We start from the raw sequence: 72,089 nt of genomic DNA, 5'->3' as shown, positions 1-72,089 counted from the left end.
TCAACCCCTCAAAAGTAGGGCAATGACCCCTATTTATAGTATTGCCCCATGGGCTTCATACAACATGAGACCCTAAAAAATAAAGAAAAAACTCTGAAATGGATTAGGTTGGATTAGTTGGGTCGTACGGTCTGACACCCGTACGATTGACAGTTAAATATGGCAGGACGGCATCGTCGCGTGGCAATCGCGTAACGGATCTCCCGAACTAACGGCCACGATCAACTCGGCTATGGAGAAACCGGACCAAATGATGATCTTCCCTCTCTTCCTTCGGTCTCTGGTCTTATCGGTTTCAACATATATCCGATTTTTACCGTATACAGATAGTCCCCACACTTTCCGGACCGTAGTTTTATCAGAGTAACGGGAAGTGGATGAATCAAGAAACCGGCGTCTCAATTTATCCGTTGTTATATTTTTATTTTGGCGGGAACAGTTGCGTCACGTCCCTCTGTCATCGGCCACGTGTCTCATCCCGGATGGTCGATTCTGACAACCGCCGTAACGCACGTCGCTTCAAGTCGTTTCTCATTAATTATGGGACACGTGGCATCGCTCGGTTGGCTGGGGTTTGTAACCGCCCCGATTCCATGCCTATATAACGTCCCTTACCTCTTCATTTGAACATTTTCACCTTTTCTAACTCTCTTCTTCTCTGTTTTCCAGTTCTTCACTTCCTCTCCATTTCAGTTCTTCACTTATCATCTTTCAACTCACATTTCTTGTTGATTCGCTGCTTATACTACGTAAAAAGGAATGATTTTGCCAACTTCTCCACTTTAACCATTTTTGTTGAGCGTGCTGCTGCTTCTTCCTCTCGTTTTTGCCATTTCTCGAATTCTTTGTCTGTTCCCTTGCTCCATTTTTTAACTTCTCTCTCGAATTCACTCAAATTTCTCCTTTCCATATTTTTAAATGTCTGCCCACACCGAGACCACTTCTCACGATGTTCCCTTGGTTTCGTCTCAAGGAACCGAGCCAACTTCACCGCCTAAGGCAAAAATCCCCTTCGAGCCTACTGCTTCGGACATTGTACCGGCCAAACCTAATTTCAACAAAGATTTTGAGGTTGAAAACCTTCTCCGGTATCCGATAGAGGGTTTGATGTGAGACGATATCCCTCATCCATTACCGAGGGGAAACTCGATTTGGTCCGGGCTGATTGCGGATGGGACACCCGTTCAGTTCAAGTTTTTTCTCCCGGACCAGGAGAATCAGTCACCGACTATCGGGAAAGCTTCTTATACGTCTATACTTACCCTTTCACCCTCAAGTTTGACCCCCCGGTCGATCCGGTCATCTTAGACATGTGCCAGACTTACAACGTACCCTTGGCGCAGATTGGTCCGATTGTATGGAGGACCGTGGCCTACCTCCGACTGTTGGCCAATAATACAGAAAAGGAATTCACGCTGGCCCATTTAATACGGTTATACTGCCTGAGGTTGTTCCGGGGTGGTGTAATAAAACTGGCAAAGCGTAGCCGAAATCCATTTTTCTCAAAAATGGACGAAGATAGAGACCGAGGCTGGTTGGAGCGATATGTCCGGGTGCGGACCTCAGACATTATCCCGAACAACTACATGCCTTTTCCGGAAAGATGGAATAATAATCGTAAGTCTGAACCCTTTTAATAATCGCTTTTGTAAGTTTCGTCGAACTTCAGTTCTTCCACTTTCTCACTACTTGCCCTCTTTATATTAGCCGTGGGTTAGAATCCTCTGGTCATCCGGAATCTCAACGAATGGGTCACTGCTCTCCTCAGCCAACATGCCCACGACGATCGGACGTGGGGACACCTGTCACGTGGCCGATGGATCGCCCAGAACCACAATAATACTTAGTTTCTGTCCGTATTCATTGCATCTTCCACCCTTCTGTAACGTCTTCGATTTTCAGGTTTACCTAAGGGTTCGGTGAATCCAAGGCCGGAGTCAGCAGCTGAACCTGCAACGTCGGTACCCGAGTTCGATTCAGCGGGTGCATCTCGTATCCTTGCTGCTGCTGCCAAGAGAAAGAGGCCCTCGGACAAAAAGCAGAAACCAAAGAAAAGGGCGAGGAGCGTCGTTAGGACTTTAAGGGATGAAGCACAGCCTGAGCTCCTCGTTCGGAGTATCAGTGCGGCCCCTTCCGTGGCTCCCATTCCGGAGGAGGGTATCACCGTTTCATGCCTTCCTTCAGCCGGGGAAGTACCTTCGGTTCCGGCATTACACACAGGTGCGGAAGAAATTCTTTATCCGACTCCTCTAAGGTCGATTGAATTCGTTGATATTTCAGGTGAAGCTTCTTCCGAAACCCCCCTGCAAAGGACAAGAAGATCCGGGGAGACACCTGCTGCAGGATCTGATCAAAGAACTGAGCCGGCCCTCGAGATGGAAGCTCCAACGACCATTGGAAGAAGCTCTAAAGAGAGTGGAGGCCGCTGAGGCTCACACTACTATTGCTGCTGAGTACGAAAAGTGGAAGTCTCGGAGGATCACCCTTGAGCAAGCCGAGCATGGCTTTGCGGATCTTCCGGCCCTAATACTTGAAGCAAAAAGAGTCGAGGAAGAGGCTAAGGGTGCCCTCGGGGCTAACTCCGACGACTCCGAGCGGACAGTGTCCGAGCACTCTGGATCCAGCCATACCGGATAGATTAAGGCCTGTACTTAGCCTTTTATTTTTTTTGTCTTTGTAGGAGTCTCCATTGTAAAATCCTTTGTATAAATAGAACATGCGTTTTTCTTGATTCTTTACTTTGTTTGAATGTTTGCTATGATTTCTGCCCGAATTGTCGGTCCGTTTTAAAGAGTCATTATTTCTGACTGTGCCTGAATATCGACTTTTCTCTTCATCCGGTACATTTTGTCTGGGAATTTTATGGAGTTTTTGCCCGTGGGACTTATCTTATGCTTTGTGAATTCAGACGTCTCCGAATCACGTTGGGCATTTTTAGGGCCGGTATTTTTCGGACACCTGAATCTCAGCCTTAGCTAAATTTTGATGTAACAGTCCCCGTTTGAGGGATTAATAATTTTGGCTCGGTTCACTATGACCTTGCTGCCTTTGTCGAATTTCAACCGTAGTGCCCGGAATAGGGTATATAAACGAAGTAATGCCGAAATATGGCGACAATCATCGGGGTAGAGTGTTTTAACAAGAAGACATCCGAGATATCGTTATCCGAACTATCCATGATTTTTGTATTTCAAGTATTTGTGTAAGATATGAGAATTTTTCCTTCTGCCTTTGCCGTAGCAAATGCTAAATGGACACGATTCATTCTGATCGTTTGGTCCTTACATCGAAACCTAATGCGGAAGGTCCGGCCTTGGTTTTGCCGTAGCAAATATTGAGTGGACACGATTCATTCTGATCGTTTGGTCCTTACATCGAAACCTAATGCGGAAGGTCCGGCCTTGGTTTTGCCGTAGCAAATATTGAGTGGACACGATTCATTCTGATCGTTTGGTCCTTACATCGAAACCTAATATAAAAGGTTCGGTTTTGATTTGTTGAGCTTCTCAGTTTTTCGTTGACCGGGATAAACTTCGATGTGGGCGTAATAGTCCCCTAGCGCTTAGTCGGGCTGCAAGGTCGGGTGAGTGCTATTAAGTCCCCACTCGTAGGGTGTGACCCCGAGTTTCTGGGCGTTTGTCCCTTATCTTCGTCGAGTAACACGTTGTACTTGTTGCCTCATTAAAAACCTTGTCGGAAAATCCATTTTGGGACAAAACCGTACTAAGGAAAAGAGTGCAACATGTGTTTTCAGACCTAGATTCTAACTTTATCCGGTACTTGACTTCCTGCAAAAAAGGAAAAGTTAATAGAAAAACACGGGGAGTCCATACCTTAGCAGTAGTATCTTTTCAGATGAGCCACGTTCTAGTTATTGCGCAACCGTTGCCCGTCCATGGATTCCAACTGGTACGATCCTTTGCCCGTTATCTTAGTTATCTTGTACGGACCTTCCCAGTTCGGACCCAGTTTTCCTTCGTTGGGATTCTTGGTGTTCAAGGTAACTTTCCGAAGCACCAAGTCCCCCACTTGGAAATGCCAAAAATTGTCTCTCCGGTTGTAATACATTTCCATTTTCTGTTTCTGGGTTGCAATACGGACCAACGCGTTTTCACGAAGTTCATCCGTGAGATCGAGTTTTACGGCCATGGCCTCCTCGTTTGACTCCTCGGTGGTACAGCTGAACCGGAGAGTCGGTTCACCAACTTCTACGGGAATAAGGGCTTCGGCCCCGTAGACCAACGAGAAAGAAGTTTCTCCCGAGCTCGATTTCGATGTGGTTCTGTAAGCCCACAATACCTCCGGTAATATTTCCCTCCAGTGATGCTTTGATGCTTCAAGTCTGTTCCTCAGATTTTGGATTATTGTCTTGTTCGTGGATTTCGCCTGTCCGTTCGCACACGGGTGATATGGAGTTGATACAATTTTCTTGATCTTCAACCCTTCGAGGAAATTGTTGACTTTGCCGCCTACGAACTGGGGGCCGTTATCACAAGTTATCTCGGCTGGGATGCCGAAACGACAGGTGATATGGTCCCATATGAAGTCAATGACCTCCTTTTCTCTAATTTTTTCGAAGGCCTGTGCTTCAACCCATTTGGAGAAATAGTCAGCCATAAACAAAATAAATCGGGCTTTACCTGGTGCCCATGACAACTGACCAACAATGTCCATTCCCCATTTCATGAAAGGCCACGGTGACACCATCGAATGCAGCAACTCCCCGGGCTGATGAATCATCGGTGCATGTCTCTGACACCCGTCATATTTCCGGACAAAATTCTTTGAATCTTCCTCCATCCGATTCCAATAATAACCAACCCGGATAATCTTTTGGACTAGAGCTTCAGCACCAGAGTGGTTGCCGCAGGTTCCTTCGTGCACCTTTCTCATCACATACTCCGTTTCTCCGGGACCCAAACACTTTTCCAAGGGTCCGAAGAAAGACCGTCGATACAATTGGTCGTCTACCAAGCAGAAACGCGCAGCTTTGGTCCTTAATGACCGTGATTCTTTTGGGTCATTCGGGAGCTTTCCATCACGCAGGTAATCGACGTACTTGTTGCGCCAATCCCAAGTTAAACCCATTGTGTTTATTTCGGCATTTCCGTTTTCTATCGTCGTATTCAACAAGTGCATCGTAGTCCCGGGGTTGATTTCTTCCCCTTCGACCGAAGATCCTAAATTTGCCAATGCATCGACTTCGCTGTTCTGCTCCCTCGGTATATACTGCATGGTCCATTCTTTAAACCGGTGTAGTATCACTTGGATTTTTTCCAGATACCTCTGCATCCGTTCGTCCTTGACCTCGAAGACACCGTTCACCTGGTTCACGACCAAGAGAGAATCGCACTTTGCCTCGATTATTTCGGCCCCCATACTCCGGGCTAATTCCAAACCTGCAATCATAGCCTCATACTCGGCTTCATTGTTAGTCAATTTAACAGTTCTAATGGATTGTCGAATGGCATCCCCGGCTGGGGTTCTAAGGACGATTCCCAGCCCGGAACCTTTAAGGTTCGAGGCTCCGTCCGTGTGTAACGACCAAATACCCGAGGTTTTCCCTGAGGTTAGCAGAAGTTCTTTCTCAACCTCAAGGACCATAGCCGGGGTGAAATCCGCCACAAAATCGGCCAAGATCTGGGACTTGATGGCCGTTCGAGGTTTGTATTCGATATCATACCCGCTAATTTCTACGGCCCATTTAGTTAGTCTACCCAATAATTCCGGTTTGTGCATGATGTTTTTTAAGGGATAAGTAGTCACTACACATATCGAATGGCATTGAAAATAAGGTTTGAGCTTTCTAGAAGCACTAACCAATGCCAATGCCAACTTTTCCAAGTGGGGATAACGGGTCTCCGCATCCCCCAAAGTCCTACTTACATAATAGATAGGGAATTGTGTACCTGATTCTTCTCGGACCAAAACGCCACTTACCGCTACCTCGGAGACAGCATGGTAGAGAAAAACCTGCTCGTCCGCTTTCGGTGCGTGCAACAGCAGTGGGCTGGACAAGTATCTTTTTATTTCTTGTAAGGCTTTTTGACACTCCGGTTTCCAAACGAAGTCGTTCTTCTTCCTCAGTAAGGAGAAGAAGCGATGACTCTTGTCTGAGGACCTCGTTATGAAGCGACTTAGCGCCGCTATCCTTCCGGTGAGCCTCTGCACTCCTTTGACGTTATTCACTACCTCGATATCCTCGATGGCCTTGATCTTGTCCGGGTTGATTTCAATCCCCTGGTTGGACACCATGAAACCCAAAAATTTGCCAGATCGGACACCGAAGACACATTTTTCCGGGTTGAGCTTCATGTTATACTTGCGGAGTACATCGAAGGTTTCCTGCAAATGCTTTAAATGGTCCTCTGTTTCCAGGGACTTAACAACCATGTCGTCAATATAAACTTCTATTGTTTTCCCCATTTGTTCTTCGAACATTCCATTAACTAGGCGTTGGTAAGTTACACTGCATTTTTTAATCCAAAAGGCATAACATTGTAACAGTAAGTCGCATATCGGGTGATAAAGAATGTTTTCTCTTGATCCTCCGGGTGCATTCGGATTTGGTTATACCCAGAGTAGGCATCGAGAAAACTTAACATCTCATGCCCGGCCGTCCCATCGATCATTCTATCGATGTGAGGCAACGAAAATGAATCCTTCGGGCATGCTTTGTTTAGATCCTTGTAATCAACGCACATTCGAAATTTATTACCTTTTTTCGGCACCACCACTACATTAGCTAGCCAACCCGGGTACTTTACCTCCCGGATAGAGCCTATTTTTAAAAGCTTTGTTACCTCATCCTTTACGAAGGCGTGTTTTGCCTCTGCCATGGGCCTTCTCTTCTGCTTCACTGAGGGAAACCTCCCGTCCAGGCTGAGTTTGTGAGTTTTCACTTCTGGTGGCACACCTGTCATATCTATATGGGACCATGCGAAGCAATCGGTATTAGCTCGAAGAAATTCAATTAACTTATTCCTGAGCTCCGAGGTTAACCCCGTGCCCAGGTATACCTTTCTGTCCGGTAGATATTCGAACAAGATGATCTGCTCCAGCTCCTCTACTGTTGACTTAGTTGCATCCGAGTCATCCGGCATGACGAATGATCTGGGTACATCGAAATCATCCTCTTCATACCCCGGGTCCAACCCCGTGTGCTTTGATTGCTATTTGGTGTCCGTTCTTCCGGCTGAATCTTCTTCCTAGTGATCCGATTTTTTAGGCTGAGGTGTCGCCTCCACGACCGCGAACATCTCCCTTGCAGCGGGTTGTTCACCTCGGATGGTTTTTATCCCCTCCGGGGTTGGGAATTTCAGCAGCTGATGCAATTTTGAGGGCACGGCCCTCATGCTATGTATCCAAGGTCTACCCAGCAATGCATTATACTTCATGTCCCCTTCGATTACATAGAACACCGTTTGCTGGATAGTGCCATCGATGTTCACCGGCAATGAGATCTCCCCCTTTGTGGAGCCTTAACTGTTCGACCACTCTCCACCGGATGATGTTGGCCGAGCTACCTGGGTCAATCAAAATACGTTTAACCTGAGTTTTAAAGATAAGTATAGAAATTACCAATGCATCATTATGCGGTTGAATGATGCCTTCTGCATCCTCGTTGCTGAAAGAGATAGAACCCTCGGGTAAATAATCCCGGCTGCGCTTCTCGCGAACAATAGAAACCTTGGCCCGTTTCATCACCGGCCCTCGAGGGACGTCGGTACCCCCGACTATCATGTTGATTATATACTGGGGTTCTACTGGCTCGGCCCTTTTATGAGTCTCCCTTTCCTTGTAGTGACCTTTGGCTCGTTCACTTAGCAATTCTCGGAGATGGCCATTCTTCAGTAACCGGGATACCTCCTCTCTTAACTGGCGACAATCCTCGGTTCTATGTCCATGGGTTCCGTGATATTCACACATCATGCTCGGGTCCCATTGGCCCAGATCCGACCTTAGAGGTCTCGGCCATCTTACATCCAGGATACGGCCAATTGCCGAGACGAGGTCCGAGGTGTTGACGTTGAAGTTGTACTCCGATATCTTCGGCAAGTCTTTGTTGCCGGCAGAGCTTCCGGCATCGCTCCTGAATGAGAGACCTCGACTGTTCGTCGGGCGCTCGGCCCATTTATCACCTCGACCGGAGAAATGGCTCGGGCTAACCCTGGATTTCTCCGACCTGAAGCTTGGTTTCTCGGAATGGGAATATGGCCGATACCTTTCCCTCGACGATCTGGCCTCCGGTTCGTAATTTTTCCTTGCTCTCTCAAAACTTTTGTTCAAATTTATTGGCCCCGGGGGAAGCTCGAGTTGTTCATCCTCCACCCGAATCTTCGACTCGTATCGGTTACGGACATCTGCCCATGTCACAGCCTCGTATTCTAGCAAGTTTTCCTTTAATTTGAATGAAGCTCCGAGGGTTGAGCCCCTTTGTGAAAGCTTGTGCGACCCATTCCTCGGGAACCGGAGGGAGCTCCATTCGTTCCCTTTGGAATCGGTTGACAAATTCACGCAGCAACTCATCATCTTTTTGGGCTATACGGAAAATATCTGCCTTACGGGCCTGCACCTTTTTGGCACCAGCGTGAGCTTTTATGAAGGCATCGGCGAGCATTTCGAAAGAAGTAATTGAATGCTCGGGCAGATGGTCATACCACGTCAATGCTCCTTTTGACAGAGTTTCCCCGAACTTTTTTAGCAACAATGATTCAATTTCATCTTCCTCCATATCATTGCCTTTTATAGTGCAGGTGTATGAGGTTACGTGTTCGTGTGGGTCCGTTGTGCCGTCATATTTCTGGATATCCGGCATTTTGATCCTCTTTGGGATTAAATTCGGAGCTGCACTCGGAGGAAAAGGCCTTTGGATGTACCTCTTCGAATCCGGCCCTTTCAGTAAAGGCGGATCCCCCGGGATTTGGTCCACTCGAGAGTTGTATGTTTCCACCCTCTTTTCGGTTGAGTCTACCCGCTTTGCCAAAGTTTAGAGCATTTTCAGGACCTCAGTGGAGGAACCAGCTCCGGACCCATTTCTCTCAACCATCCGTGCCTCATCCCTTTTGGTCTCGTTAACACCTTTCGTCTTCTCCGGGGTCGTTTTATCTCTTCCGCTTTGCAACTGGGCAATTGTGATTCCTTGTTCGGCAATCGCTGACCGCTGTTCCTGCAACATTTCAAAAATTAAACGTAAGTCGATATTATCATTCGGGATATCGGGTTCTTTCAGGCCCTGTGTCCGGGACAAAGTAATTGAATTGTGAGTATTTAAAGGATCGGTGGCCGGCTGGGCGGCATTCTCCTGGTTCACGGTGTTTTGCCGGTTGAGGCCCTCCCTCGAGTTAACGGGGTTCGGGTCAACAGGGTTTGGTAATCCTCATGGCCTACTGTCTTCATTTTCGGCCACGATCTCGTTGTTGTTGACGTGACCAGATTGTCTACTGTTAGCCATTCAGTCAGTTTTTTCAGAGACGAACAGAAGATATTTTTGATTTTGATGGGTAAGATAGAAATCAAGATCAAAGACCACTATTATCCTAGCCCCACGGTGGGGGCCAAACTGTTTACTCCAAATTTGGATAATCAATTAAATTTATGAGTAGGTATAGGATATGTGGTTAAGCCTCAATCTATTTAGTGGAAAAATATATATATGGGTACGATATGAAGAAAGTAATAATGACCAGAGATTCGCTATAGATTTATGTATCTAACAATATATGAATATGGTTTGGTTGAACAAATTTGAGAGATGAATGCATAATCCGGACCAAAATCAGACGTTGAGAGGAAGAGATTTTTCTATTATTGCTATTACAAATGTTCTTGATATGAGGAAGCCAACCCCTCAAAAGTAGGGCAATGACCCCTATTTATAGTATTGCCCCATGGGCTTCATACAACATGAGGCCCTAAAAAATAAAGAAAAAACTTTGAAATGGATTAGGTTGGATTTGGTGGGCCGTACGGTCTGACACCCGTACGATTAGCAGTTAAATATGGCAGAAAGGCATCGACGCGGGGCAATCGCGTAACGGATCTCCCGGACTAACGGCCACGATCAAACGGACCAACGGCCACGATCAACTCGGCTATGGAGAAACCAAACCAAATGATGATCTTCCCTCTCTTCCTTCGGTCTCTGGTCTTATCGGTTTCAACATATATCCGATTTTTACCGTATACAACATCCACAGTTGAGAAGAAAGGTTTTATGTAGGAAAGTCAAGCTTGGTGTTCCTCATGAGTTTTGTTAAGAATTTTTTTGTTCCTTTATGATCTCTGTGAAAAATACATCCACCAAAATATAATACACAACACCCCGCGCCCCCACCCCCCACCCCATAAGTTTAAGGGGATAAATAATACAAAAAATAAGTTTAAAGGGATAAAAAATACAAAAAATATGTTCAGGGAAGTAATATGACTCTTGCATAATTTAGATATGTAGTTGGCAATTTTGTCATAATTTAGTGGTGTTTCTATGCCATATCCTTTTAAATGAACTTGCTGCCTCAATGTTGGATCCACCTCTGATAGTAATTTTTTGGTTTTTAATAGGCCAAAGTTATAGATGGACCCCTGAACTTGTTCTGATTTTTCATTTAGACCTCTTAACTGAAACGTTGACCATCTGGACTCTCCAACATAAGATAAACTGTGTCATTTGAACACCTCGTGCTAGCTAGGCACACGCGTGCAGTACACTTGCTGTGACGTGGAAAATTAGACCAAGAAAAATAAGCCATGTCAACAAAAAAAATTAAGAAAAAGTAATTTTAAAATCTATTTAAATAATTTTAAAAAAATCTGAAAAACCCAACCCATCCTCTCCGATAGCCCACTTCGCCGCCGCCACTGTTGCCTCCGCCACCCTCACCGCCGCTTCAAAATCTATTTAAATAATTAAAAAAATGGTGCCATTTTTTTCATCGCAGATTTGTTTAAATAGATTTTGAAGTGGAGCAGCGGTAGTGGCGGCGATGAAGTAGGCTATCAGAGAGGATGGGTTGGGTTTTTCAATTTTTTTTTAATTATTTAAATAGATTTTAAAATAGAGTTTTTGTTAAAATTAATTTTTAATGATTAAAAATTTTAAAAAAGAAAAAAATTAGTCTCTCACGCTCTGTTTAAAGCAGTGTACTGCATGCGTGTGCCCAGCTAGCACGAGGCGTTCAAAGGGCACAATTTATCTTTTGTTCGAGGGTCCAAATGGTCAATGTTTCAGTTAAGGAGTCCAAATGAAAAATCAAGACAAGTTCAAGGGTGCATCTATGACTTTGGCCTTTTTAATATTATGAAGAAGAGAATAATGATATGTATATAATTAGGGTGTTCATGGTCCGGTTTGACTCGGTTTTTGGTTAAAACCAAACCAAACCAATTAAGCCGGTTTTTTTTTTAATATTCAAACCAAACCAAACCATCATAGTATAAATTCTATCGGTTTCAGTTTTGTCAGTTTTATCGGTTTTGTTCGATTTTTGCGATTTTTTCGGATTTTAAGAATGTATTAATACAAAGAACCTTTGAATCAAATGATAACTAAATACAGCTTTGACCGTGATCCATTCAAATCTAAGAATCTTCTTAATTAATTCATTAACTTTATTTAGGTATAGGCCTATGGCTTGGGTATAGGAATTACAGAAACATAACATCTACGTTTCATGATTCTAGTTACCTCCTTACATATAGCCTTTTGATATTACGCAGCGCCTCAGGAATTTTTTTTATCTAGACTCATCGTGTGTATGAAGCATTGAGAAGAAAACACAGAAGTTAAAACGGAAAATGATAAACAGAAGGACAAAGTCATCTGCTAAATCTTTTTAAATTCCAATTGCCATTTTCTTCCCCTTAATTTGTTACGGATAAAATGCTAACTTATCAGTAGTAATTCAGATGGCATGTAAATGAAGGAACCGTAAAACTGAATAAGGCGAATTCTATTTTACCTTTAGCAAATTTCTTTTTATTTTATCTTAAACTTAAATAGGCTACACTTTTCTTGCTAATTATTTGAATTTATATTGGACTTGGAATGAGCCAAATTTTTTATATATATATAAATATAATATTTTAAATATGTATGTATCTATCGGTTTGGTTTTGGTTCATGTTTTTTTGGTTTAACACCAAACTAAACCAAATGTTATCGGTTTTTTAAAATTTAAAATCAAATCAAGCTGGTTTTCGGTTTATTAAGTCGGTTTGACTCGGTTTATCGGTTCGGATCGATTTTCCGGTCTCATTTGAACACCCTATATATAATTTTTAAAGAATACAGATATCTGACACATATATTAATAGTAAATAACTAATGATTTTGAAATAGTTGAGGCATACCGTTAACCAAAAAAAAAAAAAAAATCCCCAAAAGAGTCAAGCTGCCTACGAAGTACGAAACTGCTACGCCATTGCCACTTGGGTAGTGGGTTGGCATGGGAAGTTGTAAAATCATTTGGGTGACATGATTATGAGAATCTCGACTCTGAAATTTCATATCCAAATCTTGCTTTTTATAGGTCAAGCTATTCCAAAATTAGTAGTATAAAAGATGGATATCAAAAATTGGTGTAATAACATGATAAAAATAGTTGACGAAAGAATTGATTTCACACGACACTGTAAAGACTCCCCACCACCACAAGTCTTTAATTAGATTATTTTGTTGTTATTAATTAATGGATATGAAAAATTGGTGTAATAACATGATAAAACTTAAAAAGAAAAAAAGGTATGTTGCTAGTAGATTAGACTTACACAACTACGTTAACATACTGAGAGATTTATTAGACTGAATATAAGAAATTAGATCTACTTTGTATGCATTAGCTTTAAAATTTTCTGATAACATCTACAATTACTAGCTTTCAGTTAGCTATTTTCTGGTTGAGGATATGCTGGTGTACTAGCTTTTGGAAGAGCCTTTGATGTATTTCATAACAAATTGTTCTGCTTTACTTGTGGGGCATGAATATATTATATATATATGTATCCACTTCAATGTGAAGTTTTAGTGGATGATGCTTCCTCATCATGATATCTTTTTCGTTTCAATTTTTAATTAAAAGTTAAGAGAAAAAGAAGAAAATTGGGATTTCAATTTTGCACCAAGGTGGGGGTGTTTACCAAGTGAACTACCCACAATAGATTTCATGACTTTTAATATGGTATAGTCTGATAAATACTGTAATAAAATAATGAGGAAATTGCCTTGAAGAAAGTAGTGTCTCAAGTCATGTCACATTTTAGTTGTAAGAGAGCTTACGAAAGGAATTGCAAGAAAACGTTTCCTAGTTTTACAGGAACTACATTCTACATAATTACTAAGAAGTTTAAAGTAAGATCTCTACTTCTACTTTTTGGGTGCATGTTAAAGATTGTGAATTGTGACAACAAAGTTTGGATGGCAACAATGGAACAACACACGATTTAGTTACTCATGTGAGAAGGGATCTAGTAGTTTAGTTGATTAACTATCTGAATTTTCACCAATAATTCTCACGTTGTAATCCCCTTCCCCTTTCCCCCTTCCCCTACCCCTATGTAATAAACAATTTTTTTTTTAAAAGATTTGGAATATAAGATGTGAACTATATTATTCCACTAAGTCCTATTTATAGCCAATATACTATAATATTTTTCCAATGTGTGACATTATATATTAATATTCTAACGGTTTTCCTCAAGCTGGTGCACATAAGTCATGTATACCAATCTTGTTACGAGGACTAGTGAGTGACTTGGTGAAAATATCTGCAAGCTGATCACTTGATCACAAATTTTGTAATAATATCTCCGAAGTATCTTTATCTGCAAGCTGATCACTTGATCATAAATTTTGTAATAATATCTCCGAAGTATCTTTATCTGCAAGCTGATCACTTGATCACAAATTTTGTAATAATATCTCCTAAGTATCTTTTCTCTGATAAAATTACAGTCAATACTCAATCTCAATGTTCTTAGTCCTCTCATGAAATGCCGAATTGATGAAATATGAAGAGCCGCTTGGTTATCACACACAAATTTTAATTCTCTAAGTAACTATTTGATCCAAACTAGCTCACAAGTTGCTACAGCCGTTGCTCGATATTCTATTACTGCACTAGTGCATTTTGTTTCCTACTCTTTCATAACACCAAATTAATTACTTCCTACTAAAGCATAATATCTAAATGTAGAATATCTATCAGAAGGTGATCCTGCATAATCAACATCTCTTTATCTAGCGATCTGTACATTGATATCATATTGATTTGTGTGAACTATTTTGCTTAAAAGTTTAAACTATAGAGGAGACTTTTTTATTTATTTACTAGTTCTCGTGCCCATGCTAATTAGTATAAATATTTTAAAATAATATTAGAATATACATTCAATGAATTACACAAAACTTAAAGGAGGAACACAGAAGATCAAATTGATAAATGGTAAACCTATTTCAACCGAAGTAGAAGATGATACCATAAAAGAAATATCAATCCAAAGTAACAAAATAAAGTAATGTTTTCAAACTTCACTATGTAAGTCTTCTAACATCTCAAATACTCCATTCAACTTGACAATTTTCCTCTACTTCGATATTCCAGCGACATACAAGTTAAATTTGAGTATTTGCAACATTGACTATGGTTGCAAATACTTCATGTCTAAAAATTCTTATCTTATCTTTAAGAAATTGTAGTATCATTTTTTAACTGTTATTTATATCAAGAAGTTATTGCCGAATGAAAACAACATTTTGTAGAAATTGTACGAAAATTCGACAACATATGTCTTCTTTATGATGGCTAGCAGATCATTATCAAATTCCTAGTATACATTGCAAAGGTATAATAACTATTTTGAGATAAAATACTTAATAAATGTTGATATATATATATATATATATATATATATATATATATATATATATATAATTGATTTACGGAAATCATAGTTGCACTTACATGTACTGCTTATCTGACTAAAAATAATAAGTACCTGCATATGTGCACCTTGCAAAAAAGATATTAGTTGCAATATAATTAATATGACCGTAAAAAGAAAAATTAAACAACCATAGGATAATCAGTGGCAAAATCATAGTAAAACAAGACAGTAAGGGAAGCAGTGTCTACCCTCCCAGACCTCACTTTATGAGATTTTACTAGTTATGTTATTGCAATATCATTATTATTCCTTTTTTGTTTTTTTAATCTAAGAATGATAAGAAAATTTTACGGATTAAGATTTGCAAAACCAAAAAGGCATTATTTCATACACAAAAAACAATAGCCATTTTTTAAAGGGAAAAAAGCTACAGTGCTATAGTTAGACGAGGTTCACCATACTTGGAATTCCGTGCCTTGTGATTGTGTGTGATTTTTTTTTTTTTGGTTCAGAGTGCTATAGTTTTGAAACTGCTGTTTTTCCATTTCATTTTTTTTGGATAAAGTTAGACGAGGTTCACCATACCAACCATTCTCACTCTCACAAAAAAGCTCTGGCTTGAAGCATCCATGGATGCCAAGAGAATTACAAAGGATATTCAAAGCTGTTGGCAATTATTTCTTTTCATTCTCTCTCTCTTCTTTTTCCCTCTTATTTCAATTATCTTCTTCAAACTAAATCATCTTCTCTAATGGCCATTTTCAATCATCTTCTTCAATTTCATAAAATGGAAGAAAATAAAAAAAGAAAACCAAAACATAATTACCCAAAATGGGGATAAGGAAAAGAATATAAATTTTAAAAAAAATTGTATCATGTACACGTTTCGGCGTGTGCACAACACGTTCAATCATAAATTTGACTGTTCAGTTTAAGAGTTAAGTTTATTTTAGTTAAAAATAGCTGGGGGTAATAGGCTCCCATGAAGATTAAGTGTGTTATAAATAATCCGGCCAAATATTAGGGTGTATTGTAGTTATTTTTCCATTTTCTAAACCAAACCTTGTACAAGTACAGTTTGATGAATTCTCGCATACAGAAAGAACAAAATGAAGGCTTACCCATTAAAACTGCAACTTTACTCTTCTACTGCATTTTTCAGGAAAGTTCCTATATTACCCATTAACTATTAGTATTTCCTTTACTAATTTCGAATCTCAAAAGTGGGAAAAAGGTAAAATTTGAAGAGAGTAAGTTTTTGTAATGGTAATTCTTAGTAGATGTTATTGATCTAAATTCACTTATACAGGTTCATAAAGAGCAGAATTTAATTAGCCATGTGTTGAGTTTCTGTAACACATGAAATAAATCATTGCTATTTATTACGCTTTCATCCTTCACAACGTAAAAAGACAGGTAGACTTGTAGAAGTCATAATTTTCATATCCTATTCATTACATTTATTTGAGCTTTAACACATGAAACTTTGCAAGAAAACCAAATGGCAAGATAGCCTTACCAAATGATCATGTGAACAGATTTCACATTAACAACTGCAACGTTTTTTTTCTTGCTGATTTACTTTTTCTGTTTTATTATTTTCATTAACTTAATTATTCTTATGTTATCTTTATTCAAGGGACTTTTAATGATTATTTTGGTCTTTTAACTACTATTTTGTGTATTCATTCATAATTTCATAGGTAGTGGAAGAGACTCAACTTTTAATTAAATGGAGTAGTTTTACATTTTTGTAATTAATATTGAAGGAGCTATTGTTTTTTGAAGGGTGAAAATGTCATTAAACTTTTGAGGGACTTTTTAGTATTTCAACTTCTTACTTTGGAGCTTTTCACTTTTTGTATTATATATATATATATATATATATATATATATATATATATATATGATATATTTATTTTAGGCGTTTAAAATTAGCTGTTTTGTATAATTGTTCTTAGATGAGAACAGAGAGCTTCATTTTCCCTTCATTCTCTAACAAATTCTCCAAGTTGCAAGAAAGTTACAACAACCAATGACATCTTTGCTCAAAGGAAAAAAGAAAAAAAGAAAAAAAAAAGAAGGAAAATATAGACTTGACATCGTCTATACACTTCCCAAATTGGAAAAAAAAAATGCTTTTGTGCAAATTTGAAAACAATATGTTTGAAAAAGGAAATTGTTTATAATGACCCTTAGTTGACTTTTTGTGCTTCAAGTGTCGAAATCTCTCTCTTTTCATGCATTATATATAACACTGTAAGATAGCTCTCCAAAGTACACCTTCTATCTTGTTATTTCTTATCCTCTTCATCTCAAAATGCATCAAACTCCAACAATAGTCGCTCTAATTTTTCATCTTCTATTCTTCTATTTCCTCTCTAAGTCTTGCGCAAAACTCTCAGCAAATGATACTGATCATTTGGCCCTTCTTTCCTTTAAAAATGCAATAATCTCCGCCCCACTCAACATAACAACTTCTTGGAATTCATCTAGCCATTTCTGCAATTGGATTGGCATAACTTGTGGCAACAAGCACCGTCGAGTCGTTAGGATTCTCTTGAAATCTAGCAAATTGGTTGGTTCATTGTCACCTGCAGTTGGTAACCTTAGTTTCCTCAGGGTACTCCGGCTCAGCAATAACAGTTTCACTGGCCAAATTCCTGGAGAAATAGGCAAGCTTTCAAGATTACAGGCATTGAACTTAGCAAACAATTCCTTTCTTGGTGAAATACCAAGAAACATATCACGGTGCTCGAATCTTGATTTTCTTCATTTAGGCAATAACAAGCTAAGTGGTAGCATTCCAATGGAGTTGAGATCATTGAATAAACTTGAGAATTTGCTTCTTCAGGTGAACAAATTGACTGGAGAAATTCCAGCTTATCTGGGAAATCATTCTTCATTGTTGGCAATTTCACTAGGAGATAATCAGTTACATGGAAGGATACCTGATATTTTTGGTGGACTGAAACATTTGGTGTTTCTTGATTTTGCCATGAATAATCTCTCTGGAGGTATTCCTATGTCAATTTTCAACTTGTCGTCGTTGGACACTCTTCAGTTAAATTTTAATAAACTTGAAGGGGTCCTTCCATCAAATAAGGGGTTCAATCTTCCAAGCATTAAGTTCTTTCTCCTTGTGGGAAATGAACTGACAGGAAACTTGCCTGCTTCACTACTAAATTCCACATCACTTATGGAGTTTGGTATCGACGCCAATAATTTCACCGGAGAAGTGCCAGCCTTTGGAAGCCAAAAGAATTTGTACTGGCTTGGACTTTCTCAAAATCATTTTGGAAATGGAATGTTGGATGATATGAATTTTATGTATTCCCTGCAAAATTGTACTGGGTTAGAGCAGCTAATACTGGAAAACAACAATCTTGGAGGAGTACTGACAAAATATATTGGCAACATGTCCAATCTTTTGCGGTTTTCTATAGGAGGAAATCTCATCCGTGGAAACATTCCCACAGAGATTTCACAACTTGAAAACCTTCAAGTACTTAGTTTGAAGAGAAATAATTTTACTGGTATGATTCCCAAGTCGATTGGACAACTAAGGCAACTTAGTATGTTACACCTTCACCACAACAAATTTTCAGGGGAGATTCCACATTCGCTTGGAAATTTGACAAGGTTGATTGAACTCAATTTGGGATCAAACAACTTGCAAGGTACTGTGCCATCAAGTCTTGGAAGCTGCAAGTTCTTATCGCGCTTGTATCTGAATGGAAATCACCTTGGTGGTCCTATACCGAAGGAAATGTTTAAGCTCTCCCTTATAGAATTTGACCTCTCAAATAACCACTTGATAGGGTATTTTCCTGTAGAGATTGGCGCTGGAAACTTGAATGGATTGAGAAACTTGATATACATGAACCTTTCATACAACAATTTATCGGGTGAAATACCAAGAAGCTTTGGCACTTTGACTACTTTGACGGAGCTATACCTTGGTAACAATGCTCTACAGGGAGCTATTCCTTCATCCTTGTGTTCTTTGAGAAGTCTTGAATATGTGGATCTTTCTCATAACCACTTTGTAGGGAATATCCCAAATTTTCTGGATGATTTCTCCTTGAAGTTCCTAAATTTGTCTTATAATGATTTGGAGGGTGAGGTACCTTTGAAAGGAGTTTTCAGAAACATGAGTGCTGTTTCAATTGTTGGGAATACTGAGCTATGTGGTGGTATTCCAGAGTTCAAAATGCCAAAGTGCAGCGACAAATTAGTGTCTAGAAGACGAAGGTTATCTCATAGATTGATAACAGTAATGCTGATTATTGGAGGATTATTGGCAGCAACGACTGGGGGACTTGTTCTTTTCTGGTGTGCTAAGAGAAAAAAGAGGTCTACTTCATCAGAGAATTCATCGTTGGACATGATCCCAAGAGTGACTTACAATACTCTTCACAAAGCAACTAATGGCTTCTCTATGTCAAACATGATTGGTTCGGGTACATTTAGCTCAGTCTACAAAGGCATTCTAGAGGAAAATGGAAAGTATGTTGCTATAAAGGTACTCAAACTCCAAGTTAGGGGAGCTTCTAAGAGCTTTCTTACCGAGTGCGAAGCACTAAAGCATATCAAGCACAGAAACCTGGTAAAAATTTTAACCTCATGTTCAAGCATTGATCACCAAGCTAATGACTTCAAGGCTCTCATTTATGAGTTCATGGCTAACGGTAATGTGTCAAATTGGTTGCACCAAAAAGATACAGATGGTGAGGAAAGTCATGAGCCTAGAACTTTGAACATGCTACAGAGACTCAATGTGGTAATTGATGTGGCTTCTGCATTAGATCTGGCACGCCATTGACACATCGCGATATCAAACCAAATAATGTGCTATTAGATGAAGATTTTGTTGCTCACTTAGGTGACTTTGGACTGGCCAAGTTTCTGCCAGACGCTGCACATTTGCTCTCCTTAAGCCAATCCAGCTCTCTCAATATAAGTGGGACCATAGGATATGTTCCGCCTGGTAACTCTTCTCCCTCTTCAATCATTTTATATTTATGAAAGTTCTCTCCCTTCTCTAAACATCATTCAAATGAAACTACTGAATATTAATATATCCTATATGCATCATATGGATTGGTGTATCATATAGTCTTGTTTTAATTTTTTTTTAGTTTGGTTTGGTTTGGTTTGATAATCAGAATTGTTTCCTAAGCTGGTAAAGAAATTAAAGCAAGTAAAAATTTATGTATTTGGCTAACTTCTTATGCTTTTAACTAAACATTATCAAAAATAAAATTCTCTAGAAATAGTAAAGTATGTGAAGTTATGTGATTGTGAGAAGGCTCTATTTACCCAGAGAAATAAAATAGTCAAAAGACGTCTCTGCCTGTTGCAAGTTTCTAGTTAGTATCCACAGTTTCCAAAATCTTTCTATTCACTTGGACTTACTTGAAATACTTATCAAGTTTTGTAATTCATGTACTCGCAGAATATGCTACAAGCAATATGTTTTCAACCTATGGAGATGTGTATAGCTATGGAATTCTACTGTTGGAAACATTTACCGGAAGAAGTCCAACGGATGAGATTTTCAAGGATGGTCTAAACCTTCATGATTTTGTTAAGAGAGCTGTACCTCAGCAAGTGAAAGATGTTTCTGATCCTATACTTGTCTATGATGAAAGGGGCAGACTGATTAGCACCAATAAAACAATTGAGTGCCTCTCATTGATTTTTCGGATTGGGATTGCTTGTTCAGTGGAATCTGCAAAAGATCGCATGGACATTGCCGATGTTGTTAATGAGTTGAGTGTAATCAAAGATGCCTTGCTGAGGAACTAGCAATATTGACAATGAAGTTTTGAGTCTCATAATAAATATGTCTCCCATAAAATAGGTGTTAAATTCTCACAATCCACTTTTCCCTTCCCTTTTCCTGATTCCCTTATGTAATGGAAAAAGTTAAAAATAACCACTGGTTTTGGTTTATTTTGTTTTATTTTATACTAGATCTTCTCTACAGATTTTAAAATATGTTTTTCGTCTGTAATGATTCGATGAACTTATATAGAAATAGACAAAACTGTCAAAAATATAAACTCAACAAAGAGATGGCTAATTAGAGAATCATTACGGAAATGTCTGCAATTACCCTGTGCAGCTGCTGATTCTAGAGTTTTTCAAGAGAATTCCTGCAATTCAGCTAACAGAAATATACTTTCCATTTTACGAAATGAACTTGTACAGACAAAGTGGGATACAATTTTACATGGTATATGCATTATGAGAAACCTATAACTAGAATGGAGTTTGAATTTAAACTATATGGTAAAAGGGAAACAGAAAACTACAGAGAATCTTTCTCATTTTTCTCACATTTGCTTGAAGAACTAAATGTTCAAGGTTCAGCATCAACAAGCATCTTGACTATTTCTTTCATGCTGGGGCGTAAATTAGGGAGCTTATTAGTACATAAAGCCGCAACCCTCAACACTTTGATCATGTCATCTTGGACAAGCTCGGAAACCACCCTTTGATCAAGAATTTTCAGAACACTTCCTTTGTCACTTAGGTGAGTTGATGCCCAATAAACCAAGTCTTTCCCTTCTCCATAGGCTTCCTCTGTTGGTTTTCTTCCGGTTACTAATTCAAATAGCACAACTCCAAAGCTGTATACATCACTCTTTTCTGTCACTCTGAAAGTATATGCCAGCTCTGTCAATAAGACAAATACAAACGCGGTGTTAGAAAACTAGCAACTTTTGTATTTTCGTGTGTATGCAAATGCAAGAGTGAAAATAAAAATAAGTGGGAACATAGTGATTGAGTTTCCCTCTTTGAAACATACCAGGAGCTAAATAGCCGTGAGTGCCTGCAAAGCAACTGAACTCAGAGCCTCTAGAGGAAATTTCTGAAACTTTTGCAACCCCAAAATCAGAAACTTTCGCTTCGTACTCCTCATCAAGTAGAATGTTTGTTGACTTGATATCTCTATGAATAATAGGAGGGAAACAATCATGGTGCAAATAAGCAATTCCCTTTGCAGTTCCTACTGCAATTTTATACCTCTGGTGCCAGTCTAATTCTGTCTTCCCAGCCTTGACTTCCCGGTGTAGTGCCTCAAATAAATTACCATTTGGCAAGTACTCGAAAACCAACAAATTCGAACCTTCTTTAATCAGACTGGCATACAATTTAACTATATTTCGATGCCTGATCTTGCCGAGAATGTCCATTTCCCTTGTCAAAACTTTCACCCCATTTCCTTTCCAAAGCTGCTTTACAGCCACTGTACCACAACCTCTCTTCAAATCTAACCGATAAACTTTTCCTGTGCCTCCACTTCCTATCAATTTGTCCTCATCGAAATCACAAATTTCATCTACATCTAGTTCCACATGTTGGAAGCTTTCAAGCTTCCATTTTGGATCCATTCCCTTTGCTTTCCCCAATCGCTCTTCTGGATCAGCTTCAGCGTTGCGCTTGTACTTCCAGTAACTCACAAGCATGAAAACACCCATTAGAACAGCCAAAGAAAGTAATACAATGCAAAACACAACTAGTTTGCTCTTCATTAACTTGTCCTGAGCAGCCTTTCCACTACAAACGCCCAAGCCTGAGTTCATTGTAATCCTGATGCTTTGATCAACACAGAGCCCCTTGTTTCCTGCAAATGCTTTTTCTCCTCCCACCGTCAAAAGATCTGAAGAAACTCCTCCTGTTAGCTGGTTGTTTGAAAGATCCAATGAAGACAACTTCAGGTTATCCAAGTTTTTTGGAATGGAGCCAATGAGATTGTTACTCGAAAGATTCAGAGAGTTCAACGAGGCCATCATTGACAACGAACTGGGAATTCTGCCTGTGAGAAGATTCGAAGCAAGATTCAAGTCTGCCAACCTGGGAAACTCCCCAAACTCTGATGGTATTGATCCGGAAAGCGAGTTTTTCTCCAAATGCAAAGATGAAATTTTCTTCAATGTGCCAAGTTCAGATGGTACTGTGCCTGAGAAGTCGTTGTTATCCAAATATAGCCTTTCCAACTGTGTGAGGTTTCCAAATTCTTTTGGAAGCTCACCTGAAAATTTGTTGTTTGATAATAACAACTGATTCAAGTTATTAGCAGCGCCGATTCCAGGAGATACAGTTCCATTGAAGTTGTTATCACTGAAATCTAGCATCATGACATTTGGAAGCCCCCATACACCATCAGCAATTTTGCCAGAAAGTTGATTCTGACTCACCCTCAATCTCTGTAAAGGCTTGCATGAAGCATAATTATCTGGAAACTCCCCTGTGAAGCTATTTTCTACAGCTAACAAATTTTGCAAGTTCTCATTTTGGCATAAATATTTTGGAAATGCACCACTAAACTTGTTCTCAGATATGTCTATGCTGTTCAGTGGCGAAAACCGGCCAAGATTTGCAGGAATTTCTCCAGAAAAGCTGTTCCTATACACAGAAAGGCCAATAAGATGCTGCAAATCTCCAAAGCCTGAAGGGATTTCCCCAGAGAAATTGTTCTTGAATATTTGAAGAACTGTTAAGTTCTTCAAGTTGCCAATCCCGTTAGGTAAAGTCCCATGCAGCTGGTTCACGGATATATCAATTTCCTGCAGATAGGAGAGGTCTGCTAGTTCCATTGGCAATTCACCAGTCAAATTGTTTCGATAAAGCTCAATCTTGAAGAGATTTTGCAGCTTGTTTATAGACTGTGGAAACTTCCCAGATATCTGGTTTCTTGATATATCTAATGTTCCTAGTGCCTCCATTTCAAAAATAGACTCTGGAATTTGTCCTATCAAATTTGAACCTGCCAAGTATAGCCAATACACTTTCTTTAACTTCCCAAATGAATCAGGAAGTTTACTTTCAACATAGTCATTGTCACCAAGGCCTAGTGCAACCAAACTAGTCAACTCTCCAAACCAAACTGGAAATTGTCCAGAAAAATAATTTATTGACAAGTCTAACACCTCCAACTTAACCAAGTTGGATAAATCAGGTAAGGTACCATTCATGTTATTTCCAGTAACATTCAAGACTTTGAGATTGGTACAATTTGCCAATTCACTTGGAAGATTACCAGATAGTAAATTTGAAGGAAGCACAAGTGAAGTAAGGCTTTGGAGAACAGAAATTGAAGGGGAAATTACACCAGAAAGGGACTTGTTGTCAAGTGAAATTTCAGTGACTAGGCCTGTGTTACGATCACATTGAATTCCATAGAATTGGCAAGGGGAATCTGAATATTTCCAAGATTCCAAGAAGTTCAAGGGGTCAACAAGCTGTTTTTTAAATTCAAAAAGAGCTTGTGTCTCTACAGACAATGAATTAGATGGCTGGAAAAAGAAAATAAAAAATATTAAGAAAATAGCAAGAATTTGGAGGGAGTGGAGATTTGGTATTCTAGCCATTGTTGAATTAAGGAAGGGCTAAAATGTCATTTCATAAGGGGAAGAGAAATCCAATATGGAGCTTCATAACAGACATGATGGGTGCCCATTCCTGGAAGTAGCTGAAAGAAGAAAAGTAGCAATCAGTAACCAAACAATAAAGTAAATAAAGGAGTATATAAAAAAAATACTGTAAACAACAACATATAACAAACCCCTTTTACTTAAAAGCAACGTATACCTAATCAAATGTTTGTTGTATAATTTATCTTCAATAGGATATCACTTAAGGAATAAGATAACTTAGGAATTCAATAAGGGACATATGAAAGATGCTAAGCAGATATGTACACAAACAATACATACAGGGTGTTGGCTTATGTTAAGATGTCAATTTGTATTTAGTTGTGGATTATACTGTAAATGAATTTTTATCTCACCTAAAGTGACTCAAGTATATAATGTTTCACTTGATTTCAGAGTCTTGGTTATTTGACAAGTACTATATTAAGAATGGGATAGAAAAAAGCACCAGAAAGATTAAAATCTTGAACTGAATAGTTCTGAAACTATAGAGTGCTAGAAACTTATTCTTGAATGAACAGATAGGGAGATTCTAATATGACAAATTATCAAAAAGAAGAGAGAAAATGAGTGGCATATACAGGAAGAGGAAAAAAAGAAAGTGGTGACAGAGAAAGAGCAAATAACTTTCATAATTAAGTCCTAAGTACTAATATCATTTACTTTTTCCTATAATCATTTCACACTAATTGAATTTAACAGAAACAGAGACATTCAGTATACGGAAGAAGCAAATTAAAACTAAAGAATACATATACACTGTAATAACAAAAAGTAGAATGCATCTTTGTTATTAAAGGACATCTGATATAACTCAAATTATGTTACATACATAATATTACAAAAGACTATATTTATAAAAAGAAATAAAGAAGGAAGAATGAACAAATAGCTAAGAGGAAAACAGACATACCTAAAATAGTAACAATGCCTGATATGAGTAGTCTCAAGTTCCAGCAGCAAAGTCAGAAAACTTTCTTCTATCAAAAGAATTATTATACATGTTACAACCTTTGTTTTCTTCGACTTTTCTTTCCTCAGAACCCAAAGGAATTCAAAAGTTTAATGAGACCCCAAAAGGGTGTCAACAACATGAAAAAGAAAAAAGATTCCTAGGAAGGAAAAGAATGGAAATTGCAGTTTAAGAAGGAAATAAAGGAGTGTCAAGTTTTATGTTTGTTAATATCAACAAAGGAAAATGATGAAAGAAAATAAAAGAAGAAAGAGAGTATGGAAGAAGAAGAAGCTGACAAAATTTGGATAAAGAGAGAGTTGTAAGCACCTAACGAACGCCAAAAAAGCAGACACTTCAATTGAGACCCATCTTTACTCTATAATATGTAATCTTTATAATATGCACATATACATTATTTTTATATGAAAAAAAGATAGTTCGGTGCACAAAACATCTTGTATTATCAGGGTTCGGGGAAGGGATGAGATGTAAACGTATATCCTGTAAGTATTAGTGACGGCTTCTACGCTCGAACTCATGACCTAGAGATCTCATGGAGACAACTTTACCCGTTGCTCCGGCCTCCATCACCAGGGGCGGACCTAGTAAGCAGCCAGGGGGTTCATCCGAACCCCCTTCGGCGAAAAATTGCACTGTATATACAAGGTAAAAATTATTTTTTATGTATATATAGTAGATGTTGAACCCCCTTAGCTTCTTCATTTATGGTTTCTTTATATTTTTGAACCCCCTTGGCATAAATTCTGGCTCCGCCACTGTCCATCACCAGTGATATTCATAAAACTATAAGCATGTCTGCCTATAAAATTTATTCTTATACTATTAATGACATTTAATCACTATAGAAGGTTACTTTAATACTGTTGTTGATTCACACACTCACACTTATTGCAGAACATTTACTTGTGCGTGTGTGTAAAGGTCCCTATGATGGTTGTTTCAAATGGTACAACATTTTCTATTTTGGCTTCTTACTTTTTTCTGCCTTCTTGCTTGCTTCGTCTTTGGACATGAATTTGATGATATTTTAAAAATAGTATCTAACATTAAGTTAAAAAAAAAAAAAAAAGGTATTTAAAAATTAATGTTGCATTTAGACATGTATTTCACTTGAAAAAATGTTAAAAAGTTTAGAGAGAGAAATTTTTTTACTCAAAATTAATTAGATTGAAAAATTGACTATTATGTATAACCAAACAAGTTTTTGAACGAAAAAAAAAAGGGTTGAAAGAAAGCAAAATATTTGTATGTCTAACCGTGCTTATTAAAAATAATCTCCAATCCACCACGATCATGGGAAATATGTGGAAGAAAAAACATATCGAATATTATTAATGGAATAATTAACTTAAATAGTCATTCACCTAACCGTTTAAACTGACAAAAAGCCAGTGTATAATCTATGTACACCTGCTAGAAAAAATAATCAGTTAACCGTTTATTTATGTAAAAATCCCCTTCCTTTTAATAATAAACATGCATATTGGTGTCCTGCCGGAATAATAAATTAATCAAAAACTAAACATATTTTCCAATCTAAAGGTAAATGGACGTGCACATTTATTGTGAACGAGACGTATGCTGGAAAGAGGACGTGTACCGAAAATAACATGCACTGCTCATTTACGAAAAGGAACAAACGTTGGAAAAGAAAGACAAAAAAAATGTGTCATGTGAGATACTCCCTCTGTCTCATGTTACTTGACAACTTTCCGCACGCCCTCTTAAAAAATCATAAATAAAAAATTATTTTACTATTTTATTCATATCTCTCTCCAATAAATACATTATAATCAATATTGACTATTTTCAAGATCATTTAATACTAAGAATAAGATGAAAAAGATTTAATTAATTTTATCTTAATTTTATAAATGAACAAGTAATTTGAGACATATATTTTTAATAATATGGCCAAATAATATGAGAATGAGGGAGTAAATTTTAAGTGAAAAAGCATCCAAACGTGTGGCTAATTTGTTGGGACAACTGCAATGAAAATAATGAGATATTACGCCTCAAACTTTAACCTCGGCAAAAAAATAGGTATTCTCTTCCAGTCTATCTAAGATTTTGTAGGCAAAGTTTTACCTTCTTTGAAATAATGGTGCATGCTAGCTTGTGAGGAAATTGGATTTAGCTCCTCTTCATTTCTTATTCTCTTCATTTTCTCAAATTTCTATTTAGATTTGTGACACTTGTCCTATTTACATATTAATGGTCCAGATTTATCTAACTAATTAATAATCCTAAGCATGGTTAATATACCTTTATTATAAGGGAAAAAAAAAACTCTCTGAGTCTCTGACTTGGGTAAGAAATCTTCATCTAAAAAATTATTACTAAAAGGCGTCGTTTGGTTGGAAACAAGTTATCCCAGAATAACTTATCCTAGTTATCTTGGAATTAGTTATTCCACTCTTTCACAGGGATAAAATAACAGTACAATTCCAGAATAATTAATTTCGGGATTAGTTATACCACCATTTTATCCGAGTCCGGCGCCAAAATGGCATGTTTTTGGACCTTGAAGTCAAAAATGGTATGTCTTCTTTTTTTTTTATACTAAAATGGGCTTTTTGTTGGCTATCCAACGAAATGTTAACCCCATTTAACATTTCCGTCAAATGTAAAAAAAAAAAAAAAAAAAAAAAAGTATTTCGTTACATACCTGGCGAAATACATTTTTTTTTTGTATTTCGCTAGGTTACTAGCGAAATGTAATTCATTTTTTTTCCATTTTTTTTAAAAAAAAAATCCACTTTGTCGTGTGTTTTTTTTTAAGTTTCCTAAAATAAAATTATGAAAATATTAATTTTTTTTGACACAAAAAAATTAATTTTCCTGATTTATTGTTTCAGATATTTTAATTAATTAAAAAAATCCAGTTATTCATTTCTTTTCAAAAAGCGGATTTAAAAAATGAGATTCATTTTTCCTGATTCTAAAAAAACCATTTTCCAGATTTAAAAAAAAAAAAAATTGCCAGTAATAAAATTCCATAATTTACATTTAAAAAAAAAAAATAGTGTTGACGTTAGTCAAAGGGCATAAATGAGCCAAAAAGTTGAATTGAGAGGTATTTGTAGCAAAATAGATGAATGAAGGGTATATTTAGACCTTTTCTAATAGTTCAGGAGCATTTTTACCATTTTCTGTTAAATGTTTAACAAAATATTTGGGAGTTGACTAAAAGCACACCACTTATGCAAACATAACGCTCCATGTAAGAGAACGTATATAGTTTTAAGTCCAAACCTAAATGTAATATACTATTTTGATCCTTTTCTCGAAAACTAAACTGTAACGGCGCGATTAAGTCCAATAACATAGTAAAATACTACGTTAAGATTTTTTTTTTTTTATAAAGCAGTATTTTACTGCAGTAGTTTTGGAAACTTTAGGTTTAAGTGTTATATTTTTGTAAGGTTATTTTAGAACTTTATATGACAAGAAAATTAGTCAGCTTTATTTTCAAAAATTGAAACCACATAAGTGAAATTGACATTCATAGCTACATTACTCCAAATTTTTTATGTTGAAGTCTATTGCGCATCATCATATTATAAGTAAAGAAAACTGAAAATTTCCCGCCAATTTGGGGGAAAAATAAAATTGGAAGGGAAAAAAGAGGTTTTCTAGAAAATCGGCCCGGCTTTGCATTGCTAGATCTCGAAAAAATATGCAAAATCAATTTTTTTTTTTGCATAAATCGGATATCCGAGCGCAAAGTTATGACTGTTTAAAGTTTCACCAATTTACAACTACTATTTCTCCTATATTTTTTAACTATGTTTTTATCTAATTGAATTAGATTTATATTCAAAATAAAGTTATGTCTTGATTAAAAAATAACACGCTTGAATCAAAACCTTAAAAATAAAACACTTAAACATAAAGTTTCCAAACAAAACTTACTTCGGGCACCTTTTCAACCCCTAAAACGACGATCTGAACATCTATGTATCCTTGATGTATTGAGCCTACATTATTGTACGCAGAAAAAAATATCAGGTTCTATATAAAATATTGACATTTCGGAATCTTGACACACGACTAATCGTTGGTCAAAATATGAAAAACAAAACACTAAGTGTTGCCAAAAAAATAATAATATTAAAATAAGATGTTGCGATCTTTTTATGGAATAAAAAACACTTTTTTTTTTTTTTTTGTAATTGAACTTTCCATTAATCACCAAAAGTGTAATATTTACAAAACAATAGCTTAGCTAATCTCAGCTTCGCTACTCTCAAACAGAAAAACTCCAGTAGCCTAGCTATCCTAAATGAGCTATAAGCAGAAATGTTAAAGTGTACATCAGAAAATTAGCCTTTGCAGCAGCCCTTTCAAATCACCCTCCACTCTTGTGTTGCAAACACAAGCTACTTCTCTTGCAATGTTATTCAAGTCTCTTGCCTTGCCTTCAAATATCCTGCAATTTCTCTCCCTCCATATTGCATGAATGAATTTTGCATCTACCATTTTCACCAGCCTTGCTCTTATGGATCTGCCCTTGGTTTGAAGGAGAATCATGTGAAAAAACTGACTCCATGTTGTAGCAGTCAAAGGTGCCAGTTGCAGCACATTAGCAATCCATTCCATAAGTCTTGAGCAAAGTTGCATTCTCCAAATAGATGATCCCTAGACTCTAATCCTTGTGAACACATAACACAAGTAGTGCGAACTTGAATTCCCCATTTGTGTAGCCTGTCAACAGTCATAAGTCTTGCATGACAATCAAGCCACATAGTGAAGACAGCTTTAGGTCTAGCACTGTTTCTACATACCAAATGCCTCCATTCCACCTTCGGACAGTCTGGCAACAGTTTTAGGTATATTTGCTTGATTAAGCTCCTCTGTCCCTGCAATAAATGTTGAATTTGTCCCAAGGTATCTCTAGCACATATAATTTTCATTACCATCCAACTAGCAACTTGTGTGAAAACACTAAGTGTTCCTTAAGTGTGTTAATTTTTAATGCGTAACTTTATTTCGAATATGTTGCGATCTTTTAAAAATAAGATTTATTATACACAAAAAAATATACTTAATATTTACTAAATCATGCACCCGCATAGGTTCGATCCATGGTGGTTGGGATAAAAAAGAACGGCTAAACCGCCAAGCCAAGTTTGCGAAAGTGACAATGTGGACATTTTTTATTATTTATAAAGTTCACTAATGCCATCTAACTGGTTTTCATAAATTGAATTTCGAGCCTTGAAATTGACATTTAGAACATCAGTACCACGGGATTACCATCTTGAGATATATTTTTTATCACTAGATTTTTACTAAAGATGAATGAAAATTGTGCAACAATTTAGAGAAAAATTCAAATTGGATGGGAAAAAAGAGGTTTTAAAATATCCTAAATCGCGACTCGAGAAAAGGATCAAAATAGTATATTACATTTAGGTTTGGACCTAAAACTATATACGTTCTCTTACATGGAGCATTATGTTTGCATAAGTGGTGTGCTTTTAGTCAACTCCCAAATATTTTGTTAAAAATTTAACAGAAAATAGCAAAAATGCTCCTGAACTATTAGAAAAGGTCTAAAAATACCCTTCATTCATCTATTTTGCTACAAATACCCCTCAATTCAACTTCTTGGCTCATTTATGCCCTTTGACTAACAGTCAACACTATTTTTTTTTTAAAATGTAAATTATGGCATTTTATTACTGGCAATTTTTTTTTTAAAATCTGGAAAATGGTTTTTTTAGAATCAGGAAAAATGAATCTCATTTTTTAAATCCGCTTTTTGAAAATAAATGAATAACTAGATTTTTTTAAATTAATTAAAATATTTGAAACAATAAATCAGGAAAATTGATTTTTTTTGTGTCCTAAAAAATTTATATTTTCATAATTTTATTTTAGGAAACTTAAAAAAAAACACGAAAAAGTGGATTTTTTTATAAAAAAAATGAATTACATTTCGCTAGTAACCTCGCGAAATACAAAAAAAAATTGTATTTCGCCAGGTATGTAACGAAATACAATTTTTTATTTTTTTTTACATTTGACGGAAATGTTAAATGGGGTTAACATTTCGTTGGATAGCCAACGAAAAGCCCATTTTGGTATAAAAAAAAAAAGACATACCATTTTTGTCTTCTAGGTCCAAAAACGTGCCATTTTGGCGCCGGACTCCATTTTATCCTAACCAAACGTGAAATAAATTCATCTCAAATATAATCCCGAGATTATTTATCCTTATCCCTTGTACCAAATGAGCTCAAAGAATAACATGCAACCTTAATAAAATCCTAGATGAAGATATTTATATGTAACCTATTTGCTTCTTTGGCGGAGGTTTCACCATTTTTTTAAAACAAAAAAAAGTTGTACAAATTTCTTTTATAAATCTTTAAAAATTTCACAGCATCATCTCTAGTTTGGGAGTTCTTATTTTGCTGTAAACAATCATTGCATCAAAATTTACAAAAGTTAGATAGCTTTTCCGATTAACAAAAATTTAGATGGAAGTCATGACTGACCATTTAATATAGAACAAATATGAAAGTGGTACACATAAACTTATCAACAATCAAAATCATTGTTTTGTATTTTCCAGGCAATGTTTTTAAACTTTTCTATTTTAAAAGTGATATTTTTGGAGAGGAAAATACCTCTTACTAAAGTTAGAGAGTTTTTTTTTTCCCTAGAATAAAGGTATATTAACCATGACTAAAATTATTGATTAATTAAATAAATCTAGACCATTAATTTATAAATAGGACAAGTGTCATTAAATAGGAACTTAGGGAAGTTGAGAGAGTCAAAAATGGAGAGGAGCCAGCCAAGATATTACCTTTAAAAAAGATATTGCTAAATACTTTATTCATTTCTTTTTAAGTGATTTTCAAACTTTTTTAATTTATCCCAAAATAAGTGAATATTTCTTTGAAAAAACGTAATAATTTTTTTAGAAAAGCATCCTTATCTAATAAGTGTGGAAGACATCTTTAATAAGTCTTTTAAAACTTCTTTATATTTCTCTATGCATATACAATAATCTAAATTGAATCAAATACCGTTAAATAATTGACAGAGATGGAATATATATGGTAGGGACAGCGGTAGTGGTACATTTTGGAGGGGGGCATGACATAATGCTATGTGGACCAAACGTAAAAGACCAAGGTCTGAAGTGTTGACTATAGTCAACGCAAATTATTGATATGAATACTTACAAAATAACCACTCAAAGCAATTGATATGACAAGGTCCACTGGAGTACCTTTCTAGTAGAAATTAATCTCACATTCCTTCTAGGCTCTAGCCAATTATTTTCTTGAAGACTTCCTTGTCAAATCTTATCATTCTATAGTTTTGGGTCCTTGAATGCGGATAGTAAAACGAAAACAAACAAAAAGACGAAAAATTGTGAATATTTAAATGATATCGTGCTTCGTACTGTGAAAGTAATTTCTCACAAAATACATTTTAATGTTTGGTCAGTGAGTAAAAAATATCTTTAAAAAGGAACATCCGTCAAAGATTGACAAAATAGCAAATCTGATCTATAGTATGATGAAATTTTTGAATATTATTGATTGTGCTGGTTAAAGCAATGATATAAATTCAAAGTTAAAATAATTGTGAAAAAGTTTTGCCGAAATGTGAGAGAAGTCATTTTTTTCGTTTGATGAAAAATCTTTTCCTTGAAAAATAATTTTCTATAATCAATCAGCGAAAATAACTTTTTCTGAAAATTTGAAAATATTTTCTATCATACCAAACACACCCCCATTAAGAATAGATAGATTAAGAGCTTCATCAATAAGAGCCTCGAGAATTCTCATCTTGTCTACATGAAGAGAGGGGAGAAAAATTGAGTTTTATGAACTAATAAAGTAAAAGTATTTTTACAATCAGATCATGTGCAAGGTAATTATATAAGAAAATTAGGATATAGAACATTAATTGATAATCTGATTAAAAAAATAATTAACTTGCTATAATAAATTAAACTATACTAATAATGTAAAGGATTTCCTGGTATCCTGGTACGTCAATTCTTTTTCTTATACCAAATTTCACTAGTCAATCGAGTTGGTGAGAGACGATCTAAACTTATGAAGGAGATAGAAATTTAAAAACTCAAAGCTAAGGCAAAAACAATATTATATAAAGTACATACTCTATGTCAATTGATGTACATGGACACAAGGATCAAATGTTACAAATATCAGGGGTATAACAGTAATTTGAGTTAGCAAGTTAGTTATACGGTTAGTAGTAGTAACTAAAGAATTGATAGACAGTTATTCAGTTTAAGGGGGATATATGTTGGGATCAAGTGTGAAGCATTTATTCTGATTATGATAATAAACTCTTTCCTCTCTTCTTCTTATTTCCTTATTTGCACACTATCAATTATGTGAACTGTTCAATCGTATTCTTTATTCTTAGCTCCTTAGGTTACAAAATTTGGAGCTTTTAAGCACTTAACTTTTGGTATCAGAGCTTTCAATTCTTGGCACTGGATAGGGCTGGGCGTTCGGTATTCGGTTCGATATTTTCAAAGTTCGGGTTCGGTAATCGGTAATTGAAAGTATATACCAAATACCAAATACTGAACTTTCAAAATTCGGTTCGGTAATCGATAAATCAAACTTCGGTTCGGTACGGTATTCGATATGAAATCGAATTCCACTGTATCAATCAAGTATTTTGTGGCATCAAGTCGCCAAGAAGTAAACTCTTTTACTTTGCAGCATGTGATACCATTGTGGAGGGAATTGGAGTACTTCAAGGAATATAAAAGGAAATTAAAAGCATATGCAGGCAAAAATAAAGCCAAATACATAATAAAGGAGTCACTATATTTAGTCAGCATTGGAACAAATGATTTCTTAGAAAATTACTACTCAATGCAAAGCACACGCTCGTCAGTCGTCTCAATACACAGAAGAACAATTTCAAGAATTCCTTCTTCGACTTGCCCATAATTTTAAGAGGCAAATATATCACATGGGTGCTAGGAAATTTTCCTTAACTGGACTTCCTCCAATGGGTTGTTTGCCACTAGAAAGAGCAACAAATTATATAAGTGGCAATGGAGATGGATGCAATGAGAAATATAATAATGTGGCTAAGCATTTTAATGTGAAGTTGGGTGGTTTGTTAGAGCTTTTGTGTGTGTAATCTGTTAGGACTTGGAGAATTAGGGATTTTTAAGTGAAATGACGGTGCTGTTGTTAGAACTTAGAAGAAGGGGATTTTGTTACAAGAAAATTTATCACTGCGAAGTGATTTTAGCCTTTTAGATAAGTGAGATGGGTAGCCGGGTAGGCCTAGCCTATTGGGTATGGGCTGGACTAGTAATTTAATTAAAATGGACCTTTAGGCTTTAAGTGTATTTATTTCGGTATTCGGTATTTACCGAAGTACCGAACGGTATATTTGTAAATACCGAATATTGAAACCGAAATATCGAATTTTATATTTTATTCCCGAAAACCAAATCGAAAATCGAAATACCGAAATAGCCGGTTCGATTCGGTAATTCAGTTTTCGGTATTTTATGCCCAGCCCTAGCACTGGAATGATAGGACACGATTAAAGTTGGTGAGGTGAGTCGGGATCGCATCAGGAGCAAGTTTGTGACATGGGTGAGCAGTATGAGAATGCTTTGGGCCAAATTCACTAATCATTGGCGGTTATGACTGTCAACAACCAATTTCTAGTAGTCCCGGAGGTGGAGAATAGTGGCATACATGTACTAGATAATAATCCCTCCGGATAAAAAAAAGTATCCACTTAGCCTTTTTTTCTCGGGTAAAAAAAAGTGTCCACTTATCAAATCAAGAAAGAATTAACCTTGTTTTTTCAGATTTACCCTGTCACGCCCCGAACTATGGCCTGGGCGTAACACGGCACTCGGTGCCTGTCTGCATGTGATCGAGTGAACTAACTAGCTGGCTGGATCAACATGTGGTATACTGATAACTAAGTATGATAAACACATGCTAATCGAGTGAGAATAACTGACTGAAATATATATCTGTGCGAAAGAAATACTAAAAGCCTGAAATACTGAATAAGTGGTAGCCAAAAGGGCTAACTAAATAATCCAACAAAATACTGAAATATCTGACTGAGTGTAATCTATGAAGCCTCTACTGAATAAAGAAATACTGATTGACTACCGGGACAAGGCCCCCGGCATACCTTAATACTGAAATACTGTCTGCTAACTGACTAAATATAAAGATAAAGATAGGGCCTCGGAGAACTGAGGCTCACCACTGACTAGCTGAATCTGAGAGCCTCCTAGCGAGCTGCGTCTACACCCTGTATATCGGTATCTGCATCATGAGATGCAGGCCCCGAGCAATAGGACGTCAGTACACTGGAATAGTATTGGTATGTAAAGCAACTGAATGAAATAATAAGCTGAACTGAAACGGAACTGAAATACTGATAACTGGACTGAAACAGAGAAGTAAGGATATGGATACTCCCTGTCCTGAATAACGAATAACCTGCTTACTGTCTGTGACCTTAGGTTCAATAATAATAATATGCATGCAAAATCTGCTGCATGATGCCTAAGTATACGTATAAATAATATGTGACCTTAGGTCCATATCTGTGGGCCTGATGCCCTCATACAGGTATTCAATAACAAGCACTGAGACTGAGACATAACTGATAACATGATACTGATTTCTGATTATGAAGATAAAACTAGCAACTGTTCATAATAATTCTAAGTATTCATACTGAGACTCATGAGATACAATTCACAAGTCTATAATGATTACGTACTGAGTTCATGATATTCAAATTAATCACCATGAACGAATTCTGAAACTATAAGCCTAGAAGATAACAGTTCTACAACCATTCAAGAAACTAGGGCTAAACTGTATTCTGAGTCAATTTACTGATAAATATGAAGAATGAGGCGTAGGGAGAATTATGAACATTCCCTAACGTAGATAGTTAACCTCACATACCTGTAATCGCTCCAATCCAGCGAACTAAACTGTTTTTCTGACGTAGAATACCAAAACTCTAGCTTTGAATCACTTGGGAAGGATTTACCTTGGAAATCCTATGTTTTGGTTGAAGAATCATGTTACCAATCACGAATAATTGTTGGAATTACTTAAAAATCGTTAGAGTGATCTTACCTTGATGTGGGAGGAAGATGAGAGGAGGAAAACGGCTGCTTAGAGCTTTAGAATGAAGTTGTAATGTCTAATAACTGAAATTTCGAGTTAAGTGTTGAATTTATAACATTGGTCATTTTGGACCCCCTGGCTTGCCGAGCGTGGTCTATGGCTTGCCCATGCCTCGCTTTGGGGCTCGCTCGGTGAGCTCCCTTGTCCATTTTACACTTAGAGAATTTTCTTGAATTTTTCCCACTTTTGGACCCCTACCTCGCTGAGCGCGGTCTAAGGCGAACCCTTGCCTCGCTTTGGGGCTCGCTTGGCGAGCTTCTCTGTCACTTTTACACTCAATTAATAACATTCAGTAAAATGGGCATAGCTCCGCTCGGGTTTCATAATATACCGTTGAAAATATATTTCAAAGGGCTATAACTTTTATGTTTTAAGTTTTCTCAAATTCTTAATATATTTTCACTAAATCATGATGGAAGTCAGACCTAGCGAAAACTTAGCCGATTCTATCGAATCTGAGCACTCCTCTATTAGCCATTTTGAGATGATCCTATCTCCTTGATTCGGAATCCGATTGACTGATCCTTATATGTCTGGAAAGGTATTTCTATGTACTACAAATTTTATTAAGGAACCTTTTCCAAATTCCCAACGAATCAAGGTGTTATGGTTACCCGAATTAGGCCCCTCAGCCACATTCGGAAAACGTTCAAACCTTCAAATTTCCTCTGAAACTCTAACGATACGAGTCTAACCTTTATTTTAAGATACGGGGTGTTACATACCCCTATTTAGTGTTATATGATCAAATTCAATGCCTATTTAATTAGGGGTAGTTTGATCAAATTACCTATTTTTTCCTAGGAGTTAGTATTTTCTTAATGGGTGCGCAAATGACTAAGTGGACTCTTGTTTTGATCCGGATGGAGTAATAATTAACTGTACACTAGATATTCACTGGTGAAACTTTCAATGTTTGAGGTGAAGATTTGAGAGGGCTGACATACAAGTGTGAGCAATTTTTTGAACTTCATGGTACCTCTAAGGAGATGAAAGTAAAAATGGCTTCCATTGATTTGGAAGGCCCAACTCTAAAGTGTCATCAGACAATGATGAAGTCCCAATTGAAAGAGGCCACTCGATATAAATGATTATATTTGAGCTCTGTACCATCAATTTGATGTACTCTGCAGGATGATCATATAGCAGAGTTTAGTCTAAAATAGTCATGGATTGTCCAAAAATTTCTAAACAATTTTGATGAACAGTTGAACTACGTGAAGTTGACAGAAGAATATTTCATCAACTACGATTGAGAATATATTTAGCTTCTAAAACATGTGTAGCATGACATCAATTCTCACTATAAAAGGGAAGAAATTACTTTGTGGAAAGCAAGGAATTAAAATTCAGCTACATGACAACTAATAATTTCTTTCCTTTTTTTAACAATAAATAATTTCCTCCTTTTCATCAATATTTGGTCCACATAAGCTCAAACTCTCCAGTCTAAATCATAAAACAAAAACCAATTTTGTGATACTATTTGAGCTTATCCATAACGATATTCATCAACACATATATTCTAATAAATAATTTTGGGCTGAATTCATCTTCTTGTATAGGAAACAAAATAATGAAAATCCGGTGTTTGGGAGATTGAATAAATAGGATCATAGAAGAATTAAATTTGATAATAAAATTTAAAAACTAATTAGTAATACGTATCGTTTAACTCCTAGTTTTGTTGCTAACTCCATTGTCTCCCTAATTGATGTTATTTAATGTCGTTATGAAAAAAGATATACATTTAGATAGAATAATATAAACGGCAGCTAGAATCTTTAGTAGGTCAATTAGCACTATTACTGTTATTATGTTTTTATTAGTTGACTAATAATAATGTTCATTATTGTCCTTTTTGTTGGCATGTTTTTCTTGGTATATACTTCTGGTCATGTTAATATATGGGCTAGGACTTCTGCATGCAAGTAGTTACGTAAAATAATATATAGTTTACAACAATTTTTCCTACTATTTTAATTGTTTAATTCAAGCTTGATTTGACTATATTTGCACTCATATATGAAAGCATATAATTTCTCTGCATGCATGTAATAAACAACGTATATAGAAAGATAGTTTACTTCGTATATTATTTTCTTCTCCTTTTCTTTTCTTATCCACTTAAAATTATAACTATTCTAGTCAAAGACATTAGCTTAACCAACAAGTCATCATACACATATATTAAAGGAAGTAAGGCAAAATTAGTTTATTTTTAGGTGGGGAAAAACATTTGTTGTTGCTTTTCTAATTCTTAAACTAATATATAAGAAATGTGTTCTTATATTATAATTCTCTGCATGCATCCAATGTGTTTATTTGAGTATTCGACTAGCAACTTATTAGTAAAACTTATTAAAATATATGGTCAAACAATAATTCAGTCCCTTTCCATGATGTGGTATTATAAAAAATTCATGGTTATTAATTACAAGAAAATATTGTTCATGACAACAATATTCATTTTCATTTTCTTCTTCTTACTTTTCCCTGTCCTTAGAAGTTAAGAAGTACTAGCTAGCTCGTCCCCATCTATGACGTTCAGCAGTGAGAAAACTGTAATCATTAATTAAGTAGTTGAGCTTGTTAACTGTTGATTAAAGTAGTTAGACAAGCTAAAACATGTCATCAACCTATTAACTGTGTGAAATTAATAGCTTAGCTTATAAAATAACTAAATAGTACTTATTATAATTTATACGGTATCATAAAACTCATAAGCTGCGCGAAATGAAAATTTTCTGAATCACACATAGTTTGTGATTTTTTTTTTAAACTTTCAACCCAAAGGTCTAGTTTTTTCCTGAAAATTGACGGAAGCTGTATTTGGAAGGGACAAGGAAATGATAGTTTGACTAGGACCACTAACAAGATAATGCTGCATTGAAAACTATGAAACGATTAATACTTAGCTTTGCGTTAACTGAGGAGTGGGTTGAGAGAAGTGAGAATAATTAGATTTGGAGTCAATTTCCCAATAAGTGGAGAATTTGACTACAACAACTTATTATAACTCATCCATTATTTTAATGTTGATATGTTTTTAATTTGTAGCTAGCTAGTAGTAGGACTAGGACAGTTACATCTAGAATATGTAAATTTCTATCTACATTAACAAGCCGTATAAATAATTAATTGATAGGGTGTCAAATATGGCCCAAAAGATGATGATTTGCTCAATCCGCTCAATTTTTTTTGGGTTGAGCTTAAGATAATTTCATGTGATCTGATTTTAGCCCAAACCAACATAGTCTATTTTAAAGTGATTTCCAACTTAACTCAATACTAACTCGTTTTAAGATTTGTTTAGATTTGGATTTATTGCTTGAGATTTACTTTACTTTTTTTTTAACATTTTTCTTGTATCACGTATCTTATAGTTTGTGGTGTTTTTGATATGAAAGAAAATATTTTTCACGAAAAATATTTTTCTTGAAAATATTTTTCCATGGAAAATGTTTTCCTCAAAAAAAAAAAAAAAATCCACGAAAAAACCCGCGAAAAATGTATCTAGAAATTTTTTTCCATGAAATCTTTTTTTCTAGAAAATAGACCCTTCAAAAAAACGGGCAAGTTGGGCGGGTCATGACCCAACCCATTTTTAGCCCATTTCAGCTCAAGTAACTTTTGGATCAATGTTAGCCCAACCCATTTATCACCTTAACCCATTTTGATTGGGCCAATTTCAGCCCAACATGTCCATTTGACACCCCTAGTGGCAACACAAAGTACAACCTTGTAATATCCCCATCCGTTGTACACTAGCTTGTGATATTTGATTTGAGTAATTGATGTGTTATATGTACCTACATGTTGATTTTTGGCTTGCAACTGGAATATGTCGAAAATAGTTATACCCATGAGTTTTAAAAGGAAACCCAATTTGGTTATCCTTCCTCCAGAGTTCGTATGGAAGAATTTTCTAGTTTTTTTATATGACGAAGGAAAAGGTCGTCACGATGGAAAATTTTTAGCCGATTCAATGTCTACTATTATGAGATTTTTTAACATTTATAGAAAAACACTTTGTATTACTTTAGATAATGCTTCTAATAATACAAAGGCGATAGGTCTTATAAAAAGAGAACTAAACCCTCCGCTAAGAAATATTTTTCATGTAAGATGTAGTTGTCGCATTTTAAATTTAATTGTTAAAGATGGTCTTGTGCATTTTGATGATTCTGTTCAAAAAGTTAGAGATGTTGTTGCGTTTCTTTTTTATATTAATGCTAATAGGGGAAGAATTAGAGATTTTAAGAATGCTTGTGTGGAAAATAACCTTAGACCTAGGAAAATTCAAGTAGAAATTGAGACTAGGTGGAACTACACTTACATTATGCTACAACAAGCATATGAGTATAGGATTCGCATACAACAAGTTCACAATAAATATAATATTAATAGTGAGGATTGGTTAACTTTTAGGCATCGGGAAGATGTTAAAGAATGTGTTGAACTCTTAGAAATTTTTTATAATGCAACTCTTGCTTTTTCTAGACAATTCTATCCCACGGTAACCGGAATTTTAGCCTACTTAGCGGAAATAGCTAGAGTTTTACAAGAGTATAAATATAAACCCGATTATCAAGTGGCTATTTTTGAAATGATAATCAAATTTAAGAAGTATTCTTTTCCCATCCAACTTTATTTATATTGGGTTCCCTTTTAAATTCTTGTTTAAAAGTGTCTTATACTAAAAATTTGGTTAGTCAAATTTATACATTTTTAGAAATTGAAGAGGGAGTTCAACCATCTTTAGCTGAAACCGAACTCACTATTGATGATGAGTTTAGAAAAAATTTTACTCATTATTCTAGTTTGGAAGAACGTGCTACACCCGTTGCTCCACGCCCTACTACTTCTCATAGTAGCAAAAAGGATTTGTCGGGTTTAAAAGTTTTACATTCACAGCCAACTTCTTCTTCTACTGCAAACTTTGATGAATATAACTTTTATTTGATGCAGCCAAATGTGGATATCAAGGAACTGGATGAGTTGGACGTCTTAGCATGGTGGAAGAAGTACAAGGCAAGTTATCCGATACTTTCAAGAATGGCTCGAGATATCCTTACGGTTCAAGTATCAACCGTGGCTTCGGAGAGCGCATATAGCCAAGGAAGACAGCAAATTGGAGACCATAGACATTCATTATCCGGCTTTAGCTTGCAAGTACTAGTGTGCATTCGCGATTGGATTAGATCGGAGCGACGCAACCAAAACTTAGTAGCGGAGGAAGGCGAAAAGGAAGAAATTGAAGATTTGATAGCTAGTGGACCGGACCAAATGGAAGACTTTGAAGATATTTCCATGACCGAATATGATGTGGGGGAAATTAACGAAATGGTTCAAAATTGGTGATTTTATTATTCTACTATTTTTGTACAACTCATGTATTATTTGCAAGTTAAAAAAAAATACAACTTGCAAATAAATGTTATCCAAGAATGAATAAAATATATGGCTCATTGAGCTTTCTTCTATTTACTTGTGTTCATATTTTTACTTTTATTAAGTTTGGAATATGCCTAAAATATACTAAGAATATACTTATAATATACATCTACTTAAATTAAAAATTAGAAAGTTATATACTTGAAAAATAACTAAAATATATTAAGAATATACTTAATATATATATATATATATATATATATATATATATATATATATATATATATATATATATATATATATATATATATATATAAGTATATATATATATATTAAGTTATATATAGTATATAAGTATATATATTAAGTTATACATATATATAAGTATATATAGTATATAGTACATATATATAAGTATATATAGTATATATATTAAGTTATATATATAGTATATATATTAAGTTATACATATATATATAAGTATATATAGTATATATAGTATAGTACATATATATAAGTATATATAGTATATATATTAAGTTATACATATATATAAGTATATATAGTATATATATGTATACGAAAAGCACTATTCTGTATTGCTGACTTGATGTTAGCCTGTTAGTCAGTAAATATTTAAACTCTAATTATAAACTTGTATAACATATGTAAACATACCTACAATATACTAATAAATACTATAATATATATATAATACAAAAAAAAAAAAGTTTTAACCACTTTGAACCGGACCGGTTCCGATTTGGGATTTCAAACCGGTAAACCGGAACCGGTTAAGCGGTTCCGGTTAAACCGGTTGCCACCTTTACGTTGTGTCAATTGAAGTTAAGCCCAATTAGTACAGGATGTTATAACACATTTTTTTTGCGCGGATTGCCCTTCTTTTGGGGTGGTCTTTAAATTTTGCCCCTCAAATTTGTGGTCTTTAAGTTTTTCCCTTTGCTTGGAAAGGTGGGCGAATACATGAAGTTCTGGGTTCGAACCCCCGCTCAGGCATAAAATAAAAAAATAATTTCGCAAGGCAGCACTGGGGGAGTGTATGCCAGATCCAGCATACAATCTTTAAGGAAAAGCTAAAGTTATGCCGGATCCAGCATAACTAAAAGTCTGCCCCATAAGGTAGAATTTTTCCTCAGACATAGTTTAGTTATGCCTTATGGGGCAGAATTTTAGTTAAGGCATAACAAAATTATGCCCCATAAGGAAAGAACTTTTCTTAAGGCATAGACTTTGCCTTATAAGGCAAAGTTTAAGTTATGTCTTAAGGAAAAGTTCCGCCTTATGGGCATACTTTTAGTTATGTCTTTGGGGCACACTTTTTAGTTAAGGCATAACTAAAAGTTTAGCTTGAAAAGTAAAAAAAATAAAATATATATATATATATGCCTCAAGGCAAAGTCTGCCCCCTCCGGCAAACTTTTAGTTAAACATAACTAAAAGTCTGCCGGAGGGGGCATAGCAAAATTTAAACTTTGCCTTATAAGGCAAACTTTTAGTTATGCCTTAAGGAAAACTTACGCCTTATGGGACATACTTTTAGTTATGTTTTATGGGGCACACTTTTAGTTAAGGCATTACTAAAAGTTTACCTTGAAAAGTTAAGAAACAATACATATATATGCTTCAAGGCAAAGTCTGCCCCCTCCGGCAGACTTTTAGTTAAACATAACTAAAAGTCTGCTGGAGGGGGCATAGCAAAATTTAAATTTTGCCTTATAAGACAAACTTTTAGTTATGCCTTAAGGAAAACTTACGCCTTATGGGGCATACTTTTAGTTATGTTTTATGGGGCACACTTTTAGTTAAGGCATTACTAAAAGTTTACCTTGAAAAGTTAAAAAAAAAAATACATATATATGCTTCAAGGCAAAGTCTGCCCCCTCCGGCAGACTTTTAGTTAAACATAACTAAAAGTCTGCCGGAGGGGGCATAGCGAAATTTAAACTCTGCTTTGCAATTTTTTTTTAAATTTTTGACTGAGCGGGGGTTCGAATCCGGAACCTATGGGTTTTAGCCGAAGGGCAAAATTTAAAGACCACAAATATGAGGGGCAAAATTTAAATACCACCCCAAAAGAAGGGCAATTCTGTGAATTGCCCGTTATAACAAAACAAAATAAACAGCAGGTGTTATAACCAGATAAAATTATTACTACTAGGTGATTTAATTTCTTGAAATAGTTCGAACCATGCATATCAGGCTAAAGCATACTTCCTTTTTGTGGTTAGGCCACACGCAAATATCTAGAGAATACTAGGGAAAGGATTAAAAGACAAGCAAAACTCATGTGAGGAAAACAAAAACCTTCACACTATACCGACAAGATTTTTAACTAAATACTACCAGCAATTACTTGCACTAGGAAAAGGTCGTATTTGCAAATCAATTTTGGACACTTAATGCTTCAATAATGTAATGGGCATATAAGGACATGACTACCAGAAAACAATGAGTTAGCGACAAATAAAATTTCGTGGCTAAACAACAAAACTTCCATGCTAATCTCATTTAGCTGCGGATTATAAGAGAATCTAGTTAGCAAGGAGCTACTTAGCGACGGATCAGTTAGGGATTACCGATAAATTTTGTAGCTAAGTCCATGTTCTTATACATTTGTACTAGTCGTTTCCTTGGTGTCATGTGGTGGCATTTGTTGCCACTTATACAAGAGTCATTTTCAATAATGTGAACTCTTTGACATTTCAAATAACATGGGACCAGAAAGATACTCAAAAATGCACTATAAAAGATTGCATGTTTGCCTTGTCTCTTTTGGTGACTTCTTTTCATGAAGAACTTCACACTTATTAGTCACTAATCACTTAAGAATATTTTAAGACCACTGTTCAGAAGATCTTCCTCTGTGCAATTCTAGTCGAATAATGATACTAAAAGTATATATCAACGATATCGTTTTTTGTTTCTCTTTCCAAAAGGTAATTGAGCTTATGCTTGACCAAACTAAGGGCTCTTGATGTTATCTTTATGGCTTTATTATACATGAGGAAAGTTAAAAGGAAAAATTAAGAGATCGTAACATTTTTATCCATTTGGTCAAAAGAAATTTCGTCCGCCGCATAATAATATGTAATTCTCAGTGGTTTAACAAAATGTATAAACTTGTATAATATAATTAATGTACATACTAACTATTGGCTGTAACTATTGGCTGTTGTATCTCAACAGTGTTTGTCGATTATTACAATTGACTTGTGAGTGAATTTAGTCTATAACTGAATTGTTTACCTTCTATCCCAAATTAATTTATATTTTGTATTACTACTATATTTAAGTGATGTCAGCATATTATGTTGCTTCTAGTAAATATTACTGAGAAAATAAGATTTTTTGGCCTCTCACAATTTGAATAAAAGAAAATGACTTTTTCAGATCTCTTATGTGTAAAAAATGAAGCTCTCTTGTAAAGGATCATAAAACTAAAAAAAATTGTAAAGAGCCAAATAACCATTTCTCCCACTAACGGATGTCTTGGTCATCATGGTCATGTATGTATGTATTTCAAGGATAATATAGAAGTGTAGAATGTAACATTGGATCGGAACGCCTATATTAGACAAAATGAATTTAGCCATTATCTTATATGCGGGTGTATATATATATATATATCAGCTAATGGTTGGTTTAATGGCTGAACTGAAATAGAATTAAGTGATATATATTAACTTCAGTTCGGATATATTATATACACCTCTTTCTTTCTTTCTTTCTTTTCCTAGTTTAGTCACCAACTTATAGTATAAAACGGTAATTTTTTTTATGACTCAACCCAAAAAACTAGCTAACTAGCTTATGATGTGAGTATTGTCCGGTACCTTACAAAGATATTACACCCTATATTCTAATTAATACCTTTCGCAAGTCTAAGACTAAACATTTAGAGCGTGGAAATATGGACACCTAATATTAGTAAGCCAAGACTAAGGATCTATCTGGCTCTTAGACGATGTAAAGAAAATGAACATTGCACTTAAGTCAACTCCAAGAACTAGCTCATAACGTGAGGATTACTCAAAATCAAATAAAGAGACCGTAACCCATACTCTCAAAATTGTGGGGCTCTAACAGAGATAGTTACTCTCTTTTTTTTCAGTCAAGGGAAGATACCCTCCCAACATGATTTTCAGGTTGATGTAATCAGTCTTTGGAGGTATATTTTTTTGTCCCACTTCAGTTCTGTAATGGTTGTAAATGGTAGTGGGATTTCACTTGGTTGAGGACCAAGAAATGCCAATAATCTTCACTTTGATGTAAACCTGTCATATAACTTGGAAAATTCACAAGTTTGACTTGAACAGACTAGCTGTTACATTCACTCTTTATGGTCTTTTCCCAAGAATTAGGAGAAAAGAGAGAAAGAAAAATGAAGAAAGTATTTTGAGATGCATCGATTATCTTCATGTATTTCCGCATTAGACCAAGATATCATACCATGTACACTTGAAAATCAATAAATTAAAACATGTTGATTACCTATTCGTGCTAATTTCTAGTGATCTTGGTTTACCATAAGAAGGAAAAGGTTTAAAAAATGTTTCTTAAACCTGGCACTAAATGAACCTAAATTAAGAAGTAGAAAAGAGCTTTTCTAAATTATATGAATTATTAGAACTAAGTATGTTACCCTATCCCCTTTTTTTTTAGCGGAATTATGATGATCAAATTGTCCAGTATTGGAGATTTTACAATCTAACAGAGTAAACCAAATTTGAGCCAAATTTAAAAAAAAATTAAAAAAATCTTATAATAACTAATCATTAAATCTTGCAAGTTCGAAATAATAATAATAATAATAATAATAATAATAATAATAATAATAATAATAATAATAATAATAATAATAATAATAATAATAATAATAATAATAATAATAATAATAATAATAATAATAATAATAATAATAATAATAATAATAATAATAATAATAATAATAATAATAATAATAATAATAATAATAATAATAATAATAATAATAATAATAATAATAATAATAATAATAATAATAATAATAATAATAATAATAATAATAATAATAATAATAATAATAATAATAATAATAATAATAATAATAATAATAATAATAATAATAATAATAATAATAATAATAATAATAATAATAATAATAATAATAATAATAATAATAATAATAATAATAATAATAATAATAATAATAATAATAATAATAATAATAATAATAATAATAATAATAATAATAATAATAATAATAATAATAATAATAATAATAATAATAATAATAATAATAATAATAATAATAATAATAATAATAATAATAATAATAATAATAATAATAATAATAATAATAATAATAAAATAATAATAATAATAATAATAATAATAATAATAATAATAATAATAATAATAATAATAATAATAATAATAATAATAATAATAATAATAATAATAATAATAATAATAATAATAATAATAATAATAATAATAATAATAATAATAATAATAATAATAATAATAATAATAATAATAATAATAATAATAATAATAATAATAATAATAATAATAATAATAATAATAATAATAATAATAATAATAATAATAATAATAATACGAAATAAAGAAACATTTTATACCTATCAGCCCATATATGACGTTCAGACATATTTTGTATGTGAGTATTTATAATTCAAACAATTTTTTCTTATATAATTTCCATATTTCTATAATCCTTGCAGCGTATCCCGGAACAAGCACACACATATTACTGCAACTTTTCCTGCCTTTTTCATCAGTCTTGCCTTTCTTCTCTGAGCTTAATTCTTTCTCGATTGTGATGCAATTTTGTTTAAAGATTTGCACATCGGCCATAACTTTGATCGTCTTTTATGGGCTGTTAGAGACCCATCACCTCCATTAGTGAAGTACTTCATGACAAAAGCAAAGAAAATAAGCTCAAGATTATGTAGGAGCATGGGGCAAGCAATGTGGAAAGATGATAGAAACCAAGCAAAATACTACAAGAAATGCTTGAAATGTCCCCACGAAAAAAGGCATACCTCAAGATAGAAGAATAGTGCATTTTCATGAAATCAAGACAGTTGAATAAGCGTAAGTGACTCTAAAACCATAAAGAAACTGGTAAATTTACAGCTGAAGTTAGCTTCTAAAAGACTACTGGTAAGCCAACGCAAGTATGTTAACATCCACAAAATTTGAGAAGGGCGATGAATTTATATATTCTTAACAAGGAGGCGACGTTTTCATGTGCATCCGTTGCAACATGAGCCTTCCGCTAGCACATAACCAACAGAGGGTGCAAACTACATCTTAAAGCCCAACAGTTCTGACTGATACCTCACTCAAACAGAACAAAAATGACAAAGTCCGCTCGCATAATAGCTGCTTAAGCAGGAAGGAGCGAATCAAGGTGAACCTGACATCCCAGGGAATAGTTCCGATATTTTGTTGAAGACATCCATCACCTATAACCATATGTTCAACTATAGGTGTTAGGTATTCATCAAATATATATATAAGTATATATGCAGTTGAATCTCTCTATTTGGGGCGGAGTAATCCACGTAACACCGAATATGCATACATTGAATTCATGCTATAATGGGCAAACATAATACGAAATAAAAACACAAATTTTGAAGTACTGATCAAAACTGTCATACTGATGGACTGCTCTCAAGTCTGATGCAGTGAAGCAAAATGCAAGTAGTCAATAACAAGTGCAGACTTCATACTCAAATGTAGATAAATATCAAGAAGACATGTTTCAGATGAAATTACGTTCTTACCTCCTTGTCATTTTGATATTTTGAAATACTCAGTGGATTCTGAGAACACTGCAATAATAATAAAAGTCAAGTGCATCAATATTTCAAGCAATAATAAGTATGCTATATCCTACAATTAGTCAAATATATGCTCCTTGGAACTTCAACAAATTCAAGAGGATATAAATAGGGAGGTACAATAGAAACGGAACAACTAGTGCTTACATCCATGATGGCTGCTTGCACTCTTGGATTTTGGAAAGCCATAGCAACATCAGGATTAGCCATAATCTTTGAAATGACTTCCTCGGGAGTAAGCCCTATTTGATCTGCAAACATAAAAATAAATAAATAAACAAAGAAAAGTACAAATCATATCATTTGATAGTTTTGGCTATAGCAACTGCTCGTAGCATGAAAGGAGGTTTTCCTGACATGTTATAAACTACAAAATTTTCTCCCTCCTCCTCATTTAATAACATTACTGGTATTTCCCTTAACATTTGATCTCTGTAAGCTTGAAATAGTAAAGATGATAGGTCATGGGCAGGTTGGTCTATGATCCACTATTTAGCGCATCTTGACCAGCTCATCTTAGCCCATGTAAACTTTGGGCAGGGTTGGACAATGACCTATTTATTGACCAGTCCAAATTTTAGCCCAAACCGCCCATTCCTAATGACTTTGTTGATCAACATGTTGATGCTCAGTGGAATTCAGATATTGTCTACGACCCTCTTGTCGTGAGCTGTGGGTACTACTATTGTTGCAAATAGACCAGGAAAAGAAGAAAATAACTACTCTAACTTACCAAATTGTTGCTTGATTTCAGGGCTGCTAAGATCAAAATTCTTCAAGTTATCCATCATGCGGTTGTCCCATTCTGGGTTTCCACCCATGTTATTCCTGGGAGGGGCAAATGATGAAGACCCTGATAAGTTTTTCATAGACGCAAAAGAGAGTATTTAACACTAGAAATCCTCATCAACTGGCAGATGATTCAACATCTCTGTTTCTTTCCATGTTCTCTTCTTTTCTTTTTCTTACTTTCTTTTCAAAATTGAGCAAGGAACGACACCAAAAATGAAGCAGTTCAGATACAGCAGAGTTGCACCAAGATATGTTTTCCTAAAACTTAAAGCAAGTTATAGAATGGCATAAGTTTCTATCCAAACAGCCTTTGTGACAATGCTTATGGTCACACTCAGTGGTTGGCTGGGTTGCTGATAAGAATATGATTACCGAACAGAAAGTTTAGAAAAGTAAATAATAATACAAATAATGCTTTTCGGCATGAGATAAAGAAATATGCACTTGAAAGACAATTAAACCAAACTTACATCATGTCCTGCAACTGTTGACGGTATTGGGGATTTTGTAACATCCCTGTGATAAAAATAGACGCAACACGCTTTTAGTTTTATCTGATAGAGGAAATAGATAAAAAAAAAAGAGTCTGAAAAACTTATAGCAATGAACCATAAAGACAGTAGAGTCTGCAGAAACCAGAATGACGAGTATTTCGGGTAAGAAGAAGACAGAAAAATAAATAATTTATGGCATTTAACTATTGTTCCTGAATCGTCCTACAACATAGAAATTCAGACAGAAATAGTCAATGATAAAAGAAGAAATGAATTTTACTCTAAAACCTGAACCATGAGTTGGTTGATCACATCCAATGCAAAAGAACACTAACAAGAAAAGTTGCACAATTGAGGCAATGTGTACTGGATGTACTTGTCTTCGCTTACATCCTTCTAGAGATCCATCAGTAGTTAAAATTAAGAAAAGGAGTTCTGGGAAAGTCAGATTTCATAGAAAAGTGCATCAGATGACAGCTCACATTTAAATGTTGTAGGATTCCTCATCTCCTCCGGTAGATAGCTGCACAAACACCGAATAAAAGGTATGGTTCTCGTCAAAATAAAGCACAATTAGTTTATACACACAAACCATATGTGACATAAGAATAAGATGAAAGGTCTGGTTGTGGTCACAAGAAAAGCAAAATAGATTTATCATAGAAGCGAAATGTCACTTTTGATTAACACTTTGAAGGAAATAAAAAATTAGAACCGTCCGTTCTCCATGAACTTTTAAAAATTAGAATATGCATTAGCAAACCTGTACATAATCTAGTAAGCTTTAATATGCATAAGAAATTTTTTAATAAGGACTATGCATTAGCCAATTAACTTGAAGTTGTCTTAATTATACTTTCCAGTCAATATCAAAAGTCCATTCCACATCTTTAACATTTTCAACTAACTACCAACATCCATCTCAAATAAGGTATAATGCTTTAAGTCCTAATCTGTTGAGTCCATCCAAAAAATCTTTTTAAAAACATTATTTAAGCATCCCAAATCTCATATTAGTTAACTTCCTTCCACCTTTACCAAAGTAGTCTACAGCACACTATAAAAGCCTATTGATTGAACACGGTACTGATTCAATGATATTTTCCCTGCAACGCCTTAGGATAGGTCCAAAACTAAATCTCAAACAAAAGAATTTTGACTCCATTGGAAGTGCATTACAATTTTATTTACAACGCAATACATAGTAGCATGGTGTAACTGAAACTAGATTTTCATTATTATAAACCAGAATGCTGAGTGATCTAGACATTAGCAAATCCAAGACTAGTAGAAGATAACAGAAAAAGGCACATGCTATCTCTTACGGGTAAACCATCTTCTGCACTGTTGGATCTTCCATCATTTTCTCCAGAGCATCCACTGACAATAGCGGATTGGATTTTCCTGTTCAAGAAAGAAGATCATGCAAAGTTACCTGTGGCTGAGAAGAAGAGAGCATGAAGGCAATTTTTTCCCATAAAAAGAAAGAATGAAGGAAAATTAGGCCAAAGTAAAATTACACGCAACATTTTCCTAATAAACAAACATGACAAACAAAGCTGGAGTATTTATCACTCAAAACCTCCAACCTCAACAAATTTATGGACACAGAATTCCATGGGAACTGTAAGAAATAGGTCATTCTTCCAAAAAACATGCCCGTTAGAGCACTTAGCATTTTTTAGGATGTAGGAAGTTCTATTCAGGTTCCTACAGGACACAACATTCAGGTTACTACAATGTCACAGCTTCTGATATGGATGTTCATCCTTTTTTTCTGAACTTCTCATTTGTCTGTATCTGATGCAATATCTCATACAACATGGATTATTGACTTACAAGTTTTTAATCACTTCTCTTTATCAATTTTTTTTTTTTTTTTTTTTTTTGCTTTATCAAAAAGTTTTTAATCACTTCTAAATTCTTTTCGTACATAGATATGATTGTACATAACATGATCGTGCCTTTAGCCTTTATTGGACTCAAAGGATAACATTGAAAACACAAAAAGTACTAAAACTATGTGATTTCTTGAAGTCTTACACCCTGGAGATTCACCACAATACCACTACGTATCTATATTATGCTACAAACATACTGCAATTGCACAAGAAACAGGCCTTTCTCCCCATTTTTTCCTAAATAGAAAAATGACCACAGAAGTACTTGTGGCTTTTGTCCCACCACATTATGGCACATAGTCACATACGGGTCATTTCATTTTGTCAAGGCATAAGTACAGGGGCATTACGCACTTCATAGTTTAACCACCTAGGGCATTGTTCACAGCTTAGAACATCCTCAAACCACCCTATAGACTAAACTGGAGTATCTTTGCAGCTATGAAGTATGTCCATCTTTATAATCAATTGCAAGATTCTTAAACTCAACGATCGACAAAGAAAAAAAGAGGAAACAACCAATAGAAACATGAGTAAGCAGACAGGCATATGCATCCAATCTGATGCTTGAATGATATTCTTAGAACAGCAGGGCAGGACCAGCAAGTGATTTACCAGTTGATGAGGTATTGTCGGATGTATTTGCACCAAACCCTGACTGTGAAGCAGCTCCATTTTGAGTTACCTAATAGACATTCAAAAATATTATTGAAGTGCAATTGTTACACAACACCATATTCCCAGATAATAGCTAGCGCTAATCACTCACCTGATCAACAGTTACCGAAGCTGCTGGCTCAGTTGATTCCTTATAATTTTCAAAAGCACCCTTCTGGAATGTTTCGTCAGGAGAAATGTCAACAAAAGCTGCAAAGAAATTTTATTCACAGATTTAATATCATAACCAGAAAATTTAAATATTTCTATAAGAGCAATACAAAGCGTATCACTATCTCAAAAGGTGGTTCTAACTTAAGAAGCATTAGCATTTTTCATAACTATGTGTTAGAATAAAAGTGAACTCCTCTGATATCATTAAAACTGCTCCGGTTCCCCAACACAGCTTAACCCGGGTGTCAATTTCTACTGGTCCGCAATGGGTGTTAACATTTAAGAAAGATATCAAAGGAAGATACAGTTACAAAATCTGCTATGTTTCCGCAAAGCATCCTACTATTCTTTTTTGAGGAGGTCGTTATTCTGGGATATTAGTGGAGTCTAAAATTTGGCTCTGGTCAGGGACTGTGGCGGAAGGCAGGCCAGTAATATATTTGATTATTCAAAGAAAAAAAATATTTTGATGATTGAGGCACAAACAAAAAAGTTGTTAAATACTTAAAACGAATTAACCTCAAAGATATTGAAATGGCACCTTCCTCATGCTCATTCCTTTTATTTTAAACGGGGCTTTCCCGCACTTCAATGTAGAGCTTTTTTACGAAGCCAACCTTGCCCTCCCACCTCTTGTCAGCAATGGCTTCTAGTAATACATGAGGAGGCTTAGTACCTAGGGCTATGTAGGGTCAAATGGTTACGGCTTAGGGAGGATACCCTTTTCTAATTCAAACTTAGGGGGTACCCTTGTAGAGTGCCAGCATAGATGTCAATAATGTCTGATACTCACTTCATGCATATAAGATATTGCAAGTGGTTTTGGGGTGAGAAAAATACTTGGAAAATAAGAAAGAAGGGAAAAGATGAATTTCCATTTAAAAGCTCAGAAGTTCACAATCACATCATGACACTCCAGATTCCTTCAAGAATGTGCTGTAGATGGCTGATATTCTGGCACTTTAAAGATCAATGGGTAAATTACTTAATTTTAAAATTTAGCGGCTAACTCACTCATTTAAGAAAGTTTTAATTGCCTAACTGATTTACTCTAATATCCTTCAGTTTAATGAGACAAATCAAAGTTAAGGGTGATCAGCATTTACAAGGTCTATTCAAGGGTAAATGTCAAGAGGCATTCGATGAATCTGCCTTCCTGCTAGATTTGCTGTTTTTCTATATGAAAAGAAAAAACAAACAAACACTAGAAGCAGATATAAATGATATTTAAAGTGCAACCATTAAGTACCATTTTTCTTTGGCTCCTTTTCAGCTTCTGTTTCATTTTTGACATTCACAGCTGGAGGCTCCACCACTTTAGATGCAGATACATCAACAGTCGCCGTCTGAGATGCAAATGAAGCTGAGGGTGTAGATGAGGTGGATGTAGTAGGTGGTGAAGGTGATGAACTAGCTGGACTTGACACTGGAGGTGGTGGGAATGGAAAAGATGACCCAGGTGAAAAAGAAGCGTTGCCAAAAGGTGACCCGGGTGAAAAGGCAGTGTTGCTAAATTGACTATTCTGGCCATTCATTTGTCCCATCATTGTTTTGAATGCTTGCTGCATAGCGTACTTCTGGAAGCATGGGAAAACAATATGCAGAATTAGTTAGACACACATGAAGGGTCAGGCTTTATCGAACTTCTGTAGTTGCACTCAGTGGCCTCCACATAGGAAACAAAGAAATATATCCAGGTATGATTAAAAACCAAAACATATGAAACATAAAGAATATGAAAAGCAGTTTAAAAAACAATTTTCCGCCATAAAGAATAAAAGAAGCACCTAAAACAAACAACCTGATTTTATGTTTTCCTGAGAAGCTATTGTATCTGTAATTCAGATCGACTCATTAGCAGAAATGATTTAGTTGTTTTTTTAGAAGGAGGAAAGCCATTAAATTTATCTTCAAGCTCACAGAAAACAAAAGAAAGAAAATCAACTAAATGTAACAGCAAGAGTTAGGACTCCCAAAGAAAAGACAAGTATAGCAAAATAGTTAAAAATAAATAAGGATATTGTTGGCATCTCAATACCAGATTGTGATGACACAGCATGATTTTTATTAGTCAACCTCAAAAACATATGTCATAGTGAAGCCGTAGTTCATTTTAGATGTATTCTAGTTTAAAATGCTCATCATTATTAATGCATGGTCATCCTTGTCTTCCTTATCTGCTTCGTTGCCCCCCCCCCCCCCCCCCCCTTTTTTTTTTTTTTAATATGTGGTCAATCCTCTAAAACACTACTGCTCATCACAAATGAGGTATGCCGCATCATGTGCATGTCATATTATCGATACATTAAAACGCATGCTGTCTCTGAAGTCTAAATTCTGTTGGCTGCCACTCTGATAGTAGCGCCATAAGAAACAGAGTGAGACAAGCATCATATTCATGCAAAATTTAATTACACCGCATTTAAGAAGTACTTGCCTTTAGGTATGAAGCCACCTGCAATATATTTCAGAAAATCCAGAGAAAAGTAAAGAGTTAGTAAAACAAAAACATGAAACAAGAGTGTAATTAATGAAATCAGAACATTCTCCTTCTCACCCATGAGAAAAGTGCTGAAAACCCAACACCAACTCCAATCCAAAAAAGAGGAGACCCTCTGTAGACGACAAATAACAATAAATAAGTAAGCAAATCAACAGATGTTAATTATTAATGCAGATACATACACAATAAGAGAAACATGCAAAGCGAGAAACTTATAGGTGAAGGATATACAAGATGAAACAAATTAAACAGGGAATAATACAAATTATTACACTTGAGATGGTGGTGGAGCTGAAAATTGTGGATTTACACCAACTGAAGAAGTCTGCTGGCCACCTTTAGTTGTAGTGCTAGCAAAAGAATCCCTCCCTAATTTTCTCACCACTGCATAGACCAAGTTGAAAGAAAGGCTAAGCAGCAGCATAATTATTAGCAAGAATATACAATGAATGACTAACATGATAAATGTCCCAATAACACAGGCTTTTTCTAATTGGTCGTCTAGCATAACGCATACCGAATTTGTAGAAGCAACAACTACAGAGAAATTTCTCGTTACCCGTGTAAACATGATGTGAATGAATTTAAAGCACAAGAACCATCAAATAGTTTTTTTTTAATTTCGAACAGGTATAATTTTATTGATAATGAAAAAACTCCAGTATAGAATAGGTATCCCCAAAAGTAGAGAATCTACAAAAAGATATGACTCTACGAAAGACACCCATTATTCTACACAAATAGGAACTTCATGGGTGCACCAAGAAGAAATTAAGAACAGGAAGTTATCCCTCAGATGTACAAGGTCATGCCTTTCCTTTGAAAAATCTCTTATTTCTTTCCTACAATACCATCCACATAAGCGCTATTAGAGAAATATTCCACATTTGCCATCTTCTTTTCCGTTCTCTAAAGGCCCAACTAAATAATGTGTCCTTCACTTCATTGTATCCTGAAACATCTAAAAAGCTCCCACCTCAAACGTGATGCTAACTAGCATTGTAGTAAGAGATGACCATGACCTCCCACAAGGGTTTACACGTGAAGCATTAACTAACATAAGTATTCCTCCTCTTTTTCAAGTTTTCGGTTGTCAGAATCGCATCCCTCATTGCCATCTAAGCAAAAACATGCCTTTCCTAGCGCCCTAGGGGTCCAAACTGATAGAAGAGGGAAATCCAACTTCACTCCAGCCAGCAACTTACAGTAGTTACTTTTCACTAAAAATACTCTCATGCTCTCTAACACCCAATAGCCATGGCTCTCTACCGGTAAAATTTGTTTATTGAGCATTTCAAGTAGACTTTGGAACTCCACTATCTCCCAATCCCAAAAGTTCCTTCTAAATTTGAGAGCCTAAATAACGTTCACATCATGTAATTTTCGAACTTGATGTAGTATCATCTCTTTTTAGCATAAAATATTCTGAAAAGTGATCCTTAACATGTTATGTTATCCCCACACCACCTATCCCCCGAAAAATCTACCCTTGCATCCGTCCCCCCACCAGGAAAGCGATACAACCGATAAACCTTTTACTTCCCTGTATAATGTTCCTCTAAAGACTGCAACGCAGTGTTATCAAAAGAGAAAAGCGCAAAAAAGCTCTAAGGTTAGCTGGGGCTTTAAGCGCAAATAAAGTGTGGGCTTTAGTGAAAAAAAGCGCAATGGTGCAACATTACAAATATATGTATGTTTAGTCCAAGACTTATAATAGTAAGCATGAATAATAAATATATGGACAAAGAAATTGTAAAAACATCACGATAAAGTGAAATATCAATCATCTAGTGTCACCTCTTCAAGAGAGGCTCAATGGCAAGGAAAAGTATGTCTTGGAGCCTTGATGACGACACTGAAGCGCACATAAAGCGAGGCGAAGCGCTCAACATGTTTTGAGCCTCACTTCAGGGCTTAAGCGTGCCTTTGACAACACTGCTGCAACTAAAAGGATTCATCACGATTCTTGTTCTCCAAATCTACCCTTGCATCCGTCCCCCCACCAGGAAAGCGATACAACCGATAAACCTTTTACTTCCCTGTATAATGTTCCTCTAAAGACTGCAACTAAAAGGATTCATCACGTTTCTTGTTCTCCAAACAACACCACCCCTCCCCCCCCCCCCACCCCCACCCCCCACAAAAAAAAAAAAAAAAAAAAAAAGATGTCATATTTCTTCGATATATCTTTTTGTGACCCCCCAAAATAAGAAGTAGGAGCATAGGCAGAGAAAAACCTCTTGAAGTCTACCCGGGCGTGTTTCTTCATTCATCCATTTAGGTTTGCTATCACCTCTCTCCACAATACATGCTCCTTTGTCCTAAATCTCCACGACCATTTCCCTAACAAGGCCTTGTTAAAAACGCGAAGATCTTCCTTTCTCCTTTTGACAAATATATATTTTTCCAATCTGCAAAACTTTTCTCTACCTTTATCCAATGATATACTTTGGAAACAATATCCTTTTTTTTTAAACTGGTAAAGTTGTATACTTTGGGAACAATATCTTATCAAGAAACTTGAGCGGGCATGGCAACTGCATCGGGCCATAAGTAACTTCTCCTGACATAAAAGCATAGTAGATATTGAGATCATTCTTCAACAAACTAAAACACTCCATTTTCCAGTTACACATTTCTAAATGGCACATTAGCTCTTTGATATCACTTTGAGCCCTCAAACAAAGTTACTAGTCAACATGATATGCCCTGCTTGTGATACTTTAGAGAATACTTTTATATTTAGGCCTCCTCTCCCTTTCTTTTGTCCCTTTATCCAATTGAACAGCATATGAGTACCTACATGAAGTGCACTAGATAAACTTTTGGTTCTGCTGTTGCATGCCTCTCAAAATATAAGCCCCTATAGGCATGATTTCATAGGGGTATATGCATATCATTACCAGCAGGCAAATGCAGAAAACTTGAGACTGAGTTTACATCAATTTAGAGCAGGATGATGCAGACATAACCGGAAATATGAAAATATTTCATCCTAGAGATATGTCGCTTTTGGCATATTTTTTATAGTTTGTGATTTACATTTATGTATTGTTTCGTCCCCAGGACTTTGGTCTAGTAGTGAGAGCATAACTTGTGATGTGTTAGTCAGGCACGTTACGTGTCCGAACCATGTAGAAAAAAGCCTGGTATGTAAGTGGAGAAGGGTGGGGGGTCCATTATCCACCAAGTTCTAAAATTTAAACTGTGCGCAATTGGCATGGAACTCCCAGTTATCAAACAACAAGAAAGGATTTATGTATAGTTCTTCTTAGTAAGCTATCTGAGGTTCAGGCCACTATATTATGCTTCCATAGCAGTGCGATTTTGAGTATTTCGTGTGCTGCAGCAAAATTGCATTAAATATAGCCAATTCATCTATAGGTGAGTTATCCAATGTTTTCCTTCTTCATTCCCATCCTGCATGCCTTAAGAATCAGCATGTAACAGTTTATTATCTTATTAACAATTCTAAAATGAATCCAAAAGCTAGCAACATAAAGATACCTATTTAACCTTTCCAGTAAAATGAACTATATTAGCATACATGTGATCTTTTGATACATTGATATTATTAACCAGTAAAGGTTACCATTTACGGAAGCACCCCCCTTAACCTCATCACTAGATTCCTTAAATCAGCCACCATGTTCTCAGTGTCATCTACAACTCATTAATCAGAAGACATCATAAGAGTACCAAAAGCCTTTATTTGCATAATACTTAATTTGCATTTCTTAATGCTTCTAGCTCAGGTTGTAAGTTTTACCATCCACCTATACTCCCTCTGTCCCAATTTATGTGAAGGTGTTTGACTGGACACGGATAAGAGAAAAAGGAAAGTCTCAAAGCCATAAAAATTTTGTGGCTATAAATCATTTCATTAAGGGTAAAATGGAAAGTTCGATGTTAAATTATTACCAAGTATGGAAATATGTCATTCTTTGTGGTACTGACTAAAAAGGAAAGAGTATCAAATAAATTGGGACAGAGGGAGAATTAACATAATCAAGAGTTGCAAAAACTTTACTTTTGTAACCTATCACTCGATACAGTTATATCATAGACATAGCAACCCTTCTGAATCCTATGCAAAATACCGAACTGACTTAAAATCCATTACTATCTGGACAAAAAGAATTATCATTAAGTTTATCCATGCATCAAAGCTCACCGCAGGATACTTGTTTTCTAATTGAAAAAAATATAGACAAAGTGTCCTGCCCGACCAACTGACAAGCATGTGCACAACAAACAGCTCCACACAAGAGACAACCAGCAGAACCTCAGACCTCGTAGAAACTACTCACACTTTAACCAATTCCACACAGACATCCATTCACTTATTTTAGTATTAACAGATTGGCATTTATGCCTACCAACAAGCAAATAAATCAAGATACATTTTTAGTACTGAAATTTAAAAAAATTCTCCTTAAAGACTACTACTCCTCTCAATACTGAATTTCTACTTTGAGATGCAGCCGAGCTTCAGTCAAATCAAAAAAGGACTCTTAGTCCTATAGAAACAGCAAAATTAACATGATACAAACTCAGCCCAGTGCACTCCCCAACAACTTAATAAATCAAGAAACAACTCTTAGAACTATAGTGCAATATAACAATTATCTTCAAAGAATACTATTTCAGTGATGAATTCAGATAAACACAATGCACATACATAAATCAAAGAGCACTTCATACAACCAACAAAATGGAACAACTCTATGTACCATAATTCAGAAATTCTTCTCAAAGGCTACAACTCACAACCAACCTTCAGATAAACACACATATGCACAAGCATTCACTAAAAAGATTCAATTTTTACATGGACAGAAATCAAGATTGTGCAATTTCCAACTACTAAATAAACCAAAAAAAAAAAACTCACACCACCAAAATATTCAACAATTAATTTCAAAGAAAGCTAATTATGGGTAATGAGCTGAATACATTTAAGATGAAAGTACATTGAGAACTAGAGAGAAAAGAGTTGAAAGTACCAATTTTTTTAGTGACCTTTGGACCTTGAAAACAAGATAAACACACATACAAACAAGCATTCATTAAAATATTCAATTTTTACATGAAGAGAAATCAAGATTGGACAGTTTCTCCAACTAATAATAAACCAGAAAAAATAACTCAAAAGACCAAAATTTCAAAAACTTATCTTCAAAGACAGCTAATTATGGGTATTGAACTCTACTTTAACATGAACTCAAGCTTCAAATAAAACACAAAAAACATTTAAGAGAAAAGAGTTGAAAGTACCTATCTTTTTAGTGACTTTTGGACCCTGAAAACAAGAAACCACTTGAAAACAAGGTGTGGGTCTGACAGTTCTTGAATTCTTGGAGGGTCTTTTGGGTAAATAAGGAAGACCAAAGAAGGTTTTGTTGGAAATAACTGGATTTGAAGAGAGACCCAATACCATTTTAGGTGAAGAAACTATACCTATGTTCTCCATCACCTCAAAAAATACTCAATTAAAAAAATTGCTGCTACTTCACCTTACTATTACTGAATGAAGAAGAAAATTACAACTGCAAAAGGGTCACTATTTTTCGAGGTTTTCAAAGAAGTGTTATGAATTGAAAATGGAGCGGGTTATATGGATAGGTTTCCTATGCTCATTCTTTTGTTTGAGATATAGAAAACTAAAGTTAGAGAAAATTATGTAAATTCTTTTGTTACTCGCCTTTGCCTCTTGAGTCGGGGGTAATGTCTAAGCACAAACTAATCTTACGGACTTTATTTAGGAGATTATATTGAGTGTGTTGTTATTATTTATTTTATTGCTCAACTCGTCTTGACTAACATGTATGAATGAGATTATATTGGATATGTTGTTATTGTTTATTTTATTACTCAGCTTGTCTTGACTAACATGTATTAATCGGAAATGTGCTTTTAGTAATGTACCAACTCACCATAACAAAAGCAAAATAATTTATTTTCAAGCTCAATGCTCCCTCCGTTCCATTTTACTCAATCTTTATACTAAAAAATAATTTTTTTATTTTACTTGTCTATTTTAACAAATTATATATATATATATATATATATATATATATATATATATTATTTTCTTTCAATAATACTCTAATAATTACATAAAGGACTAGTAATAAATTTAAATTTTTAAAGCATAATTAATTAAAAAAATATAAATAAGCAATTTTATTACCAAAGTGGCATTGAGCACAATTACATCATCATCTGGAACTGGACATGAAACCCCAAATTTCAATAACACATCTACCACGACATCCTACCATCTATACCAAGCAGTTAAGGGTAAAAATTAAACCGTTGCAGGTTTCTAGCTAGGAAAGACTTTTTGCTTCCTCTATAGCAAATGTCTCGGATAATGAGCTTCGTGATCACAGTAGTATTCCTCTGTTTTTGGGCGTTCTCTCTTCCTAGACGTAATAAATACATCCGGCTAGCACCATTCTATAGACTTCAGCTTTGAAGGTTTTCCATTCAAGTGACGCACCGCCTAGTGGATTTCCACCTTCCAGTGCTTGTCTTTAAATACCTTGCCACAAAAGCAGTTTCTCCCAAATTGCTGCAGCAGCATCACAATAGAAAAATAAGTTTGTAATGCTTTCATTCACTTGGTTGCAAAGTGGATAGATTTGATTGATGGACTGTAACGATCCGTTTGGTCATTACATGCGTTTTGACCCTTTTACCCCCGTTGACCCTTCCCCTAGTCTCGTTAGCATATTTTTGACCCGCGGAGATGGGCGACACGGTTCTCGAGGTCATCAGGCGAGTTTGGGTAGGATTTGAGGAAGTTAAAACCTTAAAGTGAAAACGCTTGACCAATAGTTGACTTTTGGGTAAAGGGACCTTTTTGGGAATTCCGTTGATTCCATGAGGTCCGGAGGGTCGATTATGACTTGGTGGGATGTTTGGTTTGTTTCCAAGGCTCTCGGGAGAGTTTTGTACCCTAGGTTGGAAACTTGGTTTGGCCGTTTTGGGGTTGACTGAGTTAAGGTGACCTTCTTTGGAAATTTCCAGGCCATGTTTGAGTTCATAGCACGCTTTTATATGTTCAGTTTGTACTGGGAAGCTCTCGAGTGGATGTCGGGATCTGGTGTCCCGCCCCTGTGGGACCTGGCTCGCAGACGCGATAGATGACTCATTTAATGAAACCCACCTCAACGGACAATCATTCACCTATGCGGGAGTGCGTAAGCAGGGATCGCTGAACAAATTCCTCTTTTATTTCCTAATTCGAACCATTCCTCTCCCATCTACCAAATTAAAACCCTATAGAGTTTTGGAGGTGATTTGAAGAGCTTTAGAGTTGAATCATCTTTGAGTAAATTCCCTTGATCTTAATTTATGTTTATTTATTGTCTAAGTTAGAATCTATGATGAAACTAAATGGGTTAGTATAGAAAGTAAGTTGTGACTCTAAGTTTGTCTTCTTGAAATCTTATGCTATAGAATTGGATTTTGTTGAAGAATCTTGTTAAACCTAGTTATGAATTCTTGGTTTGAGTAGATATGAAGTTGAATCATTCTTAATTTCATGGTTTATGGTTTTGGAAAGTTAGGGTTTCTTCTTAATTTGGGGGTTTTTGATTAAGTGTTGAAATTGATGATTTCTTGAGTCTATTTAGCAATTGAGGGATAGTATTGGACTTCCTAAGTTTGGATTAACCGAATTTTACCTAAAATTCCTATTTTGCCCTTGTAAGCCTGATTTTCCTCTTTTAAAGAGTTGTTTTCGATCGATTAATATTATAGCTTTATGTATATCGTTAGTTTCTATTTCTTATATAGAATGTGTTATTGAATAGACTTCGATCATTCGGAAGATCTAGGAAGGGCAAGGCTTAAGTTGGATAGTTCGTGGCACCTGCTCGGCATCGAGATAGGTTATAGTTTACCTTTCGATTAGACTCTAATTAGTGAAGCATATGTAGGAGTTAGATATTGACGGGAAAAGCATGCTAGGCCTTTAGGTATGAAGTTGGGATGAAATTCTATTAGATTGGTTGTTGTTGTTTGTGGGCTTGTCGCCTTGTTGTGTGATTTGGGCTTGTATCCCTTTTTTTATGTTGTGACTTATGCATGTGTTCATCTCTCTTTTCTTATGTCGCTTATCATCAAACGGAGGAAGAATCATGAGATTAGTCTTGAACTATGATGTGTGCTTATGATAAGACACGAATGAGACTTTGATTTCAATTTGTTGTTGATTATGATATCTTGCATGGCATACACTTATCATTTCATATGATGCATTGATATGAACTGTGACTTGGTATTGATGATGATAAGTGAGACAAAGGAACATCTGAGGTCTCTGCCGGATTATATATGAAACAGATGAGAATCCGTGATCCGAGGTTGTTACCAGAGCGAAATGTGATATACTCGCTGCCCGAGGTTTCTTGCCGGGACGAGGGAGTACATGGACTTCGCGGGTCCCTCATGGGTCATGACTATCGAGACGTGAAGGTTTCCATGACTATCGAGACGTGAAGGTTTCCATCTGTAGCATGTGTGTACCGGTTTGAAGTATTGGCCAGTGCTTTTGTTACAGCTCAGAAATTTTCCGCGAGCCTACACTGAAGGGTATGAGTATGCGATATTCTACTAAGAAGGGAATGACCATTTATAGGTTATGAAATGTGGAAGTTGCAGATTGCATTTTGGCTCAGTGGTCGTAAAATGGAATACGGCCCGTAAAGTAGTTTACGGACCGTAAACTGCTATCGTCCTCCAGCCTTTCAAAAATCTCAACTTTCTGTCAAATATTGAAATGGTAAAATACGACCCAGAATACAGACCGTAAATCGAAATACGGCTCGTAAACTGAGTCGTAAACTGCCATGCTCATCAGCCAACCTTTCTGTTTTTGATGTGCTTAAATACGACCATGGAGGACGGACCGTAAACCAGTATACGGTCCGTAAAGTGGGTTTACGACCACTGTACACCTCAGTCACTGTTCATTCCGGATTAGATTTTAAGTCATTAAAAAGAGACCACACCTCATTCAATTCAGTTCAACTTCACGATATTTCACTCAAGAAGTCTCTAGAACTCTCCAAACACTTCATCCATAAGAATTCAAGAGAATCAAAGGAAAACTAAGATCAACAACATCAGATTCATGAAACAAAGTGTGTGAAAGGCAAGTAAAAGTCATCTACCTCAAGAAAACCCAAGAAAAGGGAAATAGGGTTTTGGTGCAAAGGAGACATTACTACTCAAGACTTGTTCAACCAACCTCTAAGGTATGTTTCATGACTATACCATGTGGTTTAAGGTATTGGAAGGCTTAGGTACTTGAAATGTAGAAGAACATAGAAATGGGTCATTACTGAGTGAATAGTGTCATAATTGTATGATAGTTGAATGGAATCATGAACGTTGATACGTTGTGATTATGAATACGTTATAAATGACGTTTATATCATGAAACAAGTATTAAGTGCGCAAAAACGCAATAATGAATTATAAGAATAAATGTGAGGAAATTGGAGAAAAATGGTGGAATGTGGTGAATATCTATAAATGATGGCTGTTGATTGTAATATTGTGGATGTTGTTGAGAACGTTGGGAGTTGATATGGACATGGGAAAAGTAGTAAAAACAAAAGGAAATGCTGCCTAATTTTCCCTAGGAATAACAATACGTTCTTTTAGTCGATTAACTAACGTTACTCCACATTCTCTCGTGAAGGTAACGACGTGATATCGAAGGAGATCAAGTGAACGATAAACTAGCTAAACGACAAAGGTATGTGAGGCTAGTCCCTTTATTTCTATGGCATGAATCCCATTCCACGATTCTCCTATATCCCGGAAAGCCAAAAGCCTAAGATCATGAATAGCTATATGAGTCAAGAGATATGATATGATGTTGTTCCTTGTATACCCTCACCTTACATATTAATCCTTTCAAGGTGAGGCAGAATGTTTTTATATGTTCATAATGGAATCGAGGGTTCACGACCTTACGTCACCTCGATAACATACAGTTGTTCTAGAGTCCTCATGCATGTATTATGATAACCATATTATTATAAGTATTTTATGATGAGCATGTCATGATCATATTACACCGCGCCTAGTTGGCCGGGCAGTCACCACTAAGGCGGGCAGCTATACGGATACACCATGACCATTTGGCATGGGCAGACACCACTAGTGGGCGGCATGAGATGGTACCCCGGACGCGGGAGGCCTGGACGCGGGCTATGTTATTGATTTTCACACCATTCCGATATGGACGGGCAGCTTACATATTATGCATATATGACATGATGATGAGTATGAGTAAGATAGCATGCATTACTTCTGTTATGATTGTCATTCAGATCTAGATGTTTCATATTGATATTCTCATTATATTATTGTTGCCTTTCTTTATGGTTTATGCATCTCATACTCAGTACAATCTTCGTACTGACGTCCGTTTTCTTTGGACGTTGTATTCATGCCCACAGGTAGACAGGGAGGAGAGCTTGATCCAGACTCTTAGTAGCTGTCAGCTGATTGAGAGCACTCCATTGTTCGGAGGTGCTTGTGATTATTTCTTTTAGTATATGTATATTTTTGGGCACGACGGAGTCTTGTTCCGTCTAGGTGTATAGTATGTCAGTAGAGGCTCGTAGATACGCAGTGTGGGTTAGATGGTCTCACAAGTTTATTACAGCATGCATGTATATATATATATATATATATATATATATATATAGACTGATTGTGTTTTCCACCGAAAAATGATTTCCATACAATTATGAATGATAAAGAAGCGTAAATGACTATGAAAAGTGGGGGAATAAGGGGTGTTCGGTGGTCAGCCTCGGGTACCCGTCGCGGCCCCTAGCTGGGTCGTGACAGCTTTGCATTGCATGTGTGTTCACTTTTGCACCCATTCTTCATCGTTGATTTGTATATGGCATTGATATTGACTTGATCTCATTGTTGACTTGTTCGTGAATGTGCTTGATTGCTTACATGTCTGCTTGTTGATTTTTTCTTCATATATGTGAAGTAATTGTTATCAGCCTATGATACCTACCAGTACATGGTGTCTGTACTGATACTACCTTATTTCACTCTTTTCTGAGTGCAAAGCTTGCTACCGGATCCACATTAGCACCTCGTGAGTGATTCCCCGAGGCTTCTAGTGCGAGTTTCTAGGGTGAGCCATGTTTCATATCTGCAACCAGGAAAACTCTTCTCTTATGATAGTTGTCCTTTGTTTAGAGATAGTATTTCAGACATTTATGTATTTTTCATATTCAGACTCATATTAGATTTATAGTAGCCCTTGTACTGTTATAGACTAGATCTCCTTGGGGTGTTATAGTATCTTCCGCACTTATAGCTATATTTATATGATTTGAGACTTTTTAGTACTTATAGTTTCTTCCGCTTGATTTTTGAACTGTTGAGTACGAGAAGGGTTAGCCCACCAGGGGGGATTGTGTGGGTGCCCGCTCGCCCACAAGTTGAGTCGTGACATGGACATGCCTCATTAAGCTAATATGTTGCATGTGTTCAATCTTTCATAAGCAGCCAACCTTAGCATAAAGATTCATTTGGAAGCACCCATGTTCATGCATACAAGTCTTTTCCACTGGACCTTGATGATGTAGTTCCCTCTAAGCTTATAATAAATCTTTCTTATCGAGAATTTGTCTATGCTCGACATTTCAATCTTTTCAACACCAGCTTGTACCACATACTTACCAGCCTTCATAATCTCCTAAATGCACGATGATGCTTGCATATAGTTGGTTACCCAGATTGGTTGGCCTTCCAATAATAAGCATGAACCCAAAGGACCCAAAGCTTTCCCTTCTTCTTGCAAAGATTCTAGAATTTTGAGGATAGCACATTCGTTTTATGTTTCCATTTTCGTGAAATTCAGGCCCTCAGTAAAGTTGGTCGACATAGCATATCCCAGGCAAAAGGGCTTTGCTTGATCCTTCTTTATCCCTTATCCACATAAACTTCCTACAAGTGGATATGATTGTAACATCCCGTAGATCCGGATTAGATGTGGAGGTGTTAAATTAGTATTAATGTGCCATTTTAGACATGTGAAGTACAGTACTATTGGGATGAGTGTAACGACCCATTTGGTCGTTATAGTCTTTCCGACATTTTTGCCTTTTTCTGAGCATTGATTAACTCACTTTTGACCCGAGGGGACCGTTGATACACTTCCCGAGATGTCTAGATCGGATTCGGGAAACTTTTTGTGAAATATGGGCTTAAAGTGAAAATAGTTGACCCAAAGTTGACTTGTGGGTAAACAGACCTTTTTCGGAAATTCGTTGATTCCGAGAGGTCCGGATGGTCGTTTATGACTTGTGTGTTTATCTGGTTCTGTTCCCAATGCACTCGAATGCATTTTGCGACTTGGGTTGGGAAAATAAAAATGAAGTATCGAGGGTTAACTCGGTCAACGAGACCTCCGTTGAGAATTTCGAGGCCACGAGAGCTTCGTAGCGTATTTTTGTGTGGGTCTGTGTATGTGGTCTGTAAGCAGATGACCTCGGGAATGGTTCGGGATTTCGATTGAGACTTAGAAAAATTGGCGGATTTTTGGTACATGGTGTCCGTATTGGCGGTAATAGTGTCGTCCCAGCGGTGCCGCTATTGCGGCTGGTTGACCACTGTGGCGACCAAAGGGAATTGGCCCAGACTGCCATGGCGGTCTGTTGGGCACTGTAGTGGCGCCACCGTTGCGTCCCCGTTACTGTCGTTGCGGTAACGGGCCTGTTATTTCATTAAGTGTGTTTAAAATAAGCCCTTAGTCTATCACTTATTACCATTTTGAAATTAGAGCTTTGGGGACTGTTCTTGGAGATATTTGGAGAAAACTCTTGGAGGTAAATCTTGCTAATCCCTTTACCATTCCATTGATCCTAATCATCATATATTCCCCCTTTCCTTTAATTACCCCTTAGTAATAGAAGATGGAAGTGAGTTTTGATGAATTTTTTCTCTAAGCTTATTAATGATGAAATTGATGGGGTTTATGCTGGATTTTGATTAATATATCTTCCATTAGCTTCCATTATTAGAGTTGAATTCTTGAATAAAAAAGTTAGGGTTTATACCCAATTTTGGGGATTTTGCTTGAAATAAAAAATTAGACCTATCCTTGAGTTAAATCAGCAATTAATGGTTAGGTTATGATCACCTAGTGCTTAATTTGATATTTTGCTTCCGAATTTCCAGTTTTGCCCTTGTGGGCCCTGTTTCCCCAATTTCTATGGTTAGAATTGACCTAAATTGAATAGTAGCAATATTGGTATCATTCTTCATGATTTCTAATCTAGATTTCGAATATGCTTAGACTACGTTATTTCTGAGGCTCAGCGGAAGGGCAAGGCGAAGGAGTGAGTTGTTGGTGTTTGCGGTTTGGCCATCTAGGATGGATATTGTCTTAGGTTGGGCCCTGTTGTGTGTTTGGGACTAGCCATCCCGTTGTGTTGTGATTGATTGTTCTATAGTGTTGGCTTGTTGCCACGTGTTGTTAGTAGTTATTGGCACCTATTTTTTTTTGTCTTGATTTTGATATTGTTGGCGTACCCATTGTTGGTATTTGTGATTCGAATATATTGTTGGAGTACCCATTGTGGGTGATTTTGATATTGAGTGTGATTATTGATGATGATACATGCATTGCACGCACTCTCATTCATTCATGATATACTATTGAGATACTGATGATACTTGATGAAACACTTTGATGAGCTGGGCTCAATTTTTACTTGAGTGACGTGAGAGTTCGATGTCTAATGTTCATCCCGGAATCATGGATTGAGTGAATTGATACTTGATGAAAACTCTTTTTACTTAAGTGACGTGAGAGTCCGAAATTCGATGTTCATTCCGGAATCATGGATTGAGTGAGTGTATAGACTCCGCGTAGGCAAAGATCTGGGATCCCGTATGTCTGTTGGGCAAAGATCCAGGACGGGTGGCACTTAGACTTCGCGAGTCACCTTGGCTTGTGCTACCGAGATGTCGATATTTCCGTCCGGAGTACATGTGTAGACAACAATTGCATGGCATTGCATTGCATTCATACATTATTGCATTGCATTGCATCATGGCTTGATGTGGAGATGATTTGATGTTGTACTTATGATGTTGGATTCGGACTTGATATGTTGAGATTTGGCACACTTGGGATTAGATGCTCTACTTAGGCGTTGATGCATACTTGGCTTCTGTTGACTTTGATTTATACTTGTTGGTTATTTGCCTATCTTGCTTTATTATCTGAATTGTGTTAGCTATGCTTAGTCGGCCAATGATGCCTACCGGTACGGTTGTTTTGTGCTGACCTGCACTTGCTGCATTCCTTTATGAATGCAGAGTATCAAATTGGGTGTACTTCCATCTCCCGTGGTTGACTGTCGTCTTCAGCATTTAGCACCGAGTCTTCTGGGTGAGCATGGCCGTTCGTTGCCTTGAAGACTTCTCTATTATTTATGTCCTATTCCTATTGATAGAATCGGCTAAGTTTTCGATACGTCTATCTTCCTGTCAGATTTCGTGAAAATCCGTTGGGAATTTTAGAAAACTTAAAACATGAAAGTTGTATCCCTTTGAAATACCTTTCCAATGACATATCATGGAGCCCAAACGGAGCTCCGTGCTGGGAGTTACACCCATTTTACCCAATGCTGCCAAAATGGCCTAGTGAATTTTTAGGAGAACTCGATATTTTGACACCATTGAAAAATACATTGTATGCGACGTGAGCCGCGAACCGCGGAGCCCCAGGTGCCCACCAGGCCATTTTATGCCTGAAGTGATTTTTCTCAAATTTTATAAAAGCCTAACTTTGTAAAACGTTTCCCACTTAGTTCTAAACTGTCTTTTTGGAGAGAAAACACCCAAGGGCTTCCACAAAGCATCCAAGGTAAGTTCCTACTCAAATGCCATTGCATATTACATTAATCTAACAAATATTAATGCTAGAATCCTCATCTATTCCATAGATTATCGATTGAATCTTCTGTTATACCCCATTTTAACCGGGTTGAAGCGGAGTACAACATATTGGAGATTCCTATTTTGCTTTATTTTAAGGAGTCGCCACCTAATTAATTTAACGGTGAATTAGGACACCTAATTATTAACTAAGGTAAAGCTAACTAGACCTCCGTTAATAGCCTGCTTAATCAGTATGATTCTAGGTAAGGGTTCTATATTATCCTAAAGGGAAGGGGTTAGGCATCCTTTAGAATCCGTTAAACTACGGTTATCCAGCCAAACTTAGGTTAATTAATTAAGGTTGAAAAACTTAAGAAAGTAGCCTTGAAGAGAAAAAAAAAAGATAACTTATAACTAACAAAATTTAAGGTGTCATTACATGAATAATGCACTCTATATGGTGAAAATAAGTACTTAATGTTCAGAGCAGTGATCCTAAACGGTAAATTCTACCCCTTTCTAATCCTACGTGAATCATAGATTCTGCACCTAATTTTAAACCGCACACAATCCAAAACACAGACAAATTAGCAATCATAAAGGTGGATGAAAGGAAATGAATGATAAGAAAAGAAAAGAATAAAATGTTGCAGGGAATCTCTGACGAGTTTCGCCTGCCCGAGGTGATTTAGAAATTGCAACACGAGATGACTATATGGAGGGATGTGCCGAGTCTCATCTTGAGACTTTGTTTTGATAGAGTCCCGAATTAAGACTCCGTTTGCTCCGATGTGTACATGTAAAAACAATGAGAGAAATAACAATTAGCAAATGATCTTCACATAAAGTTATGTTTTGCAAAGAATATATAATAATTAAAACATACGTTCTTCATTTTGAATATTTTTGGAATTCAAAAACCTCTTCCACATAGCAACTAAGAGTGCACACACTATTCTTCGATTACGAGAATTACCAGATATATGGCAATGATGTAGGCATGAACAATTTTTCTTTTGGATCTTATTTATCATTTAAGATCCTAATTCTAGCACATTTGAGGTTAGACACAAAGGTTGAGGATAAGAACCAATCAAACTAAACTAAGAAGAACACAGCTTTAAGGATTTCTGCAAATCTGCCAATGAGTTTTACAAGTAATAACTTCCAAATTTAAGAGTTTATTCAAGATCACCCTAACGTTTATAAACTAATCCTCTTGGAATATTTGAACCAGTTTCTAGACTCAGTTGATACCCTACTGACTTTAAGGAGTAGATCAAATTAATTTACCAAGCAAAACACAATCAAACAAATCTATGTATCTCTGAGCTTTCTGAAACAGTTTCAGACTAACTGTTTCAATAATCAAGATGAACAACAAATTAAAAATAACCAGCAGCTCAGGTAGACTTTAACTTAGAGGAACTAAAATACTGGCAAATAATGGCAATTTCACAGGAATGAGGCAACACCATAACACAATGGTTTGAATAACTTATATGCTGGTACAGCTTCGAACTCGAGGACAAGCATTCAAAAGCTTCGAACTTGATTCAAATGGGACTAAAACAGAACCAAAAATTGTATTTGAATGTTCATACTAATAAATTAAAAGGAAAACTAATCTTTTTCATTTCAAGCGGGGTGGGAAAGAAACTAGCATTTAAACCCGTAAAACTCAATCAAGCTAATTAATTTTTTTTGATAAGGTAACACAGGGCTGGAACTTGAACCATATGTGTAAACGAAAACTGAAATTAATCTAACCTTTACCACATAATGGCTGAACCAAACAACAACACAAAACACACTTAATCATAAAAATATGCCGATAC

The 72,089-nt window shown here is 35.9% G+C and overlaps 2 protein-coding genes and 1 pseudogene across 2 annotated transcripts; 1 reads left to right on the top strand and 2 right to left on the bottom strand.

Annotated features, from left to right (window-relative positions):
- The first annotated feature begins 16,855 nt into the window (after nt 1-16,855).
- Nucleotides 16,856-20,841, top strand: LOC132626967 (probable LRR receptor-like serine/threonine-protein kinase At3g47570; annotated as a pseudogene).
- Nucleotides 20,842-21,056: 215 nt separating this feature from the next.
- On the bottom strand, nt 21,057-25,649 carry LOC132626968 (receptor protein-tyrosine kinase CEPR2-like). Its single transcript, XM_060342006.1, has 3 exons — nt 25,243-25,649; nt 21,701-24,367; nt 21,057-21,567 (listed from the first exon to the last, which is right to left on the bottom strand). Exons 2-3 carry the CDS (start codon nt 24,264-24,266, stop codon nt 21,251-21,253), a joined length of 2,883 nt encoding a protein of 960 aa, XP_060197989.1. The 5' UTR covers nt 24,267-24,367; nt 25,243-25,649; the 3' UTR covers nt 21,057-21,250.
- A 22,335-nt stretch (nt 25,650-47,984) lies between these two features.
- Nucleotides 47,985-61,022, bottom strand: LOC132626965 (protein TIC 40, chloroplastic). Its single transcript, XM_060342005.1, has 14 exons — nt 60,583-61,022; nt 55,578-55,689; nt 55,360-55,417; nt 55,240-55,257; nt 54,052-54,379; nt 52,741-52,838; nt 52,587-52,656; nt 51,396-51,474; nt 50,553-50,593; nt 50,047-50,092; nt 49,518-49,612; nt 48,932-49,035; nt 48,728-48,775; nt 47,985-48,403 (listed from the first exon to the last, which is right to left on the bottom strand). The coding sequence occupies exons 1-14, from the start codon at nt 60,776-60,778 to the stop codon at nt 48,344-48,346; spliced, it is 1,353 nt and encodes a 450-aa protein (XP_060197988.1). The 5' UTR covers nt 60,779-61,022; the 3' UTR covers nt 47,985-48,343.
- Nucleotides 61,023-72,089: the final 11,067 nt, after the last annotated feature.

Source organism: Lycium barbarum, chromosome 2, assembly GCF_019175385.1.
Source record: "Lycium barbarum isolate Lr01 chromosome 2, ASM1917538v2, whole genome shotgun sequence".
Taxonomy (NCBI): Eukaryota; Viridiplantae; Streptophyta; class Magnoliopsida; order Solanales; family Solanaceae; genus Lycium; species Lycium barbarum.
Note: the sequence above shows the minus strand (reverse complement) of the source record. Positions and strands in the feature narration are given on the sequence as shown.

Excerpts from the sequence above, each read along its gene's own strand:
- LOC132626968 (XM_060342006.1), bottom strand. The coding sequence starts at position 24,266 with ATGGCTAGAATACCAAATCTCCACTCCCTCCAAATTCTTGCTATTTTC. Across the intron at positions 21,568-21,700 it reads TCACGGCTATTTAGCTCCTG|AGCTGGCATATACTTTCAGA; the intron begins GTATGTTTCAAA and ends TCTTATTGACAG.
- LOC132626965 (XM_060342005.1), bottom strand. The coding sequence starts at position 60,778 with ATGGAGAACATAGGTATAGTTTCTTCACCTAAAATGGTATTGGGTCTC. Across the intron at positions 52,839-54,051 it reads AAAGGAGCCAAAGAAAAATG|CTTTTGTTGACATTTCTCCT; the intron begins GTACTTAATGGT and ends ATTTCTTTGCAG. Across the intron at positions 48,404-48,727 it reads AATATCAAAATGACAAGGAG|GTGATGGATGTCTTCAACAA; the intron begins GTAAGAACGTAA and ends ATATGGTTATAG.